Source organism: Berghia stephanieae, chromosome 8, assembly GCF_034508935.2.
Source record: "Berghia stephanieae isolate SIO BIC M18660-M18661 chromosome 8, UCSD_Bste_1.3, whole genome shotgun sequence".
Taxonomy (NCBI): Eukaryota; Metazoa; Mollusca; class Gastropoda; order Nudibranchia; family Aeolidiidae; genus Berghia; species Berghia stephanieae.
Window position 1 is genome coordinate 33,217,759 of NC_088367.1, and position 72,089 is coordinate 33,289,847.

Below are 72,089 nucleotides of genomic sequence, written 5' to 3' on the forward strand. Positions count from 1 at the left end.
GTCATTTTACAACCATTAAGTTTAGATACCATAATTCTGTAAACTTAATTCACTTTTGTTTCATTCTTCCTTTAATGGACGGTGGATTTAGACCAGAAACCACTGATTTCATTTTAAAATAAATAAGCTAAAGGATCTGAATAAGTGTGTATGAAATCTTCCAGACAAAGCAAGAAAGAAAAATACAAGAAAAAAAAAACATCCCAAAACATCAGTCTACTTCGACTGGGGATCGAACTTCAGACCTTCTGATTAACCAGTGATCAGAAGGTTTGAGGTTCGATCCCCAGTCGAGGTAGATTGATTTTTGGGATGGTTTTTTTCTTGTATTTTTCCTTCTTGGTCTGACCCCTTTCATACTCACTTGTTCAGATCTTTATCTTAAATTGGTGCCTGCTCCATAATTTCTTAATTAGATATTTTCAAAAAATAAATAATAGTGTACCACCTTGGTGACATCTTATATTTCCTTTTGTTAGAAACTACGACGTGCAGAGGATCAGAGCCACATATTCCAGCCTAAGAGAGCAGCACAACTGATCAATCCAAGTCAGCCTATTGAGAAAATAAGTAAGTTGTATGTTCATGAAAAGAAAAAAAAAGCTTAGACTTTTCACTTGTGTCTTTTGTCCAATGATTCTTTTCTTCTTTTTTAAAAATAATATTTAAATTTTTAACTGATATTGTTCGCTACCTATTAGATATTAGATAACAATATTTTACAAAACAAACAACTTCACTCCATTTGTTAGACACAATAGGTTTTAAAATTTGATTTGGCATAGGTCTGTGGCTTCTGCACAGGTGAAGGTTTATTTGCTTACAGGGCTCTTCATTTTGAATTGTTAAGTTTTTAAACAGGAAAATTTTTTTAATACAAAATTTCGTTACATTTGGAGTTTCTTGAAAGTTTCAAAAGCAAGACGTTACTGCTGAAAGGGGCATATACATAATAAAATGTAATGTACCGTTTATAGTTTATTGTTGATGCAAAACTTCGAGCTCTGCCTTAAGTCTGAATTACTCACAATACACATAAAAGAATTTAAAATAAAACAAACTACTAATGACAATGTTTCTTGTAGAAGGCACATGGTATATACAAGAATATTCCCTACAACATTTAGATAAAATGGGAAAAAAAATTTCTTCGATGAAAAATAAATTAATAAATCTTAGCAATTTATAAATTAAAAAATAAAAAATTCTTTTCTCTTTAATAGATATGCAGGAAATCAGAGGAGCTTACAGAAATAACTCACCCCGAGCCATGAGTCCCACTGTCAATGGGTTCCATGCTAGTGGAGACCCTCCTATGAGCAGAGATCTACGAGCAGCTCAAGTTCACGGTCAAATTCACAGTGACGAGTTGGTGCGGAAACCGACACGCTTGGATGCTTTGCCAGCTGTAGGCAGTAAAAAGTCACGCAAGAAGCAAAAGAATCTGGATCCATTTTAATAAAAAATGTTGTGTATCGTTACCTTCATGAAGATATTTGTTTTATTGGAAATTCTAAATTAAAGAAAAAGAAATTAGAGCAAGAAGAAGGAAAAGAAAGAAGCATTTTCTTGCTTGAAATAAGCAGTTTGGTATAAGATCTTTATTCTGACAATGTGATGATTACAAATGAATGGTTGATTTGTGTCAATTTGAATTATCTACTTATCATTCAAAGTTTTAAAAAATCTATTGTTGGCTTCAAGGTCATTGCTCATGATAAATATTTTTCAAAAATGTTTTTTAATTCAATTATTATTATGATCGGAAAGATAGCAGGTTTTCTATTAAATTAAACATCAATTTAATATTGAGGTCTGCTATCAACAATTTAATTTCCTTCAGATCACATGCATAAGCCTCACTTTTGAAATGTACAGGTCTTAATGTTAGGGAACTGGTCGTAATATTTACCAGTCATTGTATTTATATCATTCCACTCTGAGGATTGAACCAATAGCAAATTCGTTCACTCATTATATGAATCCGCTGATATTGCAGGCATAGTTAATAAGTCGCTCTATGAAACTTAAAATTTCAATTGATATTATATCATATTCTTACATGATATAAAATTACTCACCCGATGTTTTTCTTTTAAATAATTTTAATCAAAATGATAAATGTTACTTGTTTCACTCATGTTGTGATAGTTTCACACTGTTGATAAAAGAGAAAGATGCTTATTGTCTATATTAATCAAAGCCATCAATGTAAACAATTTAATTTTTTAATATGGATCTATTTCATATTGCAAATGGTTTTAGTTTTACTTATGTCATTTGAAAAATAAATATAGTTATATTTTAAAAGATTAAAAAAACAAAAAGATTATAGATGAAATTTATAATTTTAAAAAGGTTAACTAACAAATGACGACAACTGTTGGATTTCTCTCATTCCCGAGTTAAAAGAAAGAAAACCCAAGACACATTTTTACATAAATACAACACGTTGGAAAATGTTACACTGGATTTTTATTTTGATAATTTGTCCAGCCCAAGTTAAAGAGTATTTTTTAGAATTATGCCATAAATTTATTGCTGTGATTTTTAAATTTTCAATTAATTTATTTAAAATTATTTTAAAATATTTTTTTAAATGAATTAACTCTTCTCCATTATAGTAATGAAGTGAAACTGTCCCTTAAATTAATGTGGTTTGTAAATAACTTTTAGCTATTTTCATCATTTCAAAGATGTACTTTTTTGTTCTTGAATTATTTATGATGTGTTGCAGTTTATTTTTCATAATTTCTGTCTTTATTATTGTTTTTCCCTGTTTTTCCATTTTATCATCCATTTTTATCAGTATTAATGATTCAGCACATTGCGTGTTTTACCATGAACTACATTTTTATCATCACACTCTTTTTCACGTGACGTTGGTTCCATTTGATCAAAATGGTGGAAGCTAGATATGAAATTATTAAACTTCTTTGTGCAATTCAAAAGTGTAATAGAGAAAAGTACAGAAATGATGCCTCTCTTTTTATTTATTCTTGTCTGGCTTTTCAATCAAAAAACCGACGAGGAATACTGTTAAATATATTTCTATCTTGTAATCCTAAGTATAAGATCCTTACTTTGGATACAATCTTCAATTTGTTCCTTTTCTTTAGCTGCAGTTGGCCAGCATAGTGATAAGCTCTTTATGAGATGCAATAAATAGCTCTTTGTATTTTTTAATTATTTTTTTTTAGAATTTTTGTTTCCTAAAATGGGAAATTAATTTTTAATTGAAAATTTGAAAATATTAAACCTAATAAAAGCAATAATGGACATGGAATTTGAACCTCTCATTTAATGATTAGTTTCATTTTATTATGCAACTTTGCCTTCTTTCTATTGCTGACCTTTCTTTTGCTGCAATTTTGCCAAATTTTCTAGGCGAGGAAATGAATTGGAAGGGTAAAGATAGAGGTTAGATCACATTTAAAATTAGTATATTCCTTTTTTAAAAAAATCTTTTCATCCTTTGGTTTCATATTCATATTCCTCTAATCCATTTTTTAATATGTTTTTTTAAAGAATATGTCCATGGAAAATTATATAAATCTTTTTTTTTTTATATAAGTATCAGTCGGCAAATTTTATGTTGTTATCTGAAAGAAAGGATATTATAATCAAAGAACCATTTATAAAATAAAGCATATCGAAAGTTTATAAATGGACCATTGAATTGAAAAAATTCCCGTGCAATATTTTAAAATGATCACATGCAAATATCGCTTAGTTCTTCTTCTTCTAGTAGTGCTATTAGATGCTATATATATTTGACAAATTGTTTTGGATCGAATTTGTTTTCTCTATGAAGTCCTCTCCTCATCACAGCACATTTTATTGTTATCGATGTATTGTTAAAGATATTGAGAGAAACTTTCTTGGAGTAATTATTTTGGTCAAAATAAGTCTGAGAGTCTGAGTAAGAGATGGATAGATAGATAAATTGATAGATAAACAGATAGAAGAGATATATATATATATATATATATATATATAAGATATATATATATATATATATATATATATATATATAGATAGATAGATAGATGGATAGATAGATATGGAGAGAGAGAGAGAGAGAGAGAGAGAGAGAGAGAGAGAGAGAGAGAGAGAGAGAGAGAGAGAGAGAGAGAGAGAGAGAGAGAGAGAGAGAGAGAGAGAGAGAGAGGAGATCTTTGGTTGTAAAATTTTCACTATTCAAAATCCGTCCTATAGTTTAATTATTTTTTTTTTAAATCCTCCCTTTGCTATATTATGATTGATGTTCATTGTTTTAATCACAAGGCAATGGTCATTCCGTGATTAAATTTACGATATTCAAAAGTGTCGACGGACAAAACTGTGATAAATTATATTTATTATAAAAGCAATAACGGGTGAAGATGGCATTGTGGCACAGGAGTAACAGCTTGTATTGATTTATGTATAAATTTGTGATATAAATAGGGAAATACACCAGACTTACTTATGTGATGAAAAAACAAAAAACAAAAAAAAATAACAAGTTCTTAATCCGTCCACGTATTTAAAATGTTCCAGAATTTATAATGAGATTATATTTTACATGCAGACCTGCCTACTACTACGAGAAATTCGTAAAATACGAAATTCTTACTTCAACAGCAGAAATAAATAGACATTAATTTTGATTCAATACAATGTGTTAAAAAGAAAACGCTGGTGTCAGAAAGCATCTATTCAGTGTTTAAAAGTGCTAAGGGTAAAATAGTAATTTGTAAAGTTAATTAAGCGAGTTCTATTCTTTCCCCTGAAAACTGCGAATTTTTTACATTTCAAGTAGGAGGTCTGGTTTACATGTGACCCACCATCTCAAAGTGGTATTATGCCGGATGACCTATGTGCTGAAAATTGAGTTTAGAGACCAAAAAATTCCCGTTAAAATCGGAGTTAATTTCTGTTCCATAAGGTGTAAATAACTATGTGAAATTGAATGTAAGCTTCAATTTGATATACGAAAACAGATAAAATGGAAGTTTCGGGTTTCCCCATCTGTAATGTTTCATTCATCCTGTTTTGTTGATACAGGGGAAACCCAAAACTTTCATTTTATCTCTTTTCGTATATTAAATTGAAGCTTTCATTCTATTTCACATTTATTTATTTATTTATTCACGCTTCGAGCAGCAACAGTTACATTAGTTCGTTAAGGTGGAGAATAAATACAATGTTTTTACATTGCAAAAACTATAAAAAATCATATTTCCTATCATTTAAATTCTATAGACCATTCTGGTGAGTCAAATTCATCCGGACATAATACTGATTTGAGATGATCGTTCACATTTTATTAAACTGTCCAGTTGAATATTTTGTTTTATTATTCATAAGTTTTACAATATCATTGTATTATTTATTATTAATAAATTTGTCCCTCAAGTTTCCCTCACTTCCTATCATTTTCTTTTCTCACACAGCTGGCTAAAAAAATCCCATAAAAACTTGTTTATAACCGTTTCAAAAAAAGAACAAAATAAAATACCAAACGCGTAATGTTTTGGGTTAAAAACCCTTCTTCAGCCAACAACAAACAATCAAGGAAAACATAAATACATTACTAAAAAAAAAGAAAAAGATAGATGGCAGAGAAATATTCGTCACATCCTTTATGTATTAGGATCTTGGAATGTAAACAAAAAGAAGAGTTCCTGGGTGGGGTTCCTGACCTCCCATAGTGGGCAGAGAGGTACTTACTGTAGCTTCTATCCCTCTATATATCTGTTTTCCAACTTGCTTTCTGTCTTTGTCTTGGAATGAAATTACTTGGTTTTGTTCAGGCCCTGGTCGGATATCCTGGCTGAGAGTGAAACAGTCAAATGTATAGTTATTGTTTTGGGAGATGATATTTTTTTCCTTGTAAATCATCTCCCTGTTATGCATTGTATCTATATATTTTTTATTAAACAATTGAGTGCATTCCTCTTAGTGTGGACCTGTGCTTGTGTCAGGATGAGACCATCTCAAACCATGCACAATGATATTATGCTCTTGGAATCTACATGTTTCCTAATTGTGCCATTTCCATTTGTCTTACTTTTCTTGTGCGCTTTTAATTGTAAATCTATAACTTTTTACTGTCCCATTTTCTTCCTTTTTACTGGCGCTGAAATGACCTAAATGTATCGCAAGCGCCGTAAAACTCTTAAAAACAAAACAAAACAATGAGAGAGCATGCACCAATGCATTATACACACCTAACTGGGAGGGTGTTATTTAGATTCACTCTGTCCATGTAACAATTCGAGTCTCAACTTCCATTTGTCGTGTTAAATTTGATGTAGTCTGAAAAAAGAGGGGTGGAGGGGAGGGGAGTGGAGGGGAGTGGAGGGGAAGGGGCCAAATCCTTTTAATATTCACTATTTCTAATCAAGTAAATAATCCCCCCCCCCCCCCCAACTTTCCACCCTCCCTTTGCATTTCCACGGCTATGGATATTGAATAGAAATTTCATTGCGTAAATGTTACCTTGAAGCCGCTTTATTGACAAATGTATTGCAATTTATCTCTTATCCAGTCTTGCATTCCATTGTACAAATACATGAGGTTGTCTGAGAGAAATTTGACAAGCATTCATTGGTTCTATTAGAGTTCTCCCGGTAGCTCAGGTGATAGAGCACTCAGTTCACACGCAAATTTGAAGTTTATTTTTTAACCCCCCCCCCCTCCAGTTGTCCATCCAGCAGTGATTAGGTAGCTGGGTCCATTATATCTGGCAGAAAGTACTTTGAGATAGGATAGCATCCTATCCAAAGGGTAGCAAGCAATTGCTATCCTCCGTTTCATACTATAGAACTGGGATAAACTCCCTCAATCTGGTATTGTGTCAGGTGGGTGGAAAGAGATGATGAAATCAAATTTACAGCGAAAAGGATTTACAAAACTTGACGCTAGAGTAATAATCATAAAATATCTTTAATGATAATGATAAATTTTAATTTTCATTGCCCACTACATGGACATTTCAATGGTTTCCAACTGCTCAAGCAAATACAATTGTGTGCAGATTGTTATTATGATTATAGTAATATAGTCATCACATCATACAACAATCCTCTGTCTCTTCTCTCTCACACACACATACACAGGGAGGTACTTACTGTGTCTTCTACCCACCTATATCTGTTTTCCAACATGCTTTCTATCTTTGTCTTGGAATGAGATTACTTGGTTTTGTCCAGGCCCTGGCCGGAAACCCTGGCTGGGGGGGAAACGGTCAAATGTTTAGAGTTTTGGGAGATGATATTTTTTTCCTTGTAAATCATCTCTCTGTTATGCACTGCATTATGTTTCTTTATATTATGTATGATTTGTAAAACACTTGAGTGTGTTCCTCTTACCGAGGATCTGTGCTTGTGTCTGGATGAGACTTTAAGTGATCTCAAACTAAGGACTTTGATAGTGTGCTTTTGGAATCTACACTTGTTTCTTATTTGAACCAATTCCCCTTTGTCTTCCCTTTTCTTGGATGCTTTTTTGTAATTCTAGAACTTTTTACTATCCCATTTTCTTCCTTTTTACTGGCGCTGATATGACCTTAATGTATTGCAAGAGCCGTAAAACCCTTAAAAACATAAAACAAACACACATACACCCACACACACGACATACTTCTCTCACACACACACACACTTTATTATTATTATTATTATTATTATTATTATTATTATTATTATTATTATTATTATTATTATTATTATTATTATTATTATTATTATACTATTATTATTATTATTATTATTATTATTATTATTATTATTATTATTATTATTATTATTATTATTATTATTATTATTAATATTATTATTATTACTACTATTATTATAAAAGAAGCATTGTATTTTCTCTCAGACAATTCCTATGTAAGCATCCATTCCATTTGCTGTGATCTTTCAAATTTTGAGGTGTCGGTAGGTGGCGGTTACAACTGTTTGTGTTTGCCACAATTGTGGGTATTCAATACAAGGGAAGGCTGTATGTACATCAAATATTATTTACATCAACGAGAAAATCATTTAAATAAAATCACAAATATTATTGTTTATTACAATATGTGTTCACCATTTCTTTTCTCCAAATGTATATTTTTGCAACCCATCTCAAAGTGGTATAATGTCGGATATTTAGATGTTGAGAGATTTAATTCATAACCAATATTAAGACTTAGATGAAATGTACTTGTTTTCTTGAGGAGAAATAACAGTTTTGTATTGCATGAAAAACTAATAATTTATATTTCTGATTATTTTAACTGGGTGGGGATCCTGACCTCCCATAGCGGGCAGGGAGGTACACACTGTGTCTTCTATCCCCATATATCTATTTTCCAACATGCTTTCTGTCTTTGTCTTGGAATGAGATTACTTGGTTTCTTTCCTGGCCCTGGTCAGGGCTGGGAGGGAAACAGTCAAGTGCATAGTTATTGTTTTGGGAGATATTTTTTTCCTTTTAAATCATCTCTGTTATGCATTGTATTATGCTTAGTTTACATATTATATTATATAATTTGTAAGCATTTGAGTGTGTTCCTCTTAGTTCGGGCCTGTGCTTGTGTCTGGATGAGACTTTTAGGTGATCTCAAACTAAGTACTTTGATAGTGTGCTCTTGGAATCTACATCTGTTTCCTATTTGAACCAATTCCCCTTTGTCTCACCTTTTCTTTTGTGCTTTAATTGTAATTCTAGAACTTTTTACTATCCCATTTTCTTCCTTTTTACTGGCGCTTATATGACCTTAATGTGTTGCAAGCGCCGTAAAACCCTTAAAACAAAAACAAACGATTATTTTAATTTTCAAGTCACTATTGGACATCTGGTTCACACATGGGTCAAAGTTCAGAGGGACGAATTTGCCTGAAAGATGGACGACCGAAGTCAGTTTGCATGAAAAGGAGACTAATTTAAAACAAGTACCCACCACTTTAAACTTAAATACATAGCAAAAAGAGTCATAATGCCGGCAGTCGATCATTATTATAACCGAAATACCGGCACCAATCAGCATATGCCTGCGAACTTTCCCCCAATGGTTCACCCCAACATAATATTGTTTTGTCACTTAAATAATGAGCGAGTTTTTCATATTAAAAATATAATTATTTACCTTATTCTCCTCTTTGTTCAACTGCCCATGTTGCTTACAGCCCGTCTAGTTATGACTGGGGTGTAGATATCAGGTTTTACCTACTTACTTATCCAAGCCAGCGACCAGCTGAGCTCTAGCCCTTCAGTCTTGTGCCATAATATAGAAGTAAGACGCCTTTTGTAGTTGTCCCAGGTGACTATACAGTGTGTTACTGATGCCTGGATTTGGTGGGAGGAATGTGTATGTTTTTGTTTGTTTGTTTTTAGGGTTTTACAGCCCTTGCAACACATTACGGTCATATCAGCGTAAGTAAAAAGAAAGAAAATGGGATAGTAAAAAGTTCGAGAATTACAAGTAAACCACCCAAGAAAAGGTAAGACAAAGGGGAATTGGTTCAAATAGGAGACAAATCCGTAAAATAAAGTATATATACATTTACAGCTTTCAAGGCGAAACATGACCTGCCTTTTAGTAGCCTGGTGGTTTGACAGTTTGGGGTTTGTGACCTGTGGGTACAAGATTCGAATCCTGCTGTGTGTGTTGCAAAGTTGAGTCCTTGGAAAAGGCTCTTTTAATCACATTTCCTCGCCACACCCGGTGAAAATGAGTACCAGGCTGGAAACAACATCTCCACAGAAAAAATATATAACTGCTGCACTTCACAGGCATTGTCTTACATTACGACCCAGTTTAAAGAACTTTGAGAACATTTCGTGGATAATGTGCTTTATAAAAGCTCTTTGTAGCATGAAATAACAGTGACATGAAGTGAAGAAAATGAAAAAAAAATATAAGGGGAAAAAAGATTAACAAAGAACAACAAAAAATATATATATTTTTTAAACAATAGTGTATTTGCAGTGTTGCGATCACAATAAAATAACATAGAATATGCAAATGCAAAATGAGGCACTGTACTACCACCGTTGGCACATACAGCTTAAGCACGTACACACTTTCTGCATTGTCACACAATTTATTAAATATACTATAAAATATTTTAAAATGATAAACAAAAATGAAAAGAATAGCTTCAAAAAATAATAAATGGCAGCATAACATGTTTGGTAATGTTGTTCATTGTGCGTTATATCAATAAGATTTAGCTTTGTGATTTCTCTGTGGTCGATCTGGATTTTTAAAAAATGCATTTCTGTTTTTATTGTTTTTTTGTTGCTGGCTGACAGAGGGACGTAACGTTCCATGTTTGGTAGTTCATTATTTTTTGAAGCTGTTCTATTCATTTTTGTTTATTAATTTTTACAGTACAGTCCACATATTCTAGCAGCTTAGTATCACTTTATAACATTTTATTATTAAAAGGACACAAATGCATAGACAATGGAATCCTGATAAATCCAACACCCCTATACCTGAAAGATATGGTTGATTGGTTGACTTAAAGCAAGGTTGATTTTATCCATTAACACACTTAGATTAAGAACAGAAAAGTTGGAACGCAAAAGAATTCTTGTTTGTTTGTCTGTTTTTGAGGGTTTTACGGCGCATGCAACACATTAAGGTCATATCAGTGAAAATAAAAAGGGAGAAAATGGGAAAGTAAAAAGTTCTAGAATTACAATTAATGCACCTAAGAAAAGGTAAGACAAAGGGGAATTGGTTCCAAGATGTTGATTCAAAGAGCACAGTATCAAAATACACAGTTTTAGATCACCTAAAAGTCTCATCCAGACACAAGCACACAGGTCCCCGCGTAGAGGAATACACTCAAATATTTCCAAATCATATATATGTAAACAAAACATAGTACAGTGCATAACACAGAGATGATTTACAAGGAAAAAAATATCATCTCCCAAAACCATACATTTGACTGGACAGGACAAAACCAAGTGATCTCATTCCAAGACAAAGACAGAAAGCGATTTGGAAAACGGGTATAGGGGGATAGAAGACACATTAAGTACCTCCCTGCCCATTATGGGAGGTCAAGAACCCTGCCAGAAAAGAGGTGTTGACGTTATGCAGATTCCACTGTAACTATATATTTTTATATATACATAACAGTACAACTTTAAAATTACTTATTGATTTTACAAAATTTAATCATATTTCGACTTTGATATTCACAATTCATTCTTGGGCAAGCAGCACTGATTCTCAAAAATTTTGACAAAACACTCTCATTCAAGTTAGTCCTGACACAACATCCAATCATAATTCTTGAGCAACATTTGCTGAATGCTTTTGTTTTGGTTTTAGGGTTTTATGGCGCTTGCGACACATTTAGATCATTTCAGTGCAAAAAAAATCCAGATTTACAATTGAAAGCACACAAGAAAAAGTAAAACAAAGGAGAATGATTCAAATAAGGAACAGATGCACATTCCAAAATCACATTGTCTGTGTACTTAGTTTGAAATCACCTAAAAGTATCACTTAAACATGAGCACAGGATTCCAATAAGAGGAATATACTAAAATGTATACAAAATATATAAAACCCCAAAAAATTTAACAGTACACATAACATAAAGACGCTTACAGAAAAAAAAATCATCTTCCAAAACTATAAATGTACAATTGACTGTTTCCCTCCTAGCTAAGAACTCTGTCCAGAACCAAGACAAAACTAAGTAATTTCATTCCAAGACAAAGATAGAGAGAAAGTTACAACAAACCTAAAATCTGAATTTAAACAAAACTTTCTCTAAGTCAGTGGAAATATAAGAAAACAAAAAGAAAAACAAAATAATACAAAAAATTTAAAAAATAACAACTAAAACAACAAAAGAGAGTAACATAGTGAGTATAATAAAAAAGCACCATTTCTTATGCAGGTTTGTTTATATTATGGAGATTAGCAAATTGCACTCAAAACTATTGTCAAATAACATTCTCGAGTCAATCACACATACTTTTGGGTGATGAAATCAACAGAAATTTAATAGAAAGTGATAGGCAAGACTTGGCTTATCAGTATCTCAGTTAAACAAAAATATTATTTTAATTTTTTTTCAGATTTTGCCTCATTATGTGAGCTTTGTTTTGTCTTTAAGTGTTTTACAGTGCTTGCAACACATTAAGGTCATATCAACGCCAGTAAAAAGGTAGAAAATGGGATAGTAAAAAGTTAAAGAATTGCAATTAAAATTAAAGCACCCAAGAAAAAGTAAGACAAAGGGGAATTGGTTCAAATAGGGAACAGATGTAGATTTCAAGAGCACGCTATCAGTACACATAGTTTGAGATCACCCTAAAAGTCTCACCCGGACATCAGCACAAGTTCCCACTAAGAGGAATACACTAATGTTTACAAATCATATGTTAAGAATAGAAAAAAATAACAGTAGATAAGAGAGAAATGATTTACAAGGAGAAAAATATCATCTCCCAAAACAATAACTATACAACCGACTGTTTCCCTCCCAGCCAAGGACTCGGGCCAGGGTGAGGACAAAACTAAGTAATCTCATTCCAAGAAAAGAAAACAACTTGAAAACATACAGGAGGATGGAAGACACAGCAAGTATCTCCCTGCCCACTATGGGAGGTCGGGAACCCCATCCAGATAAAACTTGTTTAGAGACACAGTGGGTTACATATGTGAACAAGTAGAAAATACTGCAAACTTTATGTTAAAAAAAATTACACCCTTCCGACACGACATCATATGATATCGTTGCCTCTGCATTCACAAAGGAATATAGATATTTCAAGATGTTTGATGTCAACAGGACTCACCCATGTTGTCCAAGTGAGCAAATTGGGGGTTAATAATCTTGCCCAAGGAAAAAAACAAAAGTGCCTGAATCAGGGCTCGAACCTGGGACCTTCTGGCTCACAGTGCAATACCTTAACCACTCTGCCACTTCGCCCCCTTTATGTAAAGCCGTGTGTAAAGAAACTGGTCTTACTGTGTTGTGCTGACAAGACATTTTCAAGCGTCTCTTTCAGACTTTCAGAATTTTCTTTACTTTTTATATCATGCCTATGGCAGGCAGTCAGACAGTTAGCAAATTTTACCTTGCCATTGCCCCTGATACCTCTGTTGGTAGAGAACTCGCTTCACATGCAAAGGGACTGTGATTGATCCCGGGTGCAGTCGAGATTTTTCTTTCTGACCCTCCTGTCCACCCAGCAGTGAATGGATAGCTGAATCTATTAGATTTGGTGGAAAGTACTTTGCGATAGACTAGCGACCTATCCAAAGGAAAGCAATCAATTGCTAATGTCCATTTCACGCTACAGAAACCAGGATACACACCGGCTCCATGGGCCTAATGGCTCTGAAGGACTACTTAAAATTGCCCCCTCCCCCCCTCCCTTAAAAAGTAAGGAGAAAACGAAAAGTACTTTTTTCACTTATCATTTCAATGAATGGGTGGATAAAAGCTTGTTCCTTTTTATAGTACAAAAATTTGTTTTAGGATCTTCTTCCCCTCAAGGAAAATAAAGTAAAGTCTCTGATTAATTAAACTACTACTAAATCAATGACATTATAAGAGTGTCATGCAATAATGACAAACTATTTGCAGTTCAGTTAGACGTAAATATGGCAGTGGATATAAGGGTTTAAAAAAATAAAATAATTTTAAAGGGCTTTTCAGCGCTTTTGACATGTTTAGGTCATTTCAGCGCCAGTAAAAACGAAGAAGATGGGGTAGTAAAAAAATTATAGATTTGTAATTGAAAACACATGAGAAAAGTAAGACAAAGGGGGCTGGTTCTAATAGGGCACAGATGTGGATTCCAAGGGCAAACTATTAGTATTCCTAGTTTGAGATCAACTAAAAGTCTCATCCAGAGACAAGCACAGGGTCCTGCCAAGAGGAATACACTCAAATGTTTACAAATCATAATACATTAAAACCAACAAATATAACAAATAATTACAGAAATTAAAGTGAGTAGAAAAGTGCCAGAAGACCATAGAGAATAAAGATTTTGCAGCGATGGGGGCTTGAACCTGTGACCTTTCTGATACAACAACCCCGCCTGGCTGTGAGAGGGACGGTATGCAGTCGACTTCATCCACGACTCCACTCCAGCTCTGAAAACCTTAAACAGTTCAGAGATAAAATCGCCACTGTGCCACTCTAAATACAAACATGCACACAAAAGTCTGTGACAATACACCCAGGTGGTTTGCAGATATGCAGGAAGAAGAAGAAGAAAAAGAAGAAGAAGAAAAAGAAGAGGAGGAAGAAGAAGAAGAAGAAGAAGAAGAAGAAGAAGAAGAAGAAGAAGAAGAAGAAGAGGAAGAAGAAGAAGAAGAAGAAGAAGAAGAAGAAGAAGAAGAAGAAGAAGAAGAAGAAGAAGAAGAAGAAGAAGAAGAAGAAGAAGAAGAAGAAGAAGAAGAAGAAGAAGAAGAAGAAGAAAAAGAAGAAGAAAAAGAATTTATAGCATCTAGACTACCCTGACACAATTCATGTTTATAGTCCGTGGGTGACATTGCACATCCACCCACACCAGAGTTATAATTGTCTGTTGTCATTGAGTTGCCTTCCCACTGCTGGCTCCGTTTGTATGGAATTTTTTACCTAAAACAACTCGACAATGTGAAAGTCTGTCTGTCAGTCTTTAAACAACATCTTAAAACCAATAGTATTGTGATTCTCTGTGAACTTTGAACTGTATGTGTGTTACTGTTGTGGTGATTTTGTGATCGAATGAATGTACTTTTGTGGTAACAGAAATCGATTACAAAACGCCTCTGAGCATTATTTGTGGATACAACAATACAAAATAATAATAATAATAATAATAATAATAATAATAATAATAATAATAATAATAATAATAATAATAATAATAATAATAATCGTAATAAAGTGGAAAACTACACTTTGCATTGGAATTGTGTATCATCTTTGACGTCAATACAAATTACAGGCCTTGAGTAAAAATATCAGTCCATGACAGAGGAAACAAACCAATCACACTTTGAGTCTCCAATCTTTGACCATACAAAAAGGATGCTGATAATTTAGAGTTAAGCTTTTGCAGTTTATCAAGTGGTTGTTATCAATAACACAGAAAAAAACCAACACAATCTTGTTTTCCATTTAGCCCTTTTCAGTCAAACCAGTTTTCACTGCACAGCTACACACACAATCTGTTCGTTCACTCTTACTTTTCATACCATTAAAATGTCTACATCTCTCTCATTCTCTCTGTCATCTTCTGCCTACACTAAAAAGTCGTCCAGAGACAGGACAGATATATTTGTTCTTGGCACAATGGACATGAGTGACCACCCCGTTTGGATATCGGACAAACGATGGATCGTTGAAAGTTCTGCTACACACAGCACAACTCCTGCAGGAAAATACAACAAATCATAATTTAATAATATAATAATATTTCATAAAATATCAAAACAATTACTAAGCTAAAATAAAATTTTAAAAATATAATATAATAAAATATTTAAAAATTGCAACTAATTGAAATCATATTCACGACCTGAGTATTTACAAATATTTGGAGCCATATAATGTCTGTGTCATTCAAATCAAGGTATAAGCAAAAAAAATGTGCTCATTTGAATTTATTTAAACCCAACCTCCAGCCTTGTACTACACAGTATAGGATTGTGATTGTACTCCAGCATTGGGTTGCAGCTGAACATCACAACAGAAAAAAACCCAAAACTAATAAAGCAATATGCACAACTATGAACTTTTTGCCGAATGGCAAGAAAAATAGTTAAATAAACAATAACTTGGGCTTGAGCTTTTATATAGCACAACATCCACTAACATGCTCAAATCTCTTTACAAAGGGTCCCTGACCAACAGCAACACGTAGCATATAGAATGAGACATGACACCTGTTAGGCAATATTACTTCTTTTTTTTTCTGACAGAGACAGCGCTGTTAACGACCAGGCACTCATTATACACCTGAGTATGGTGAGAAAGTGTGAGTAAAGAGCCTTTTCCAAGGAGTCAACTATGCGCTGAGCGAGGCTTGAACCCAGGACCTTCCGATACGAAAGCGAGTGTCATACCATAAGACCACATAGACGCACAACCTAGTCTCAAAAATCAACCAGAAGTTCGATTATTAAAATTCATAAGATTAATAATTAGAAATGTTCGTTATGTGCGGATCCCCATAGTTCGGTTGATAGAGTGCTGGCTTCAAATGCAAAAGTGCTGGTATCAATCCCGACTGCAATCGAGATATTTTTCTGACCCATCCTATCTTTATGCATACATAACAAGAAATAAAGTGAGTAGGAAAGTGCCAGAAGACAACAGAGAATAAAAACTCGGCGATGGTGATGGGGGCTCAAACCACGACCTCACTGGTACGAAAACTCCACCTGGCCAGGGAGATCGTGACTCTACTGTATGAGCTATCCACCACCCCAAAAAAGTCGCTTCACAGCTTGGTCTAACTATAGCCTTCTCTCCCCGACTTTTTGAGGTCAAGGTTTCAACACACACATTTAGCTGGCCGGCATTTAAGCTTAATAGCCAATATTCTCAACACAAACATGTAGCATAGAAATGATTGAGACATTGAATATGCTGCGGCATTTGCGGAGAATTGTTAAATCAGAAAAGTGAGCGGACCTGGCACTTATGTATACATACCTGTCATCATTCATCATTATTGCGTCTCTTTGAAGTTCTATGAAAGTCTGTTTGACTTGTAAGTTCTCTCCTCTGGCCATCATCCGTTCAATGCGCGTTGTTCTACTTTTATGCATACTATTTCGGACAGTCCTCATTAAAAATTGAGACAAGAGACCGACTGACCAGGAATCTGGCAAAAGTTGAAGAACCTGCCATGGAGAAAGGATATGAAAAAAAAATAACATTCAAATAGAGGGGGGAAAAGGAAAGGAGAAGAGATATTCAGATATTGCATTTGCGTAAATGCTTTAATATGGTAGATACAATAGAAGACCACGGACAAATAACAGGTAACAAAATCAATTTTTATTAATTATCATTAGCATATCATTTATTTATTAAAGTTTGATATCAAAATATGAATTTACTGAAGAAGGGCACCAATACCATGATCAAGAGAGAAAAGGAACAATTTTTAAAAACCATTACAGAGTAAAAGTTTTCCTTTATCTAAAATTGTGTTCTCTCAAAATAGAGTTAGTGTAACACGTGTCTTTTTTTTCGCCTGTAGTATTCAAACATTTAAAATGAAAAAAAAAAATATAATATATATATATAATTGTAATAGTTTTACCTTAATACTGTCAAAGTCTGCCACAGAGCTGTTTAGCAAGGCCATTGCAGGAGCTACAAGGATATCTCTACGTCTGAAAAGATGGGGAGAAAGAGTATCCGTGTAATATATTTCAAAATGACTCGAAGCCTTCTAATAAATATTCCTTCTAATTTACAGCATGATTCAATAAATCTATTCCCTTGGCAACTACATTTCAAAGCTTCTAAAAAACAATACCCCAGACCCATAAAACAGATTTTTCTAGACATTAATTAACTATTTCTGAAGAGCTTTGATTTAAAAAGCAAAGTATCAGACTGATAAAGACTTGCATTTTTTTTTTTTAATGTTCAACCTTTTTAAAAAATGTGTTTTTTACAATTTAGAACGAGACATGACGGCTGTTAGGCAATAATACAACTTTTTTCCGCGACAGATACAATGCTGTTAACACTGAGTACAGTGAGAGAATTTGAGTAAAAAGCCTTTTCCAAGGACTCAACTATGCGCTGAGTGATGCTCAAACCCAGGACCTTCGGATTTGAAAGCGAGTGTCATACCACAAGACCTCATATCATAGCCGTATCAGTTAAACATGAATAAAAATTAAACTAAAAAATTAAACAAATATTTGACTGCCTGTTCTTGTGAAGATGAGAGGTTAATGGGTTTTGTGTTTTTTCAAGTTCTGCTTTTTGAAAAAAATAACAAAGGAGACAAAACAAGCAAATAAACAAACACAAAAAAAATTAAACAAATATTTGACTGCCTGTTCTTGTGAAGATGAGAGGTTAATGGGTTTTGTGTTTTTTCAAGTTCTGCTTTTTGAAAAAAATAACAAAGGAGACAAAACAAGCAAATAAACAAACACAAAAAAAATTAAACAAACCTAAAGCAGCAAGACAAATAAGACAGTAAAAGAAAAAAAAAAATACAAATACAAAAATTACTCACTCATAATTTGCATCTAGGTATACACTAAGTAAAATGTGGTAAAGGCGTTTTCTATAGGAATCGTCCTTTCCTTGTGAATTCACTTGGCAGTAGTTTTCAGCTGATCCGTAGTCTTTCAATTTATGAACTAATATCCGCAAGGCTTTGTCATGTTCCTCCAACTGTGAATAAAAAAAACAGAAATAGAGATACCACTAATTTGGATTGAATTTCAGATAGGCTGCGCTCTTTGCAGTCAAAAACAGTCCAATCTTCAACCTTCATGTTTGTTGTGATGTCAAAGACAGGACTATTTTTTTCTCAAGAATAATTCCCATTATGGGTCCATACACTGATTGACATTTGTATTATCATCATGCTTATTATATTATATAACATTTTGATTATATATATATATATATATATATATATATATATATATATATATATATATATATATATATATATATATATATATAATATATATATATATAATCAAAATGTTATCTACTGCTGAATCATCATCAATAAATTTTATTAACTTTTATTTCAAGTAACATACAACGAGCGTCAATCTATGGCTCAGATCTCACCTTTCCGTATAATATGGCACATTCAGCATTCATGTCAGTCTCCTTGGCTTTACCAAGAATCAGTTGTACACGATATAGATTGGACATCTGTAACATATGACGGAGCTTCGATCTAAAAAAAAAAATATTTTAATGAAAATTTACGTTATTTTTCCTTTCAAAATAATGTCTTTAAATAATAACATTTCATCTTGACAAAATCAATTTTTAACAGACATCGTTCACACTTTCTTTCATCTAACTTGGAACCAATTGATGCAGATTCAGATAAAATGCAAGCCTTTAAAAAAAAGAATGTCTTGATGCAGACTGATTTTTTTGTCTTATTTTTGTTTGTATTTTTCTCTCTTCTATGTCTAGTACTGTTTCATAAACACTTTTTCAGATCATCAAAAAAAAACAAAAACAAAACAAATATTAAGGACTAACTACAATGTTTTAACTATTATGACAATGTAATACATATAACATATTTCGTGTTTACCTGAAGAAGGCCAAAGGCCGAAACGTTGTTTGTTTTGTTCTCTTATATATGAGTCACTTTAATCTCTTTATCTTTCTCTCCATCTTATTGGCTCATTTAGAAACATCTAGTTAATGATGATTACTAAATAACAACACCACATCTATACTTAACAATTAACGTGTTTATTCAAACACAAGATTGTAAAAGAAAAAAATATAAATATGTATATTATGGAAGAGAAAATGTTTCAATACAATCAGTCCACCTAAAAAATACTAAATAGGCCTTGAAATCGGAGTTGATCTAATACAGAATAATTTTCCTTCCAAGGTTGAAAAAGTGGTTTGATTTATTTTTTTTTTTAATAAGGAAGAAAAATAAACTTCATGAACCAATAGAAAAAGGGCAACCAGTAGAACAATAATAATAATAATAATAATAATAATAATAATAATAATAATGATGATGATGATGATGATGATGATGATGATATGATGATGATGATGATGATGATGATGATGATGATGATGATGATGATGATGATAATAATAATAATAATAATAATAACAATAATAATAATAATAATAATATAATAATAATAATAATAATAATAATAATAATAATAATAATAATAATAATAATAATAATAATATAATAATAATAATAATAATCATGGCCTATATAAACTTCAGCTCCAAGGCCTATATAAACTTCAGTTCCAAGGGCCTTACTGCTCTGAAGACTACAGCGCACACACAGCATTAAGATTAAATCGTATTAAGTGTGCTTAAAGCTAAACTATTTCCTTCCCACCTTGCCATGTCTATATCTTCCTTTCTACATTCCTTATCCTTCATCAAAGTGAGTACAGATTCCAGGTATAAGACTGCGAGGTGAGTGTGATATTTCTCTTTCTGTAATACAAAACAAATCAATATATTCAAATGAAACTTTTTTTTCTCCTTCAAAATCAGGGGACTCTTTAGGCAGATGAGAAATTAAAAAATAATTTAATTCTATATAACACCATAAATAAGGGGCTCAGTGGTACGGTCTTTGCTTCATACCCGAATGGTACCAAATTCAATCACCCACCACTGTGCTGTGTGGCCATGAGCAAGTCACCTCGCTGAATGGCTGATGCCAGGGTTATTCCAGTCTTCCCTTGGAATAGATCCTATATACCAATTTCCCCTATGGGTTGAATAACGAGAATTTTTTAACTTAAAAAGTGACTGAATAAATTAATGAATAAAAAAGTAAATAAATTTGTTAAAAAATCATTTCCCAAATGGTATTTAAACGAACAGTCATACTAAGAATAAGTGTTGTTGCTTAAATAAGTTTTGAAATTCGTAAAGTTTATCAAAGTGTATATCTCATAACGAAATATACAAAATTGCACTTCTTCCCTTAAAAATAATTTTAAAAATTTCCCTTTATTCATCCAATAGGGGAAATTTGTCTCTTTAGGTCTATTCCAAGGGAAGACTAGATCGAACTCGGTACCTTTCAGGTACGAAGCAAAGACTACTGCTGAGCCACACTGCCCACCACTACTATTTATAAATAGTGAAGGATTATCAGAACTTCAGAGAAAGGATATAATCTTTGTCATTAAGACTAAGACCATAAATTGGAAGGAAAAAAAAGAATAAAAAATTGAAAATTGACAATTTTTACCTCAAGCCTTCTCTGAAAGACAAGATACTCCAGGTAAGTTATAACAGCTTTTGGAAATCTATGCAGATAGTCCACCACTGTCTCAGGCCTAAGTCTTTCTGATGGAGCCTCTGACGATGGCCTCTCCGTAAATATCTGCATAAAATAGTTATTGGCAGAATTATGATTAAAACATCAATAGCTTTATCCTGCTCAAATATTTTTTAAAACGAAAATTAAGACAATATAATCATTTGATTTACTCTGACCCTTTAAACATGTTCAAATTTCCTGTAAAAATTTCTCACATTATCTGAATCCCACTTTGAGCTTTTTTGAGCTTTAAAAAAAATAAAAATTGAACTTTTATATAGCGCAATATCAACTAAAGGTGCTCAGAGCACTTTACAAGGGGTCACTGACCAACAGCAACACTTAACATGATGTCTGTTAGGCGATATTATAATTTTTTTGGGCAGAGACAACGCTGTTAACGGCCAGGTACTCATTTTACACCTGAGTACGGTGAGAGAATGTGAGTAAAGAGCCTATTCCAAGGACTCATGCGCCGAACGAGGCTCAAACCAATGAATTTCCGATCCGAAAGCGAGTGTCATACCACAAGACCACATAGCCGTACTTTGGGCAGCTTTAAGTTGAGTCCTTGGAAAAGGCTCTTTTTCTCTTACCGCACTCAGGTCTATATTGACTACCTGGCCAGTAACAGCATTGTCTCTGTCGAAGAAAAAAATTGTAATGGTTCCATACAAGTATTATGTATCGTCCTACAAGTTAAATGTTGCTGTTAGTTTAGGATCCCCTTTAAAACCCTTAGAGCATTTACATTTTTGAAAAAAAAAAATCTTGGAAACGAGCAGAGCAGCACATCTCACCTACAATGAACCTTGTAATTGAGAAAAAAAACAAAAACATTTCTCTTAACTTTCCCCTTTCCTTTGGAAGTGTATGGGGGGTGGGGGGGGCTTTGTTGCATCAACTCCAATAATATTATTTCTGTGTTAAGAAGAAGGGACTTTCAGTGTCCTTCTTGGAGACAGGAAAATCAGGTGTTAACTGATTTGTGGAAAAAAATAAATAAATAAAATGGAAAAAGCCAGAAAAACTAGACATTTGGCACCCCTGAATTTAGTTGATATTGTGTAAAATAAAATCACAATTTTGATTTTTAAAATTCCTGTTATGAGATTTTATCCATTTCATCATAACATCAATAACAATGAGAAAAATAGGGTATGGAGAAGTGCCAGATGAAAACAGAGAATAAAAAGTCACAGGGTCAGTGCCAAACTCAGGATCCAATTGACATGACACCCTCCGCCTGGCCGGAAGAGAGAGGACAGTGAGCTGTCGTACAACCGACTGAACTATCCAGCCAAACAAAAATATGGCTTTCAAAATTAGAACCAATCATGCACTTCTCTCTCTCACTCTCGACTTCCATGGGGACCACAACAAAACCCACAACGTCTCTATAATTGGTGAGCACATTAAGCTATCCACCATCCTCTGTATGAAACAAGATATGGTAAAATATAAACATAGAGGACACAAATGGAATAGCTCCGATATTGGGTTGAATAAGATTCAGAAAAAGTGTGAAGTCGAGAGAGAGAATGAGAAGAGCATGATGTGACTCAGGGTGTAATGGGAGCCTGAGTCAAATCGTTGATACTGCTGTCTTGTTAAAAATGATAAGTTACGAAGCTAAGAACAAAGTCCAACTCTGCACACAAGGGGTCAAAAATAGCTTAAAATGTTTTATTTTTGAAGCAATTTTTTTCTTTATTCCCTGGCTGAAGATTTTCAATAACAATACTTTGATTTACCAACTGACCTTAACCCCTAATTCTTGGTCTTTTTCTAAAACCCAATCGACATACTTCCATAAAAGTTCATAGTCTGTAAGTCTGAAAAAATAATCAATGAAAACAAATTATTCTGACTGAGCAAATATAGCATTTGATTTAAATCAATATTTGAAAGCATAACACAATATTTCATTTCATTAAATTATTGAAAAATAACTAGATTGTAATTTAAATTACTATCTGGGAGCATAAACATTGCGATGTCATTTAATAACATAGCTGCCAACTTTTCAAAATGCAAAAACGTATTATTATACGCGGTGCGGCGCAGATGCCCAATTCATGTCTTAAAATGGCATATTTATTAATGTACTAGAATGGTCAGAACTGTAATACTAAGAGAACCTTACCTTTATCATCATACTGGGTAGGCATAAGTGATGGGGAGGTGGTGACAGAAGCAGATTACTGAGGCTTGGGCTTAACAACCTCCTTTGTGGCGAAAATTTTCTCCCAAGATAAATTTTTATCAGATTTTCTTCTTTTTTTCTCTGGATTTTTTTTCTTTCTCTGGATTGGCCAAATCGTACTAAGTACGAATTTATCGTACTGGTTGGCAGCTATGTAATAAAGGTTATTAATTATTGAAAAATGATAATAAACTGCCAATGCCTAATTCATTGACGAGCATTTAGTAGGGTTTGATGGAGCAATCCCTGTATTCTCCCATATCAGAATTGAAAGAGAATTGGAATCCTCTATCTGATTTCCTGACAAAGACTTGCAATCGTAATGATGCGTTGGGGAACATGAGTACAGATAAATAAAGTATAACTGTTAAGAAATTGTATCTGCATTTTTTAACAAGATACTTATTTCTTTAACGAATCCAGTCCCATCTCCTTCTTTACTGTATGCATTTTGGAATTGTTTTGGTTTTTTTTATAATTTAAAGTTTAAAGAAGTTTAAAATAAAAAAATTTTTAAAACCAACTTACTTTGAAAGAAAATCTACAACAAAACCAAGGCCAGGAAAGGATGAATCTGGGGTGTCAGAATCCACTAACCTGCAAAGAAAGGCAAACAAATTCTACATAGAAGTAATTTATACATTTCAACAACACTGCTTAAGTCTAAATAATTACCTTTTTTTTGGAAACAGCTCGTAGTAGAAGAAGAAGAAGAAGAAGAAGAAGAAGAAGAAGAAGAAGAAGAAGAAGAAGAAGAAGAAGAAGAAGAAGAAGAAGAAGAAGAAGAAGAAGAAGAAGAAGAAGAAGACGAAGTAGTAGTAGTAGTAGTAGTAGTAGTAGGAGTAGTGGTAGTGGTCGTGGTAGTAGTAGTAGTAGTAGTAGTAGTAGTAGTAGTAGTAGTAGTAATAGTAGTAGTAGTAGTAGTAGTAGTAGTAGTAGTAGTAGTAGTAGTAATAGTAGTAGTAGTAGTAGTAGTAGTAGTAGTAGTAGTAGTAGTAGTAGTAGTAGCAGCAGCAGCAGCAGCAGCAGTAGTAGTAGTAGTAGTAGTAGTAGTAATAGTAGTAGTAGTAGTAGTAATAGTAGTAGTAGTAATTGTTGTTGCATAATAGTAAAAACAAAGAAAGTATTGGACTGGAACCCTCAGGGCAGAAGGTCAAGGGGAAGGCCACGAGGAACATGGAGAAGAATTAAAGAAGCTGATATACAGAAAAGTGATAAGACATGGAATGAGATAAAAAAAGGTAGCTCGGGATAGAGAAGGATGGAAACTGTTTGTCTGTGGCCTATACCCTGACCCAAGGTGAAAAAGGCAATGATGATGATGATGAATAGTAGTGGTAGCAGCGGCAGCAACAAACAATAGCAGAAGATGAGGATTGTAAGATCAATCTTACAAACAAAAGAAATGTAAAATCGTGGTTCTGTGTTATTTCTCTCTGACATGAAAATGTAAACATATATCAATTTAGAGGAAAACTTTTTCAAATCATGTTTTTATAAAGTAAAGATAAATCCAATCAGGACGCCCTCCATTCATATGCAAATGTAAACATGAAAAAGAAGTATTTGTGGTCTTGTGGTAGTACACTCGCTTTCGGATCGGAAGGTCTTGGGTTCAAGCCTCGCTTGGTACATAGTTGAGTCCTTAGAGAAAGCTCTTTAATCATATTCTCTCACCGTACTCAGATGTAAAATGAGTACCTGACCATTAACAGTGTTGTCTCTGTCCGAAAAATTTGAAATATTGCCTAGCAGGCGTCATGTCCCATCCTAAATGTTAAATGTTGCGGTTGGCCAGGGACCCCTTGTACAGCGCTTTGAGCACATTTAATGGATATTGCACTATATGTAAGCTCAATTTAAACAAAAATAAATTTCAACATAACTGAGAAGACAGAGCTCAGCTGTGTAGCCAATGACAGAAGCACTTTCGTTAGTCAATTGAATATAGGATCCTCGTTTCTCAAGAAGACCCCATCATCAGATTCAGAATGTCCGCCAATGACAAAGCCCAATGAACGCATAGAAGTCTCAAACCTGGCCATGGATGTCGTTTGCAACTACGCCATTAATATCTCATCTGTCTTTCAGAACACTATCAGCCATTGCTCCACGTCTACATCCAATGCTGAAAATTCTGAGTGTGTTTTTGGCAATCTTCAAGATTTGGCATCACTCGTAAACGGCGTTAGAGAGTAGGGCGTAATCTGCTTTAGGTTAGAATTAAATAAATTCGGAGTCATGGCCAAATGTGACCCACGGCTCCCAACTGGTTTTATGTCGGTTTGAACCAGATGCTGATAAGAAAATTTCAAATTGAAATAATCAGATATATAAATGTGTAACTTTTTGTACGTATAGAAATTATTGTCACCCTCCCCAAGAAATGAAATCATCATATGAACTAAATCAAATTCCTATATTATTTAGCTTCTAAACAATTCTGGCTTAAACCTGATTTCTTCTTCTTCTTCTTCTTCTTCTTCTTCTTAGTATTATTATTATTATTATTATTATTACTATTATTATTATTATTATCATTATCATTATCATTATTATTATTATTATTATCATTATTAGTATTACTATTATTATTATGATTATTATTATTATGATTATGATTATTATTATTATGATTATGATTATTATGATTATTATTATTATTATGATTATTATTATTACTATTATTATTATTATTATTATTATTATTATTATTATTATTATTATTATTATTATTATTATTATTATTATATTATTATTATTATTATTATATCATTACTAGCAGTATTATTATCATCATTATTACCACTATTTTAATTACTTTTTTCACCTATTACTAGAGCTGTAACCTAACAATAATTGCCTATTTGGACAATAAAGATTGTTGTTATTATTATTATTATTATTATTATTATTATTATTATTATTATTATTATTATTATTATTATTATTATTATTATTATTATCATTATTATTATTATTATTATTATTATTATTACTATTACTATTATTATTATTATTATTATTATTATTATTATTATTATTATTATTATTCAGGACACACAATAAGAGAGAGAAGAAACATGTCTCACCGTGTCCAAATATTCAAGGCCTTGTCATTTTCTCCATGTCTCTGATACAACAAGGCTAGGGAATGCAAACGCCCAAATCGTTCCAACCACTCCACACAATCATTGAGGTCGCATCCAGTGTCAACTGAGATGAGGTCAAACAGTTTGTCCGGAGAAGACTCTGCATACAACTTGAGTAAGGCTATATCTAATTCCTGACGACATAATGGAAGATATCTTTTATTTCATTAATTCCAGTTAAATCATCGTTGATTTCACTTATTTTCGTAAGCGACAAGTTTCACAAAGTATCATATCAGCAATAAAAGTATCCACACAATGCAGAGCAAATTTTTTTTTTTTTTAATGATGCCCTTCCAACATAAGATACCATAACCTAGGCAATTCCACGAAAGAATATAGATAATTCATCAAACAAAAGTCCACATTATCTGTTTTCGTTTATTAAATTGAAGCTTAATTTCAATTTCATTGTTATTCATTTCTTCGAGCTTTGAGCAGAAAAACATACCCTGTAACAAATAAGCAAATCCTTTTGATTTCTTTTTTTAAGTACATGGTTTGACTATTAGATATAAAGCTGTTTGTATGTTTCCCCTATGAATGTTGAATATACAGTGGAATCCTGATGAAGCTAACACCGCCAGACCAGAAAGATTAGTTGACTTGAAGCAAGGTTGACTTTATTCATTATCAATGGAAATCACTTTAATAAAGAACAGAAAATGAGGTCCTGTGTTGACTTTAAGAAGAAGTTTACTTTAAGAATGTACTTTAAGATTCTATAGTAAAATAAAGGGAGTAAAAATGACTCTTATAAATACAAAACAAAATAAACGACGTTTTGGCCTTTGGCCTTCTTCAGGTGAACGAGAAAAGGAAATATGTGATATTACTATTACATTGGCATTATAGTTAAAATATTATATATAAAAATTTGTGTGTGTGTGTGTATGTGTGTGCGTGCAGGGGAGAGAGAGAGAGAGAGAGAGAGAGAGAGAGAGAGAGAGAGAGAGAGAGAGAGAGAGAGAGGGAGAAAGAGAGAGAGAGAGAGAGAGAGAGAGAGAGAGAGAGAGAGAGAGAGAGAGAGAGAGAGAGAGAGGGAGAGGGAGGGAAAGAGAGAAAAGATGAAGTAATGAGTATGGAGATTCCACTGTGCATATATTAAGAATAAATTCCTTGCCCACCTTTTTATAACCGTGTGCTATATTTGTTCCTCTAATGTCCTCCAAGAAATCTTGCAGGAAGGTTTTGTACAATGTCTTGGTTGCCTCATCTGACTTTGCCAACATATTGATATCGGCAATGTCGTGAAGGGGTGGGACGGAGCGTGTGAAAGAACTGTTGGTCGGCAAATAACGGGGATACAAGCTGATAATCTGATAGATACAGATTAATAATTCTTAGGCTTTAAATGTTTCCATTCACAACACAATCTACAAAATTAAAAATTGGTCTTCATTGGGATTGTATACATAAATAGGGAAAACTAAGGTTAAGAGTGGAGAAAAAAAAACAAGTTAAAAGATGACTTACGATAAAAAAAAAAGGATAGTGGATGATGAGACATTATCAATTCATAAAAATCACTAACAATTAATATGATACACACCCACATACATTTTTTATACAATAAGGAAGCAAGCACACAATCTCTCTCCCCCCCCCCCCCCCTCTTATTTAATGACTATTCTTTTCATCTGGAAAGTTGAAAATTAACACTATTTCCACTTACTTCTCTGATGTCAATACCACTCTCTTTAAACAACTGTAATGCCTCATCAAAATGCTGTTGTGAAAATTCAATAAAAGCTGCTTGCTGTTGAATTCTTTTGAACATCTGAGAAAGGGAGCACAACCAGTTACAAAATAAGTTAAAAGGCCTGAGATCTCTCTGGTAACAATTGACAGCATTTTTTATCATAATTGCAAAAAATCAAAATCGTACAAAAAGGCAAGTAAAGAAACAAAAATTTTTTTTTTTAAATTGAGCTTTTATATTGCGCAAAATCCACTAAACGTGCTCAAAGCGCTATACAATGGATCCCTGGCCAATACCAATACGTAATATGTAGAATGAGACATGATGCCTGTTAGGCGATATTACAATCTACTCTTGGACAGAGACAACGCTGTTAACGATCAGGTACTCATTTTACACCTGAGTACAGTGAAAGAATGTGAGTAAAAATTTTTTTCCAAGGACTTGTCTATGCGCAGAGCAAGGCTCGAACTCAAGACTGAGAACAAAACAAAGACAAACAACCCCCCCCCCCCTCCAAAAAAACAAACATAAAAAAGAGAAATAAATTGCACCTTTAAATCATTCACTGTAGTGGTATCATTTCATTCTTACAAAAGACTTAAAATCAGTGGTGTGCAATGAATACATGTCACATTAGTGAGTGTGTACGTGTGTGTGTGTCTTAAAAAAGGTTAAACATATACATTTTTCAAAACTTATTCTCTGGCAATGTATGTTCAAGCTTGAGAATATTAGAGGATTTTTTTTTTTTTTTCAAAGAAAAAAAGAAAAACAAACAGTGATGCAACTGAGGCACTTAAACTAAGTTGGTAAATCAATTGAATCATATGCAAATAAACCAAGTTCAAGTTTGTGTCGAGGTGGAATTTATATCGGTCTCTTCTGACCATCCATGGTTGAGGAGCTTTTCCAAAGTTAGATCTGATTTAAAATATTTTCTGATATACCAACTTCCTACCTAAAGAATAACTAAGTAGCTTTTCCTACTATCTGTTTCAATTACCAATCACAGAAAACAGAATATACTCTAGCTACATAGGCCTAATGGCTCTAACTGACAAATTTATTAGTTTGTAAGGATCGTCATGAAACAAACAGCATTATATAATGCCCTTTATTCATCCCATAGGGTAATTTTTCTCTCTCAGGTCTATTCCAAGAGAAGACTGGAATAACTCAGGTGTCAGCGGCAGGGTAGCGCCGCATATTGAGCTAGGGTGGGATGACTTGCTCGAGGCCACACAGCCCAGCGGTGGGTGATCGAACTCGGTAACTTTCTGGTACGAAGCAAAGACCGTACTGCTGAGCCACGCTGCCCCTTCGTTGCATTAGTCGACAAGGGTAATGAAAAAAGCTTTGGAAAACATGTTGCAACCATAGGGATGGTTTTTTCTCTCTTGTATTTTTCTTTCTTCTTTGTCTGGCATTGTTTCATACACACTTTTTCAATTCTTTAACCACAGCTTTACTAATAACTTGGGAGTCCCAATACCTTCACAAATAAAAGGACCAAGATCGATCACAGGTGCAATCAAGCCCCCCCCCCCCCCCCTTCTTCCCTGTCCACCGAGCAGTGATTGGGTAGTTGGGATCTGTTACATCTGGTGGAAAGTATTTTGCCATAGACTAGCGCCATATCCAAAGGGTACCAAGCAATTGCTATTGACTGTATCAAACTATAGAAACCGGGATAAACTCCGGTTCCATGGGTCAAATAGCTCTACTTACTTATAATATCGTATAATAATTATAAAATTTCGTTTTCCTTTAGAGTCACTCTATAATTACCTTAACAAATTTGTCTCTATTCATTCCTGTCTTGTTTGCATTCTTGGCCAAGTCCAATGCTTCTGTCACTCTTTTATCACTGAGAAGGGCTTGGATCTGGTTTTTTAAAAAGATTGCATGCAAATGAAAAATATCAACAGACTTAGCCTGTGATTACAACACTACTATCATTACTAAGATAACTCATTGAATTCTAGACTGCAATGAATGTAAGACATTCAGATATACAACTCATGAATAGAAAACAAAATAAAGAGAATGGAAATAGAGCATTAAATAACATGATGAAAATTACCATTATTGAGCATGTTGAAAATGCCTGCATTTCCTCAGTTTTGTAAGACCGTAAAGACCTAACAGAGAGATGATTTAGAAGGAACAAAATATCATCTCCCAAAACTATAACTATGCATTCGACTGTTTCCCTCCCAGCCAAGGACTAGAGCCAGGCTCATGACAAAACTTAAGTAATCTCATTCCAAGACAAAGACAGAAAGCAATTGGAAAACGGATGTAGGAGGAGAGAAGACACAGTAAGTGCCTCCCTGCCCACTACTGGAGAGCGGGAGCCCCGCCAAGTGGTGTTCTTTCATCCCTTATTCACACATAGCAAAACCAACCTGTTTTTCAAATGGAATGGGCACCAGAGCATAAATCTCCTTTGTTGAAGCTACAAAGATACGTCCATCAAAATCTCCTAGAAAAATTCCACCTTGGAATTGGATGGCTTGTTTCTGTTGCTGATCTAAAATACTGTAAAACAGTGAGACCATGGGCTGGGGTTGAAATGTCAACTATATATATATATTTATATCATATTACCAACCAACTTGAAGTAAGTAAAGTAACAAGAAGACATCAAGAATACTACTATCAAAAAAGTACTTTAATTCTAGAGTTGATGAATTATCTGTATTTCCATAAATAAATAAATAAATTAATAAATAATAATAAATAATAGCGCCTAATCGTTAATCGTGCTCTGCAGCACATTGCATTATAGAAATCACGACAATACATAATATGGAGCAAATACTACTAGTGACATCTTATAGCGTCGCATGATATGCAGATTTCTGAGTTATTTATTAAATTTTTTTATTTTTTTTTCATGTGCATTCTTCAATAATTAAAATTGACTTTTATCTCAGAACTTATATAAATGCCTTAATTAACGATCCAGGTTTTCTAAGTTATCAAACCTGTGTTAAAAATCATTTATCATTTTATCCATTTACCAACCTGTGAATTGTAATGAATTCATCATTAACAGCGAGAATGTAGGGATGAACATAACACACACCAACCAAACTATCCGACCATTGCATGGGAGGCCGCTGAGACATTCCAGCAGAGGTGGCAAATATTCCTAAAGCATTTGGGCCGTTCAGGAGAAATTCCTCCTGATTGTAGGAATAAAATTATTTTAAAATTACAACAAAAGTATGAGTGTGAACCTTCTAATGAGATAAAAGGATCTTATTGAAAAAAGACTAGTTCAGTGATCAACTTAAACAAGCAGTTTTTTATTCACGACATAAACGACACATACTATTTTCTGTTTAAAGCGAAAATGTAGTTAGAAGTTCTTCATTGTTGGGAAAACAAATCTTCGTTGCTAAATAGGTCAATTTTAGCCCCCCCCCCCCCCCCCCCCCCCCCAAAAAAAAAAAAATAACAGCAACAACAAAATTATAATTCAACTTCTGTACCAGCAACTGCTACTTTTGCTGCTGCTTCTTCCACTATTTAAACAACTATGAGTATTCCATATAATTAACTTATGAAAGATTATAAGTTAGATATAGTCCCTGTATAAAATAGAGAATTCACGCACAGTATGTGTAGCCTAATGGGGGTCCCATTAGCTCAGTTGGTAGAACACCCGCTTCACACTCTAGGGGACCAAGATCGATCCCAGGTACAGTCAAGATTTTTTTCTGACCCCCTGTCTACCTAGCAGTGAAAGGGTAGCTGGGTCTGTTAGATGTGGTGGAAAGTACTTTGCTATAGTCTGTTTCACACTATAGAAACCTGATAAACTTTGGCTCCTTGGGCTTAATGGCTCCAAGGACTACTAAAAAAATATGTAATCTAAAATGAAAACTACAAAGAAGTGTCTCGATCATCATCACCATCATCATCATTGCCTTTGTCACCCTGGGTCAGGGTATAGGCCACAGACAAACAGTTTCCATCCTTCTCTATCCTGAGCTAACTTTTTTATCTCATTCCATGTCTTATCACTTCTCTGTATATCAGCTTCTTTAATTCTTCACCATGTTCCTCGTGGCCTTCCCCTTGATCTTCTGCCCTGAGGGTTCCAGTCCAATACTTTCTTTGTTATAGTGGAGTCATTGTTACTAAGGGTGTTTCCAATCCACCCCCATTGTCTTTTTCCTATTTCCTCTCCTACTGTCACTGCCACTGGTTTCTGCTGTGTTCTTTTCCATAGGTGTCTCGATGACTGGTCAGAAATCAAACAAATTTACTCATGGGTATTTTGTCAAAACTTTCAAAAGTAAAAGATTTGCATCTAGACTTAATGCTTGCCTTGCTGATCCGTTTTATGATGGGGTTGACATGCTCTGTATCAATAGGAAATAATTCTGTGATTTGTCCATTGTTGGTATCGACCATACAATACTGGGAACTCATCGCGACACAGGCAATTACTCCATCTACACCCTGAATGTAGAACAAAAAAAAATATATATTTTCAATTGAGTTCAAGATTCACAAAAATAATTTCATTAAAATTCAAAGACTAAAGTGAATTATAAAAATAAAGATATGGGACAAGCCTTACAAAATTATTTTAACAAAATTCCAAAACAATTATACTTAATTATAGAATCTTAATTCCTTTCAAAAGGCAATACACAACTGGGATGATATATCCAAGAATAAAGAAGCAGTTTAAAAACATTGTTGGGGATGAAAAATAAAATAGAATCATTGGTCCGTTTTAAAGACAAGTGAGCTATCCCACATTTTAAAAAGGAAAAAAGCTACCTGGACGGCATAAAAAAAAAAAAAAATCATTTTTAAGATTATAAAGTTTAATATGAAACACTTGGCTTGGACTTTCTTTAGCAAGAAAAAGACAAATGAGCTTTCCCACATTTAAAAAAGGTAAAGCTACCTGGACGCCATTTAAAAAAGAATATATTTAAAAAACCCTTTAATTTGAAGACCATTCATTTTAAGATAATAAAGTTTAATATGAAACACAGCCATTGGGTGGTGAACGAGACTTGACTTGGACTTTATTATAAAAAGCAAGAAAAACTGAATTGATGGTCCCAATAGTTCAGTTGGCAGCGCACTCACCTCATATGCAAAGGGACAAAGATGAATCACGAGTGGAGTCGGAGATTTTTTTTCTGAAAAAATGCACATCTTGAGTTTAATTATTCCTTTTTAAGTTACTTACGACTGAGACAGCTTGATCAGGTAATGCCACATCTCTAAGGTGTATTAATCTGTCTTCTGTCACTGTGTATAGCTGGATCATCTTGCGTTTCAATGCCACACAAATCTAAACAGAGGGAAATTATACATACTTATCATGTTCATATCTTCTTGATATTAATACTACTAAACTTGTTTGACATATTTTCTCCTGTGTTACAAAGGTTTACCAACAACAGCTGCTACATAATCAACAACGATAACGCATCAAGAGCCCTTCTATAATACAAGGGATTGCCAAGAGTGCTTTACAAATGCTGAGTCGTATGTTAATAATAATTCATAAAATGCCAATGTTTTTAACTGACATAAAAAAATATAAAATAATCAAAAGTTTTGTATTTACCTCGACAGAAAAGGGGTTTGTGCGTAAAGGATTCTCATTGATACAAAAACAAACGACACTTTTGATTTTAGCTCCTGTGACGATAGGCTGGGAGAAAAAAAATGAAATAAAGATGATAAATATAATAATAAAAATTTTCTTTCTTCATCCCATAGGGGAAATTTGTCTTTAGGGTCTGTTCCAAGGGAAGACTGGAATAACCTAGGCATCAGCAGCTGTGCAGCACCGCAAATTGAGGCCACACAATGCAACGGGTACTCGAACTCAGTACTTTTCGGGTATGAAGCAAAGACCGCGCTGCTGAGCCACGTTGACCACCCTTCAATGGCTGGACTGGTTTTCTTTCAAATCTGAGTCAAAATAGTATTATGTCAGTCGTAATTAAGTGCTGAAATTGAATTTACAATCATAAACATGAATAAGATGTGCAATACTTGTTCTTTTGTTTTTAAGGGTTTTACGGCGCTTGCAACACATTTAGGTTATATCAGTGCCAGCAAAAGGGAAGAAAATGGGATTGTCAAATTCTAGAATTACAATTAAAGCACCCAAGAAAAAAGTGAGACAAAGGGGAACTGGGAACAAATAGGGATCAGATGCAGATTCCAAGAGCATACCATCAATCTACTTAGTCTGAAATCACCTATAAGTCTCATCCGGACACAAGCACAGATCCAACAAAGAGGAATACACTCAAATGCTTACATTTCATTATACATAATAACAAATTTAATAATACATAATAGAGAGATGATTTACAAGGAAAAAACTATGCATTTGACTTTTTCCCTCCCAGCCAAGGAATCCGGCCACGGTCAGGACAAGACCAAGTAATCTCATACCAAGACAAGGACAAAAAGCAAATTGGAAAACAGCTATAACGGGATAGAACCCAACCCAGATGTGCAATACTTGGCAGGTCTGTAACAGCGATGGAAATCAAGCTTCATGAACTTGGTGAACATGGTAAGATGACTTTAGAGTATAACCAAACCCTAAATAAGTGTGTATGAAAGTGTATGAAAGGTACCAAACCCTGTAAATAGCGAAATAAATTCAATACGTATATTTTAAAAAAATAAAGAATAAATATTTCTGCTCTTCTTATTGCTATCTGCTATGCATATAAACAATTTTGGGGATCAGGCACTGGTGGAAAACGAATATTTGAGAAGATGGGCGTTACAATGACAAAGAAGATAGAAAAAACACATGAAATATTTTTATTTAAAAATCAGTCCTCCTTGCCTGGGGATTGAACTTTAGACTTTCTGTTCAGTGACATTATGAATTTCAATTCACAGACATGAAAGATAGCTATTCTTGTATTTTTTACGTTGTCTGGCACTGCAACAAGCCTTTTGAAATCTTTACAAATATACACGTAACTGATAAATGGTAAAAGGGAATTTCTTCTCTAATAAGAAAACCCCCCACAAAAAACTGGTCTATTTTTGCACAAACTTTATTACTGTACTGATTTTGACAGTTGGTGGCTCAAAAGATTTGTCTTGGTCTTATTTAATTTCCACAATTGCAATTGTATCACCATTAAAATAACTGTGTGTCTGTGTGAAATAAGCCTATTCATTTTGTGACTTGTCTACATGAAAAAACCCACTTTATGTATTTAATGTTTTCAGAGAAGGATTGCCAGATTTAGTTGAGCGCACCTAGCAACTTTATCACTGGACTGATTTTGATTGTTGATAGTTCAACAGATTCATCTCAATCTATCTTAATCTCTACAATGCTTTAATAATGAAAATGAATAAGTGCCTGTACGTAATAATCCTTTATTTATCCACAAATTTTGCAGGTTCTCCATTAGCGATTGTGAAAAAACCCATTGATTATCATTATCAATACTACTAAGAATAGTTTATCATCAGCAAGAGGAGCTTGAAGAGACCATAAAATAAACATGATTGCTTGTCAGAATTATCATTGCTAATCATCACTATAGACAGTATGAAGTTAACGTCGATCGTGTCTTTGTTATTGTTTTTTGCCATCCACGTTTAAAAAATAATAATTTTAAATGAGCTTTATATAGCGCAATAAATGTGCTCAAAGCGCTTTATAAGGGGTCCCTGGTCAACAGCAACATTTAACATGTAGGACGGGACATGACGTTTATGAGTAATTTTCACTAAACTGTATCAACCAGACTATAAACATTCAAGGTTACACATAGTTTTGTATGTTAGTCTGCTATACTTCCGGATGGCTATGTTGTGAGCTTCTTTGCCAAGCGCATGCTATCTATAGATTGACAGATTTATAGGCCTTTGTATCGAAAATGAACAAATTTTTATTGAACTAAAATGGAATTACCTCTAAATCAAACATGTTCAGTAAGGTGAATGTATTGTCACAGAGGACCATTATTCTGTTTAATGCAGATGCTGCTTTGAGCTGGGCGACTGGCTTTTTCTGCAATGGAAAATTAAAGGAAAACACAAAATATAAAACACTCACACTCATACATGAATGGAAAGGATATAAGGCAGCAATAGCTATTTCCAAATAACTCCTCTTATTAATCAACTTCACCAAATTGATGAATACTGTTGGTGTTGCATTTTAAAAGACCCAAACATTGTTCAATAAACATCAGGTGGATTATTCCACAATCAGAACTGACATATAATGCCAGAAATGAACGTGTTTAGAAAAAAACAAGTGTGTAACTATCAAGCAAGAGGAAGAATATAGAAAGTTTGACTCCCTGACAGACTGGTTTCTATTTCAAATTCAGGCTTTGTTTGGTATTTAATCCCTTCTACATAGTTGTTATTTCGGTCTTTGTATGCCATGTTGTGATAACTATCATATTCTTCCCGTTTGGGTCTATTATATTTATTCAATGTTTATGAATAAATATTGCTTTACAACACACATTTTGCATTCTTTTTACTTTTTCACGCATTTTATTCATTTTCTGTATGTGCTGAGCCATCGTAGTCTAAGACTTCTTTAACAATTTTATAGCAATTCTTTTCCATACATTTTGCATAGCTTAATATGTTCAATTTGGGAAAACTTAGAACAGAATACATGCAATTTTTTTCTATATCTTCTTGCATAGTTTGGTGTATGGAATTACTTTAAAAGAATTGTCAAGTATCATGTTATATTGTTTGATGGATTCAGATCTGCCATGGACAGGTTTTTTTGGTTTGTTATTTAGGAGTTTTACAGCACTTGCTACACTATTAGGGTGGGTGATGATGATCAGAAAGGTTTTTAAAAAAGCATAACTAACCAACCAGTTGAAACTGGTCTGTTAACTTAGGAAGTGGATACTTTATCAACTGAGCTTTGGAAACCTTGGACATCATTAGAGATTTTTTAAAAAACAATCAAATATTTATGTCATAAAACATCTCATAAAATTTATATCATCATAAAACGTCCTCTAATTATCTGTTATAATTATAACTATGAGAGAAAGAGAGAAAGAGAAGAATCTACACACCACAACTAAATACTTGTGTCCTTGCTTCTCTGCCGAAAATGTTGTCCTTCCATTTGGCTGACTCTTCTCTTCTATGCTGTAATGGACCACAAAGCTGCATAGAGGAAAAATCGAAACAATAATATGACGATGCTTTATTTCAAATAAAAGTGATCAGAAATATAACTTAAATACCAAGAGGGGGGAAAGTAATCAACTAAGATAATAACGATAATAATAATAATAATAATAATAATAATAATAATAATAATGGTGATGATGATGAATAATGATAACAATAATAATAATAATAAGAAAAATAAAGATGATGATGGTGATATAATAATAATAATAATAATAATAATAATAATAATAATAATAATAATAATAATAATAATAATAATAATAATAATAATAGTAATAATAATAATAATAATAATAATAATAATGAATAATAATACAATTCCTCGCCATAAGTTTTATATAAAAGTTTTTAGACAGAGTCACTGTTATTGACATTTTCATTTACTTATCGGAACATGTGACCAGCTGAGCCCTTGCCTCCATTCTTCAATTAAACAGTCAACTTATTTCAATTAAAAATCAACCTGACTTACCAGTCACTAGTTCCTATGTACATGTTCTTGCCACATACATCAATGCATTCAATCTGATGAAAAATTATTACAATTATAAATTATCTGGTTTTGATATTTATCTTAAGCTTTTGTCCACGTAAGGTAAAACTTAAATCATAGACTATACACATTTGATTATCACATCAGAATCTTATTCTGGTCCCTATGTCCACATTACACAAATTCATAACTATGCCAGATATATCAATATTGAATTAGAGTGGCTGAAAAGAACTCATCATGGGTCTCAGGTTAAATAGAGCTTTTTTATAAAGCGCAATATCCACTAAACGTGCTCAAAGCTCTTTACAAGGGGTCCCTGGCCAACAGCAACATTTAACATGTAGGACGGGACATGACGCCAGCTGGCGATATTACAATTTTTTCGGACAGCGACAACGCTGTTAACGGCCAGGTACTCATTTTACACCTGAGTACAGTGAGAGAATGTGAGTAAAGAGCCTTCTCCAAGGACTCAACTATGCGCCGAGCGAGGCTCGAACCCAGGATCTTCCGATCCAAAAGCGAGTGTCATACCACAAGACCACATAGCCACACATAGGTGCAATCGGACATTGTGGAATCTTCAAAATTTGAAGTCACAGACTTAAAAGAAAGAAGAAGAAGACAGTCCCCCATGTTGCACTTGGAAAAAAAATTTGTTAGTCCTAGGTGTAGTTCAGTAAAGTCGTCATTCTGAGATCAAGTAGCAAAATGAAATAGAAACTGTTGCTTTAACAAGTGATATTTGAGCATCTTGATACGTGGCACCAAAAAGTCAAATGAAATATCGCTTTCTATTTATTTCTCTTTGTCCATTAGTTTGCTATTCCTGGTAACTACTCAAGTATTTCACATGCAAGGTTTCGTTTGTGCCAAGGACGTTGTCAGTAAATTTTATTGCTTTATTTATCTATTTGCTAATTTTTGTTGTTTATGATTTACAACTCCAGCCATTTTTTCAATTCCCATTTCACTGCTGTGATGTTCAGTTTTTGGCAAAGCTGGTAATATATTGCCATTTTTCTCTGACTTTTAAAAAAGTAGTCATTCAGAACGATGAGGTCCACAGAATTGGAGTTTATCCCAGTTTCTTTCTAGACGGAAAATAGCAATTGCTTGCTACCCTAGATATGATGCTAGTCTATTGCAAAGTACTTTCAGTCAGATCTAAAAGACCCATCTACCCAAGCACTGCTGGGTGGACAGGAGGATCAGAATAAAATCTTGACTTTACCCAGGCTCAAACTCAGTACTTTTGCGTTTGAATTATGTAGTGAGTACTCTACCAATTGAGCTATCGGGACTCCCACTCTTTGATATGTCTCATTAAAATTAAATGACATTCTGTCGTCTCAGGTTCGATGAATCCTTGACTGAGATCAACTTCCAATTCTTTTTCCTTTCTTGATTTTTTTTTCATGCCATCAACAAGCTCTTTCCCAGATTCAACATTCAATTTCAAGGCTTTTTATGTTAAAGAGTACATAAGTGGTATGAACCGGCAACAAAACAAAACATAATGAATGTTATTCTAATTATTAAGCTCGTGAGATCATCTCTCCCAAGTCCCTAACTAACTGTGCATAATTAATGCCACATGCCGAGTCCTTCAACTTCTCCTCAATAGCTAGCTGCGTTATTTTAGGTTATAACACTTGTGCAGTTTAGGACTTGTTTTTTTGTGATAGATTTGTGTGTATTGATTTTTTGCTTCGTTTTCTCATAATCATTTGATAGTACAGTCATCATAGGTTTTGAAGGTTAAATCCTGTAAGGAAAGCAGGAAATCAAAGCCCATCATTATCCTGAATCCTGACATAAATTAAACTAAAAAGAGCACACTGACATTGTTTTTGTCCCCGTGCCACAGGTCACAAATGTCTACTGAGAATCTGAGAAGAAGACTGACTTGACTGACCTGTGTTTTGGCTTTATCCGACATCAACTTGACCCGTTCGATGGCGGGTACAAGTTCGAAAGCCTTGATACTCATTTTTGTTTCAACAGATGCTCACGAATGAAATATCTCAATCAATTCAATAGTATACAAAGTTGAAGAACATGTCATGTTTCTTATGTGCACCGATTAATTACAGTGATATCCGCCATTGCAGACAAAATATTGATGTCTGAGGACACTCCCACTCAAATCAGGGGAAGTAACTACGGCTTTGTTTTATGTGTCCTTTATTTTTACAAAAGCTCTGTTACTAGAAATTACACAGCATTTTCTGACAACACAATGAGTTTTTCTGCTAAATTGGTTAATATAGTCTGATATAAGCTGATGAAATGGTCTTGATTAATTTGAATGATCATCTAAATTTAGGATTAAAATAAAGAAAAAAGAGATTCGAAAAGTTAACGAAAAGGTCAAGGGGCAAATATAAGGTGAATTTATTATCAATCACTTCCTGTTCATGTCATTATTTTCCATTATTTTCTTCTGATATTGAGAGTTTGGAGAACGAAAATCTCAAGTTTCAAGACACTCAAAAAAAAAAAAAAAAAGGTGAGCTTGGTTTTTTTGACATTACTTTGGTTCATTTGAATTATACAGTTTTAATACAATCAGTTTATATGGTCTCCTACTTATTGGCTCTAAAACTGTCAAAGTCTGTTTTGTTTAGTTTGGGAGTTTGTCCCAACCCAACTAAAGACTAAAGAAGACCCAGAGATTCAGTTTAGATTTAGAGTTCCAGACAGAAGTCACACACACAAAAAAAATTAAAAAAAAACCCCATCGCCATAGTTGAATGAAATCCAGAGATTTAGATGTTAAAAACGGGAAGACTGTGATTTTATTGAGATATCTTTCAAATTCACGGTGGTGTCGTGAACGGATTTCCCAATCTCGTTCACGATGTAAAAAATAAGGAAAAAGTTTAGAAAAAGTCTCCACCGAAGTGGGCGTTCTCCATATATGTAAAGGACATATATGGGCGGTTAAAAACTGCTCTAGAGCACTTCGGGAATCGTCCCGGTCTAGCCTGATTTTTATAACATACCAAAAGTATGGCGGATCGGATCTTAGTAGCAGATACAACGATGGGCGAAGATAGTTGATATGTCTGTTTCAAATAAGGCTGTAGATAGTCGAGAGAAAGAATGAAGGGTGTCGCGAGCGTTTATAGAATAGATACGATGACGTCACGTTTACGCGGGAGACAGTGAACAAACACAACATGAAGATTACTCACAACAGCCTGATCAAGACACGACAGTCATACCATAACAAAACACTTATAACAACAACAACACAAACCTATCACAATAATCAGTGACATAAAATCTTCCCCACATTCCTCCCCCTCCTAAAATGCTTTCCCTCCTGAGGTTATACCCGATATAGATTAAAAGTGGGAAGATATCATGTTTGCATAAGTTTGTCGGGTCCCAAAACATTAATTAAAATATCTATATCAGAACATAGTACTTATGAAAGTTGGACCAAAATTTATAAAAGATAACTTGTTAGGAAGGATGCAATATTTTAAATTTCATTGGGGATATAAGCAATCAAAATTGTAAGGCAAGATGAGTGGTTGCTTGCTGCACTTGTAAATGGCTGGATATATATATATCCCATTTTTTTTTATTTTTTCTAAAACAATGCAGCTGAAAATAGAGCTTATTTAGTATTTACATTATTGCTAGCAGGCCAGGGAATCTCTTTAGTAATTAATTGACAAGATGACAATGACCAGGGATAATGTCAGAAATAAAACAAGCATAGTTGGAACCATGTCAGTTACCAATTCATGTTAATGTCTATAATACAGTACAGGTCCTGTCACAAGGTGGTATCCATCATCATTTTGAGCTTATGCTTCTGACTCACCTGATTGAGGTAGTAAAATACCTGCTGATGTATAGCCATAATTCCCTCCTTCTCCTGCTTGAGGTGATCACCCATGTGTTCATGTTATCAGTTCATAGGGGTACCACTACCATGATTTCCTGGTCCACGTGGTCGTCGTGGTGCCCTCATGGGCTCTTTCTCACATCTTGGCTTATTCTGGTTCCATCAGGTTGGGTCGGGTTCTATAGCCATTATCAGATGGGCCTCTGGGTAGCTCTCTCCCTTCCTCGCCTGTGATTCCGAGGGGTACCATCCCTGGTATCATCAGGTCTCTGGGTTCAGGGGGGCTTACACCAGGTATCATCAAGCCTGTGGTTCCGAGGGGTTCCAACCCTGGTATCATCAGGTCTTGGTTTCAGGGCACTTTTTTAGCTGTCATCAAACCTGTGATTGCTTGGGGTATCATCAGGCTCCCTGTGCATGGTGTCTGCTCCTGGTGTCTCTAGTAGTCCCTTGTGCCCTTGAGTCATCATGATGTGAGAAGTTTCTTAGTGGGGAGGTGAAACCTCTACCCTTTGATGGGGAGGTGAAAGTGTCACCTCTACCCCTTCTCTTTCAGCCTTTGGTTCCAGTCTAGTATCATCAGGCTGAGCTTCTCTGGCATTTTCTTTGGAATTGAACCCCTTCATCACTGTCACTGCCATGTTGACAGTGGTGGCATCGACTCGTTGCTATTCTGCTCAGTTGATACAGACCGTGATGTTGCTCCAGACAGTCATACATACTTTGTTGTTTCTTTCCATGGTCTGGGGTTTGTCTTTTTGTACATAGCAACAGATATGAGTCATGACAGAGTTGGAGGCTTCTTGATTGACCTTTCTTCTTAAAGTTTGTGTCTGTTTTTTGTTTTTTTTTACACATAACACTGCACCGAAGACGAAATCTGCAATGATGCTGGCAGGACTGATCAGGATTGCATTCAGTTATAAATTATTATTTATTTATTTTTTTTTTTTTTTTTTCCTGTCTTCGAAGTGCTTTGTTGCCTCTTCTAATTCCATAGTCGAATTTCATCTATTCAACTCTGTCTTCAATGGTTTCCTAGCAGTCTTGTGAGCTTGCTTTAAACATAATTCTTAACATTTCGCCAATAATTACCCCTCTTCCTTTATGGGTTTAGGCATAAGCTCACATCTGTTGTTGTAAAATCTATCTATCATTGACTGCACTACAGATGATGGAAGCAATTAGTACTACACATTCTTCCTAGGTATGTAGCTTCATAATGTCACCATTTTTTTTTTTTTTTTTTTTTTTTTTTTTTCGCTCTTCTTGACCATTTTTCACTAGTCAGAGAGCGGTGGTTCAGGTCTTGTGCCTTTAAGGAGGCTACCCATGCCATGTATAGTTTATTCCTTGATTTGAAATTATTATCAAGGAAATAATTGACCTGAATAAGAATTCTGCTGCTCATGTCATTACTTACACTGTGGTGGTGATTGAAGTGATCTGATTTGTGAGAGTTATTTTGCATCTTTGTTGAGGGTCATAGAATGCCATTCTCAACTTATGTCGTGGGTATCCCAAATGGATTAGAGTTGTTAGGTCCTGGCCTCTCATATTTACTTTTATATTTTAACCACAGTAAGCAGCCTTAAGTAACACATTGACATCACTGGAGGGTGGCAAGAAGATATATATGACTTGTGATCTCACTCTCTTTGCTATTTCATGCTTCTTGATGTCATGTACTGGATATGCTTACACACAATTTCAAAATCTCTTGAAGTGGCAATTTCAGCAGGTTTATTCTCCATCACTTCATTCGTCCAAAGTGGTCATTGTGAAGTAAGAAGAGATTCTGGCTTATTGTATAATATATTATTGTGCAGCGTCCACCAGTCTTTCTGTTGGGCATGGAGCTGAGATGTTTTAAGTTTGAAAGACGATCGTCAAAATATTTTCCAAGGACAAGGGTATCATCGAGGAAGGCTAGTCTCCTTTTCTGGTTTAACCCTCTCAGCACTTGATTATTCTAGAATATGTCCTAGGGTTATTGAACAGTTCAAGGGGAGTTTATTAAACTCAAGCGTCCTTGGTATGTACGGAAAGCTGCTTTGTGCTAGAAATCTTCATGAACTGGGGATCTACCAATAAGCCAAATTGGATGCACAAACAGATCTGTCTTCCGTACCAATAGTGCCGTTGCAGCAGCCCAGCTCCAGGTTTTATTACCCCTGCTTTAAGCATCTTGTCTAACATTTCATCTTCTTCTTTGGTAAAGTGAACGGGGGTACGTCGCAAGCCTAGTTTAATTGGCTTTGCATCTCCTGTATCAATGTGGTGTTGTATTGCTTGATATTCCCACAGCAATTGTTCAACTTTACCTAGTCTCTCATCTCCCAGAATGGACGTAACTCTCTGCCAGAGATCTATAAGTTTGTCTGGTAGTTGGATCGGCTGGCAGGAAGTGCTTGATATGGAGCATTCCCCCTCCGTTTTTGTCGTGGGGTTGCTGAGTTCGTCCACTTCTGTTAAATTCAGCCAGTCATCTTCGTCATCCTCAATTATATCTCTTGCTTCCAGCAGTTGTCCTATTTCCGTCCCCTTTTTTTTTTTTTTTTTTTTTTTTTTGAGGAAGCATTCATCACCTGTGTTGATTAAGCACACTGTAACAATTGGTTTGGTTACGTGCAGGGTATGGCCCACAGAAATTGGCAGATTTCTATATGGTTCCAGGTACATAAATGGTGAATTGGGCAGATAGTTTAACTCAACATTAGTGATTACTTCTGACTGGGCTGGTATGATCAATTTGTGGGGAATGGCAATCTTGATAGCTGTTCAGTTTCCATCATCCATTGGTAAACCTGTTTGTGCCATGTCACACTTGGGACTTATATTTTTAGTTGAATTTGTTGCAAGAGGAATAATTTGATTTTGACAAAATAATTGTTGTTTTTCCACATCAATCTTTGCCCTTAATTTCCTCAGCAGGTCTATTCCTAATAGCATTGGGTCGAAAATGGGAGCAACATAGATATGAGTTAGCAGATTAATCTCTCCCAATCGCAAGTGTAGTGGCCCCACTAATTTTGCAGAGAAGCTTTGATCTTTACCTGCTGCAAACATCTTCATGGACTTCGTACAAGTGGGGGTGGGTAGGATTTTGTTATGGGTGTTTTCAGAGATGATGGTAACATCTGCTGCGGTATCCACCACTGCTTGTACAGGGACGTTTTCAATTGTACATTGTACTTTAAGGGCAGATTCTGACTGTAACCTTGCAATACAGATACATTCTTCATCAAAATAAGGTTTCACAATCTGTTCTGGTCTTGGCTAGACCGATATACATTGTGGCTTCCGTTGTTGGTCTGCTGGGCAAGGTTTTCCTTAGTTTCTTCATGTTTCATAAAATTAGTACAGTCAGAAGAATAGGGGCACAAATTGCTCATAGTCTTATATCTGTGTTGTGCCTCAAAAACTGGGTCCTCTTTAATTGCCCTTGCTTGAACTGGGATCAAATCCGGGCTCAAACTGATCTCTGCCCGTTTGGCGCCTTTTCTTTTGGGCGACCTTTCATGGAGCAGTCTCTAGCATAGTGGTCTTGACCTCCACATGAAAAACAGGCACTTGATGATGGGGAATTGGAGCGGGATCTTGGCTGAGCACGTCGAGCGCCTCTTTGCATAACCTCCAAGACTTGACTTTGGAGTGTAATGAGAGTGTCTAATTTACTTTGGGTCTGCTCATGCATTGATAACATCTTTTTGAACATTGCCTCAACACTCATCTCAGTCTTCTGCTGTACACCAGCTGTCTTAATGCTCGTGTTGCGAGTCACTGCTCTAATTTGGCTATAGTCTTCCAATTCCTCAGATTCTGACCCCGATTCTTCATCGTACACATTCACCGCTTGGATAGAGGGCTCTCTGAACCGCACGGTGTTGCTGGTACTTGGTCTATCCTTTCGTGCACGCCAACCAACTTGCTGAGAATTTTTAAAAAGCTTATATGTTCTCAGGGCTTGGTCCATCGTGGTGCACTCCTGACATACAATATATTGGGCTGCCTTCACGTCATATAGTCCTGTTATAAAATGGGCTACCACTTGGGACTCTAAATTGCGGTGCCAACTCCCATAGCTTGTCAACATAGTCTAAGACATTTTCTTTTTCAGCCTGTGTAGTGCTGTTGAATTGTATCAGAGTTGCATGTTGTAGCTGCTGACCACCAAATCGATTTCTCAGGGTGTCATATGCATCTCGTATGTCTGTAAAGACTATCGACTGATGGATCCGTGAGAGATAATCCGCTGCTTTTCCTTCCAGGGCTAGGCCCAGGAAAAATAGTTGGTCACGGAGATGTTGAATATTATGATAATTCAAAAAGTTCTGAAAATTATATTCAAACGTATCCCATTGAAAGAGATAGATTTAGGCAGCTGTACCTTGGACGGGGGTGGCATAAGTGGGCCTCCACTGCTCATATCTCCATAATGATCCGTGGAATTGCGATCCGCAGGTGGGGCCTCATAGGAATGCATGTAACTAGTCTCATCCCTCCATCCTCGTCTTTCCCTGTGCATGCCTGCCTCAATTAGAGCATCCTCCTGTTCTAAGGTTCTTCTCATAGATGGTGTTCTTCGTGGTAGCCGGCGGGTTCGTCTTACTTTGTCTCTCGCATATCCACAATCCTCTCTTTGCGGGCCCATTGATGTGAGACCCTTGTTTAAGAAATCTTGAGAGGGTGGGTCCAATGTGTGAGTTATAGATTCAGGACATTCAGAATAAGGCACCTTGTCCATGTAATTTTGACAAAATTTAGCTTCATGAACGAAAGGAACCCGCTCTCGGTCGGATGCCAAAAAGGATGTTGGGTAATGGTCTTCGGTAGGCTGATCGTGCCACGCATTACGAATGGTGCGTTTCGCATTGTTACAAAATGTCGGGTTCGCAACACTACTAGCACCTTTTTGAGGATTGCTAGTAGCGTCATGTTCAGGATACGAACCAGCAGCTTTAGTTGGGGTCTGCTGCGCAGACAGTTCCCTTCGTCTGTCTCCAGCACCAGACGCATTATCATTCGAATCCATTTTATTTGGGGAACTGTCGCGAGAGGTACCAGGGGCATGTTCACCTGGTTTCTCAAAAATGCACGATTCGGAAACCGAAAAATCAAAAGGTTCTAACATGTCACCATTACTGATCTTATCTATCACATCCTCCTTAGTGAGTAAACCGTTACGTGCTCGAATGTCAAGCAGGGTTCTAGCCAAAGGCTTGCTTATACGAGATGACCTTAAAAGGTCCTTAGCAGTAATGACATTAAAATCATTATCTTTGCATCCATTTTGGATTAAACTGAATATGATAATTATTTATTTCAGTTAAAATGACCAGACCAGTTGATGCAAATCAATTAAAGCAATGATAAAGTCTGTAAACTTGGAATACTCTCAGATCCCTTCTCACTTGTATACAACACCTACACCACAGTTGACAGATTTCACTTTTTTCACTGTTTAATCCCTGGGCTAGGGTTAGAGGTGGTTCTTATCCTATTTAGACACTGACCAGGTGTCTAAGGCAAGTGGATATGTTTACAGAGTCTGGATGTAAAGAGTTCAGAGAAACATCCAATATATAGGGGGTTTAGGAGCGTGTAAAGCTGGAAAATAGTTTCTGTGTTTGGTGAGTAGAAACACTTTTACATGGCTGCCTAAGCTTTGACTTTGATCATCTAAATAAAGGCAGATGATACTGTTACTGTTACCTTTTGTTTAGAAAAGCACAGTGAGATTGTTAAGCAACAATCTTGGCGCCAATTATTTGTATATTATTCACAGAAATAGTATTGTTGATGTCAAATATTGGAAAGTATTTAAATAGACATGCAAATAATTTAGCTCACATGCAGATTGAATTCCAATCTTAGTTGAGACATCAGTGTGGGAGTGAGAACCATGACCCCAATAATGGTTCACCAGGCTAATTCTTAAGTGAATTGATTAAGCCCTCATGCACTTTCAAGTAAAATTATTGAATTGTACTCACCAATTTTGCTCCATTTTGTAGAATATAAATCACAATTGCACCATTTTATTGGCAAAAATAAACGAAAGTTGAGCTCGAAGTCTCGAAGAAAAATTTGAGCTGAACTGAGATCGTAATTTCGCCAGTTCAAAAATAATTGCCGACCCCTATAAACGGCTTTCCTCTCTGGTTTAATCAATGGAAAAACACAACTAAACCAGGGGAACTCAATTCAAGACGCTATACTTACAACACAATCAGATGAAACGTTTTTAGATTCATAATTCTGATTTGTTTACAAGAACTCTTTACCTTGAAGAAGTCAATTCCCGTGCACTGAGTGCTTCCATACACTTTAAAAATGGCAGGGTTCGGAAATTAGTCGCAGCGCCAATTGTCGTGAACGGATTTCCCAATCTCGTTCACGATGTAAAAAATAAGGAAAAAGTTTAGAAAAAGTCTCCACCGAAGTGGGCGTTCTCCATATATGTAAAGGACATATATGGGCGGTTAAAAACTGCTCTAGAGCACTTCGGGAATCGTCCCGGTCTAGCCTGATTTTTATAACATACCAAAAGTATGGCGGATCGGATCTTAGTAGCAGATACAACGATGGGCGAAGATAGTTGATATGTCTGTTTCAAATAAGGCTGTAGATAGTCGAGAGAAAGAATGAAGGGTGTCGCGAGCTTTTATAGAATAGATACGATGACGTCACGTTTACGCGGGAGACAGTGAACAAACACAACATGAAGATTACTCACAACAGCCTGATCAAGACACGACAGTCATACCATAACAAAACACTTACAACAACAACAACACAAACCTATCACAATAATCAGTGACATAAAATCTTCCCCACAGTGGAAATGATTGGACTCTCACTCTCACTCTCACACAGAACTTCTGACGTCAGTCAGTGTTAGTGATAGTGTTGTCTGGACCTGGAGAAAATCCCAGAAAACTGGTTCCCCTACTTTTTTTTCAGCGATCACTTTTGCTATCTAGAGCCAAGATCTCTCAATTTATCTTAAACTTTATAAACTGAATATCCATCTATCTTTAGAGTTAGAAAGGCTTTTGACAGTTAAAAATTAAAAAAGCTTCATTCATTTGGGCCTTCAATTTATAATTTGGAAGCTGCTATTTTCACCGTCTGACACACCATTTTCACCGTGCGGTGATAATAGTGTGGGAGACTTTATTCACCGTCCGGTGGTAGCAGCCTCTTATGGTTCTCATACTACTATGTTATGACGATCGACCCAATCAGCAAAGTCCGGTCCGCATTTGTGCACCGTCGTGAACCCGCCCGGCAGTATCGTCACAACGCACCAATGCATCTCTGTCCGTAGTCAGGGAAGCTGCATACAAGGGTTGCCGGGATTTATTTCGGCTCGACATGGGGCACCGTCCATAATGCGCTTCAGAGGGTATCCCCATTCCCTCTCTCTCGGACCTTATTTACCGTAATCGTCTCCTTCCGGACATCGGGGGGCTGGATTGCTGCCATTATTGGGCCCCATTCTCAAGGCATTGTTGCCAGCGTTCCTGACACCATGTGCATTGACTTGCGAAGTTTTACATCAACCTTCTCAATGTTTCTGCTTCTACCCCACCCTGGAGCGAATACTCTGCGGTGGAATAGCAATAGCATAGTGCCAGGGCAAACGTTCTCAGGAGTGCTTGGTTAGCGCCCCAAGTCGATCCCGCAGCTTCCTCAGAAGACTGCTGCGTTTCTCTATCTTCCAGGCAACTCCTTCGAGATGCACCCGATAGGTGAGGCTGCAGTCCAGCGTCACCCCTAAGCATTTTGGATGCGGCTCATATGGGAGTGGCTGGTCCCCAACGAGGATGTTCAGTTTCCGGGTGTGCCATGCATTCCATAGGTGGAATGCAGTGGCCACGGTTTTTGAAGTGTTCATCTTCAGGTACCACTTGTCGAAGTAGGATTTCAGTCTGGTGACTTTGAGTAGCGAGTGCCCAGTCGTCCGCGTATCCCAGCCTCAGGGAGGAAGTGTTCGGCATATGGCTAATGTAAACGTTAAACAACATTGGTGCAAGTACCGAGACCTGAGGGACCCCATTCTTCAATTTCCGTACTTTACTTGTAGCGTCTCCCAGCGCAACGTGGAATTGTCTTTCCCCTAAGATTGAAGAGAACAACTTCAAGGTCTTTTTGCACCTTATGATCTTTACAAGTTTGAGCATTAATCCTTTACACCAGACCGTATCGTACGCCGCTTATAGGTCTATAAATACCCTGCTTCAATATGCTCGGCAATGACCTGTTCCGTGGTGCACCTCCCTTCCCTGAAGCCCGCCTGCTCGGGTGGCAGGGCAGCGTCTAGGACCGGCTCCCGTCGGTTTAATAGAACTCGCTCCAACGATTTGTAAAGACAGCTCAGTAGAGATATGGGTCTGTAACTGTCAGCCTCCTTCGCCGGGCTTCAGGATGGCAACTATCTTTGCTTGCTACCACACTTGTGGGAGCTTTCCTTTTGCAAGGACGTCAGACATTGCCTCTGCCAGCCAGGCCCATGCCCTGGGGCCCAGATGCGTCACCATTTCGGGATAAACGCCGTCTATCCCTACTGCTTTGCCATTCTTTACATCGCTAATTGCTGCACCCACTACTATGTTCAATATCTTGGTGGACGATTTTCACCGTATATGGGAGACTATTTTCACCCTACGGTAATATCTTGGTGGACGATTTTCACCGTACAGTGATAATAGTGTGGGAGACTATTTTCACCGTATGCTTGGTGGACGATTTTCACTGTTCTGTGAAAATAACCTGACACACTATTTTTCACCGTACGGTGATAATGGTGTAGAAGGCTGTATTCAGTGTACAGTGATAATAGTGTGGGAGACTATATTCACCATAATGCTGTAGAAGGCTATATTCACTGTACGACGATAATAGTGGCTAATGAAGGAAATCTCCAAAGGGTGAAGAAATGGCATACCGTCAACCCCTTGGACACAGTTAGATGATCTGACTCTTCTGTCTCACACCCAGGAACAGATGCAAGCAAAAGCCACAATACTAAACAGCCTCTCGGAATCCATTAGTTTGAGAGTTCACTCTGCAAAGTCAAAGGTTCTAAGGATAGGTATGCGTCAAAGGGAACAGATTAAATTAAAAGAACAGGAACTTGAAGATATAGATACTTTCTGCTATCTCGGGAGTATGATAGACAAAGACAGAGGCACAGAAGAAGAGGTGAAAGCACGGATTGGAAAGCGACAGACTGCATTCACATCTTTGAACAGAGTTTGGAGAACTAAAGATATCTGTTTTTGACTAAAGCTGAGACTTTTCAACTCAAACATGAAGTAAGTCCTACTGTATGGATGTGAAACTTGGAATGCATCGTAGGCATACAGATTTTCATAAAGAGGTGCATGCGTAAGCTACTCAGAATAAAATGGATTTTATCAGAAGTCCAGTCTTATGATATTGCATGTTTCATTTTGGTAAAGAGGTTTGTTTTTGACAGTAATCTGTGACTGTTCCCTGTTTCGATTGGATTGTAACTGAACATTTGCAGTGATGGGCCCATGGGGCCTGTTGCAAATACAAGCCATTAAAGATTTGAGAAGTTATAGACTATTTGCATTTCAACTACAAATGTTGAGTAGAAGAGTGAAAATAATTTGGGGCAAATAGAAAATTGGATGTCACTGGCATTACTAGATAAAGTGAGCACACTTTCAACAGGCAAATGTACCAATATGTGGGCAACGACATTAGCTGTGTTTCAGTTTTGTTTTTGTTTTATTTTTTGTGTTCGAAAATACTTAAGATGATGAAAATTCAGAGAAGTCATTATGTTCATTCGCTTACATCCCTTTTTAGTTTAAATAATTTCCTTTCGTTTTTAACTCTGTGACATGGTGCTTTTATTCATGTTTTCTTTTTCATTTTTCAGATATATCTAAACTGTAGTTTGATTCTTCATAACTTAAAATGGCTCTGTCGGTAGAGAAATTACTCACAGATGCTCACATGTTAATTACAAGGTTGAAGGGTCATGACTCCTTGGCTGATGGCATCATTGGAAACTCTCAGGCATTGTTCAACAAGGTGGAAGCAATGAAACAGGTACAATTCGAGACCAAAGACAGTTGTTGATTGTGACAGCCATTGTTGATGTTTAGACTGAAGAATTTTGATAATCTTCATGTGAAGGCTTCTAAATCTGTTGTGTTCACACATGATTCAGGAAAAGCGTTCCAGTCTTTGATAGTGCAGGGTGCAAATGAATATTTAAAGATGTTTGAGTTTGTAGATTTTACCACATTTTCTGGCATATTTTGATATTTTATTTAAATGCTCTCACAATGCCGAGTTGTTTGGGGGTCACAATTGTGGTTTGTCAAGCATCGAGACTGCCAGCTTTATGGAGTAATTAATTGTGACAATCAGCTTCTGGTGGGACCCCTTGCACACAAAGCTCACAGCAGACAGTCGTTTTTGCTATAATGATCCTTTCTCGAAATTATAGCATATAATGTTAGTAAATTACCTTTTGACTCTTTTTTTCTCGAGATGAAAATATGAATTATAATTTTTAGATAAAAATGAAGAAGAATAAATGTGTCCTTTTATGGGGTAAAATATGAAAACCATTATGTCTCACATTGGATGTCGATTGGTGAGTCTGTCCGCTAGATTAGGAGTAATGGTTTAGAAATTAATACAGATATCTTTATCATGCCTGAATGGTTACTTTTCAGTCACTTGTTACCATTTTGTTTTGTTTTTTTAATTATGATATTATATATATATATATATATATATATATATATATATATATATATATATATATATATATATATATATAATATATATATATATATATATATATATATATATATATATATATATATATTTGTTTTTTTTTGTTACAGTATCAAGATGATATAACTGAGTTGAATGAAATAGCCAAACACAGGCCTCGGTCAACTTTAGTTCTTGGCATTGCTCAAGAAAATCGACAGATACGGCAATTACAACAAGAAAACAGAGAATTGGAAGCATCCCTGGAGGAACATCAATCAGCTCTGGAGCTCATCATGCAGAAGTACAGGGAACACACTGTCAAATTGTTACAGACAAATCAAATAGAAAGAGCATTAAAAGAAAAGGAATCAGCAGAAAAGGTGAGATCCGTAATTCTAAAATTAGCAACTGTTAATTAATAGAATTGGACAGTTGGATGATAAAGCTTAAGCTTAAAGTATGACCCGTCTCGCCACCTATTGATAGAAAATGAAGAAAGTGAGTTAAGAATTGGACTCGATAAAGCATGTCAACTAAGTTAAATAACTGAATGCTTGTTATTTCATTGTGAAATATGAATTGGTATGTGTTATTGTTATTATTATTATTGTTATTATTATTATTACTATTATTATTATTATTATTATTATTATTATTATTATTATTATTATTATTATTATTATTATTATTAATCTGAAGTGTGATTTGATAATGATAAGAAAGGACTGCAGTTAACATTTAAAGAAAAAAATATCAAAGCTAAAATCTCGTTTTATTTATGTTGGCTAATTTTTTTTTAAAAACTTTTTTTCGCTTGAAAAGGGGGAAAAGGGGACGATTGAATTTATTTATGTTTCATAGGTATGTACGTTAGATATAACATCGTACCTTAACTTCATCTTGTTCTTTAAATTAACAATAACATCCTTTCAAAGTACACTGGAATCCGCATAGAGTCAACACTCCTAGAGTAAACTTCTGCTTAACAGTCACACCTCTTGTGATCTCAAATTTTCTGTTATATTATGTTATTAAAAGTGTGTTCCATCGATATTGGATAAAGTCAACCTTGCTTAAAGTCAACCAATCCTCTTTTTTTTTCGGCTATGTTTGCTTTATCGGGATTCCATTGTAAACCACATATTTGAGAAGTGGTGAAATGTATGATCATACTGAAAATAGTCACTTTTCCTTTACAATTTTAGTTCATTTCATAAAAAAAAATTCTTAGAGACTTTATAATTTAGTTATGGTTTTAAAATTATTCCACGCCCCCCCCCCCCCCCCCCCCCCTTTCCTGTCACATTTAGAATTCTATGTGTCACTTGATGGACAAAATAGATGAGATGGCTGGAGTCATGCAAAAGGCTATTGAGGTAAGGAGTGTGCTTTGGTGTTGTGTTGCTTATTTTATCAGTTTTGCTGTTGAGTCCATATGTGACTATACATCTCAAAATGGTAACAAGCTTTTATATAGCGCAATATCTACTAAATGTTCTCAAAACGCTTTGCCAAGGGTCCCTGGCCAACAGCATCGCATAACTTTTAGGACAAAATATGACATTTGTTAGGTGATATTACAATTGTTTTCCGACGGAGACAACACTGACAATGGTTAAGTACTTTTTTTACACCTCAATACAGTATGTACAGAGCCTTTTTTTTCATGTAAGATGGAACAGGGTGCCAAAAAGATATTTAAAGATAAGATGACTGGAAAGATGAGATTTTAGTTTTTGTTACTTTAATTAAGTATTTCCATTGTCCTCAGTAGCATATAAATTTAACCCAAGTGTTGTATTTTATCATATGTTTATACTTAATAATTGCAATTGCATGTGAATAATATTTGCTCAAAACTTAGTTCTAGATTGTTTTTCATGAGAAAACTTCTTGTTGATTCCAAATTTTCTGTTCTTTATGTAAGTGTGTTTCATTGATAATGTATAAAATCAAACAAATTTTCTGGTCGGGCGTGTTGGCTTAATCAGAACTCCACTGTTAAATCATAGAACCAACATTTTTCATGAATAAGATCAAACAATATTTTGAATTTTAATATTTGTATGTTGCAATCAAAGACAACAACTGACAACTACATACCTTACAATATCAAAGTCATCAAAGAAAGAAAGTATGATAAAAATTAGTAAGCAATTTTTATTTTTTAAGCAAAATTGCCTTCACTTTGCCCCTTCTGGTTTGCGCTGATTGGTCGTTGATTTATCTAGTTTGGGAAAACCTCACTTGATGGTTTTGGCCGTCCAGCAAAAAAAAAAAATTGTCTTTTTTTGTATTTTCTTGCTTTAAAGTGAAATTTTTGCCGGCTTTTCATTAAGGTGCAATTTTTATTCACGAATTATTCCTTTGATAACAGTAACAGCTTTCATAATGCTATAGATTTTTTGGGGTTTTTTCTGTTCCACCTTTAAGACTTTACTATCTGTCTATTTCTAGCACATAATGAAAATGAGTTAAAGGTAATATAAATAAAAAATGTAATAATGGTATTAATGATTGCATTCTTCTCAAAACATCTTTCTCAAGGTTGATGAAACGAGCGGATGTGTGGATAAAGAAAGACTAAGGCGTATGGAAGTAGAGAATAAAGCACTGAGGGAGATGCTAGAAATTTGTACCACCAGTCGGGAAAAGATCGTCAGCTTGGAACAGGATGTTACTCCAACAAAGCAAGACGACGAATCAACAGAAGAAAAACCCGAAGGTGCCGAAGAGGAAGAGGAATCGGATTCTGAAGCAGATACATCAACTTTGAAAAGGTTCAAAGACAGGGATGAGGATGATACTGATGATGTCGACTCTTCAACTTTAAAGAGAAGTGACAGTGCATCGTCTACATTATCATCATCATCATCTTCACCGTCTTCGTCTAAAGAAAAAGAAGATTCTAAGAAAGAAGAGAAAAAAGAGACCTCACCGGTGACTGATTCTAAAAAGAAAACAGAAGCAAAGAAACCGGATACTCTAGGAAAAGACGGAGCTAGTAGTAAAGAGTCCACCACAAATAGAAATGGGAATAAATCACCTGTTTCCAGTAAGACTACTGGAGATGTTTTAAAGAAATCACGCGTTTCATCCTCTCCTGTTAAAAGAACAACCCCTGTCACAAAAAAAGAAACACCATCTTCATCGTCTTCTTTGAAGAAAACCTCCTCATTAGATTTGAAAAAAGACCAAAAGTCGAAAGCACCTCCTAAATCTGGTGCTAGAAAGTAAAGGATTACAAAACTACAGCACTTTACTTGAATCTCTTTATCAATTGAAATAACCAGTATGAACACAATCATTACTAAATGGCATTTGCTCCATATTGTACAGGTTTATATCATTATTATGACAATTCATTCATTCATCCAATGTTTCAAGCTAATTTTGTGATATAAACGTAAGTTTATGGCAATATCCCTTATTGTATGGAGGAGATTTTTCTCTTGATGCCAACTTACCGATGGGATCAAGACTGTATGAAATTGCAATTAAAAAAAAAAAATCACAAGACTTCTCTTCACTTTGGAATGGATTTGTAATTTTTTTAAATGTTCTTTCAAAATATTGCAGGGAAACTAATGTGAGCTGAGAAAATTGGTTTTCTGCTCTTTTTCAATGATGGCTTTTGAGGGGGGGGGGGGGGCTCTCAAGACTTACTGCCTAATCACAAATTTTAGTCTTAACTACTTTTACATGACCATAAGAAAAAAGCTCATCGTAGTTGTTACAATACAGCCTTGACATATGTATGTTTGTTGGTATATTTGTGACCCACTGTGTCATGGTGGAATTAATTTGATGAAGGAAATTAAGCTTATGATCAAAACGTCAGAATTACGAGATTCAAGTTCTTGGAAGTGTAGGAAACAAAACTCATCGTGAAAGCAAATTTATTTTTACTTGAATTGTTACTGTCAAACTTAGAATTCATTAATGAGCTTCAGGATTTTCCTGACTCATAAAGTTGTTTTGAGCCGGTTGGGGCATATTATATGACGGTAGTCAGTGGTTTAAACCTCTGAAGTCCTGATTTTCACAATCGGCGTATCAAAACTCGGGAGTCTACGTACGAGCTTTGCACGCCATGTTTTATTTAATTTTAGGCAGATCAGACCTCATGACGTCGTTTTGTACGTTGCCTTCATAGTTTTGATCAGCTGATCGTGAACATTGGGACTTAAGAGGTTTGATCCACCAACCATTGATGAGCTTTTAAAATTATTTTATGCATGTCACGAATAATGAGAACATGAATTTTTCTTGGGGGGAAAAAAAAGTTCCCTCAGAGCGATTCGGCCCATGTAGCCAGAGATTTATCTTGGCTTCTATAGTGTGAAATGAATAATTAATAATATCAATTGATTGCTACTTTGGGAAAGTATTTTCCACCAGATCTAAGAGACCCAGCTACGCAATGACTGCTGGGTGGACAGGGGGGGGCAACAAAAAAGAAACTCGACTTCACCAGGGATTAACCTTAGTCCCTTTGCTTGTGAAGTGAGTGCTCTACCATCTGAGCTATGCTCTACTTTAAGGCATGGAAGGGGTCCCGATAGCTCATTTGGTAAAGCACTCACTTCACAATCAAAGGGACCGAGATCGATCCCGGGTGGAGTCAATATTTATTTCTGACTCCCTTGTCCACTCAGCAGTGATTGGGTAGTCGGGTCTGTTAGATCTGGTGGAAGGTATTTTTGCGATAGACTATAGTGTCCTATCCGAAAGGAAGCAAGCAATTGATGTCCGTTCCACGCTGTAGAAACCAGGATAAACTTCCAACTCCATGGGCCAAATGACTTTGAAGGACCACTTTTTTTTTTTTTAAGGCATGGATACAAAATTTCCGGTTTAAACTGGAATTCCGGCTTTTTGGAGTTGATTTTAATTAATTTCCGGCATCTAGGTCACCCGGACTTAACACTGCTTTGAGGCAGCAGGTCACATTTCAATGTAAGTTACAGGCCTTTTTGGCCCAACCTACTTGTATCCGTGCTCTAAGGTGAAAGAGTTAAGTGAAGTGACACAGGTGGTTGATTGGCAAGTCTGCCAAATGTACTTAATTGTCCAACAATTTTGTTGGTTATCTTAGGTGTCACATAAGAGTAATTCAACAATATGACTTTATCTTGTGGCGTTGAAGGCTTCCTGTACAGTACATAATTTTGTAACAAAGTCAACAAATTGTGAGTATCGTCAGAGAAGGTTTAGGGGGAATCTTAAAACTCTGGTCATTATCCCAATTCCCTGGGCTTGGCATTTTACTCACTTAACTCGGCTCAATTCACAGCTACCTGTCTATAAAAATAAAAAAACTTGAGCATTTATATAGCGCAATATCCACTAAACGTGCTCTAAACGCTTTACAAGGGGCTTGAGCCATACCTCTGCCTCCTCCCTACTTCCTTTTACTTCGTACAGTTACTGAACATGTCCTGTAATTTCCTTGTACATTCTTTGAACTTATTCTTCTGGCCAAGAATATTGCTCAAATATATATGTTAAACACTCCTTATTCTCTCCCCCACCCCTTCTCAATTGATAAAGCACTGACAAAGGTCTGGTACCGGTCAATTGAAGAGACTATATCCAGAATTGTAGCATGTTCAGATCTCGTTTGGTTTGTTGTTTTTTTTCTCCATGATCCCATGGCTTGATAAATCTTAGTCCTTGTTATTATGTTTTTAAAAAAATTATTATTGACACTTTTAATATATGTAATTTAATTTATTCAATTGAAATAAATGAGAATTTTAATCATGAACTATATATTTTTTTTAAATCTTTTTTCGTCAATGAAGGCCATTTGTTTTCTTTTTGTGGCCTGGTATGATATTTGCCTTGTTCTCTGTCTTCCTTGTCCTTTGCTGTAAGCGAGGGAGAAGATGGACCAACTTGCCTTCTTTTACTGACAGAGATTTTTTTCTTTCTTTCCGTGAATGGCTTGTGGAGGCCACTGGTAGAATCTTCTATCCCCTTTATCTGTCATCCCTTTCTTGGGAATTTTATATCCATATTCTGAAGTGATGTATTTTCATTTTGCCCAGACCCCCCCCCCCCCCCCTCTCTCTCTCTCTCTCTCTCTCTCTCTCTCTCTCTCTCTACCTCTCTCTCTCTCTCTCTCCCTCTCCCTCTCTCTCTTTCTCTCTCTCTCGGAAATAGTTTGATGTATGTAAGAGGTTTTCTGTGAGATGATAAACATCTTAACCTCCAGCCTTTTGTAAATCATTCTCACTGAGTGACTGTGGATTAGCAGTAAACAGATTTGACAGGGATCCCGTAATACCATTATCTTGTTGAATCTTTGGGTGCCTCTGACTGGACACAGGTCTAGGTTTTCTGTTGGAATCTGCTTGGAACTATTTACCTTTGTCTTTCTTTGATATCAGGTATGCGTGACCTGACCCAAAATAGTTTCGGACATTTAACACTCATTTGTGTTTAGTACCATTGTAACTATATTCCTTTCTAAGGCACTGACGTGACCTGTTGCAAGCACCATTTCTCACTCTTTAATAAACTTGGAACTTGTGCTTTTATATAGAGCTATATCCACTTTATGTGCTCAAAGCGCTTTAGAAGGTGTCCCTAGTCAATAGTAACACTTGCCATATAAGACAAGACATGACTGCTAGACGATATTCCAATTTCTTGCGGACGGACAACGCTGTTAACAGCCAGGTGACCATTTTACACACGAGTACAGTGAGAGAATATGAGTAAAGAGCCTTTTCCAAGGAATCAACTATGCTCCGCTCAAAGTTAGATTTTATGATTTGTAAACATTTGAGTGTATTCTTCTTAGTTGGGACCTGTGCTTGTGTCTGGATGAGGTGATCTCAAACTAAGTACTTTGATGATGTGCTCTTGGAATCTACATCTGTTCCCTATTTGAACCAATTCCCCTTCGTCTTATCTTTTCTTTTGTGCTTTAATTGTAATTTTAGAACTTTTTACCCTCCCATTTTCTTCCTTTTTACTGGCGCCGTAATACCTTTAAAAACAAAACAAAACAACGAACCCAGGACCTTTTGATCCGAAGGTGAGTAGTGTCATACCTCTGAACCACATGTGTTGCTGTTGGCTTTGAATCCCTTGTAAAACACTTTTAAGAGCATTTTGTGGATATTGCATTATATAAAGTCTCAAGTTGAGTTGTTTTGGGGTTTTTTTTAAGAATCACAAGCATGCTTTAGAATCTGGATGAGACCTTTAGGTGATCCCAGACTAAAGTACATACACTGATGGTGTTCTCTTGGAATCTACATCTGTTCCCTATTTGAACTATGCCCCTCTGGGTGGGGTTCCTACCTCCCATAGTGGGCAGGGAGGTACATACTGTCTTCTATCCCCTTATAACTGTTTTCCAACATGCTTTCTGTCTTTGTCTTGGAATGAGATTACTTGGTTTTGTCCTGGCCCTGGCTGGGAGGGAAGCAGTCAAATGCATAGTTATTGTTTTGGGAGATGATATTTTTTTCCCTGTAAATCATCTCTCTGTTATGTATTAATACTATTATTATATTTGTTATAATTTATAATGTAAGCATTTGAGTGTATTGCTCTTAGTGGGGGCTGTGCTTGTGTCCAGATGAGACTTTTAGGTGATCTCAAACTAAGTACTTTGACGGTGTGCTCTTGGAATCTACACCTGTTCCCTATTTGAACCAATTCCCCTTTGTCTTACCTTTTCTTTTGTGCTTTAATTGTAATTCTAGAACTTTTTACTATCCAATTTTCTTCCTTTTTACTGGCGCTGATATGACCTTAATGTGTTGCAAGCGCCGTAAAACCCTTAAAAACAAAAACAAAAACTATGCCCCTGTGTTACTTTTTCTTGGGTACCATTTCTTGTAAATTATTTTTTTTACTATCCCATTTTCTTCCTTTTTGCTGGTGCTGAAATGACCTAAATGTGTTGCAAGTGCCATAAAACCCTTTTAAAAAAAACAAAAGACAAGACAATACAAAGAACAAAGAAAAGCATGTCATATGACCAGCATATAGTTTATTGAATTTCAGAGCTCAACATTGGTTCACTATACAGAAAGAAAATAAACAAGTTTAGAAACGCCAGCGTAGACACGGGAGTTTATCAAACACAAAGACGCCAAATAGTCGATAAAATTATTTACAGAAAGAGAAATGAAAGATGAAAAATGCATTGTTTTTTCTTCGATTAATAATGAAAATCTATATTCCAAAATGACCAATGATAATTATTCTCCAACATAAAGATTTTCTTAATCTAATTTAGGGAATAGTGGACTAATTCTAGTGTTAGTCAATTGTGGATGTCATGGGTTTAATTTTTATTTATGCATGTCTTCACATTATTATAGAATCGATTTAAAGCTGGAGATTTTATACAAGGGGCAGCGTGGCTCAGCGGTTTGGTCTTTATATACGAAAGATACTGAGTTCGAATATCCACTGCGCTGTGCGGCCTTGAGTGAGCAAGTCACTTCACCCTAGCTCTTTTTTGCGGGTTGACACCTGGGTTATTCCAGACTTTCCTTGGAATAGATCCTAAAGACAAATTCCCCTTGGGGATGAATAAAAGGGTACTTTTATTATTTTAAAACGTAAACAATAAATGTTTTTTTGACAAATTCGTGAAAGTGAAATACTTCTTAAGTCAGAGAGTTGATAATAAAATAACTACCGAATCAATGTTTCTTTAGCTAAAATCCAAAATAGTGTGGAGCGGGCACTTGTATCAATAGTGATGAGAAAAAATAGAATATGGAGAAGTGCCAGATGAAAACAAAGAATAAAGAGTCGAGGGGTCAGTGCTAAACTCAGGATCCAATTGACACGACACCCTCCGCCTGGCTGGAAGAGAGAGGACAGCGAGCAGTCGCGAGCTTTCTAGCTCAGTCGGCTGTGCGACTGCTCGCTGTCCTCTCTCTCCCGGCCAGGCGGATGGTGTCGTGTCAATTAGATCCCCGAGTTTGCACTGACCCCGTGACTTCTTATTCTCTGTTTTCATCTAACACTTCTCCATACCCTATTTTTCTCATCCTTAGCTAAAATCACCATATAGATAGTATGCGCTTGGCTAAGAAGCTCATAACATTGCCATCCGGATGTATAACGGACGAACACACAAAACTATGTGTAACCATGAACTTTTATAGTCCGGTTAATACAGTTCAGTGAGAATAACTCACAAACGCGGATGGCAATATATAACAACAAAGGCTTGAGTGACGTCATCTTCGAACTATCTATATGTTTAATTTTAAAGCATATAATATAAAAATCATGAGCTTTACCCAATTCCCCCAAATAAACCCTTCAAACAATAAACAATTTAAAACATTTTCATGTATTTGTTAAAAATCTTTTGCATAAAATTTAATCCCCCTTTTGCGTTTCTAGCTTGGCAAAATTATAAACTCATTTTAATCAGAGGCCCCAGTGGTTAAGATGTTAGAGCATATGCTTCACAAGCAAGGGGATTATTATTTGTCAAGGGGACAGTGGAGGTCTTTTTTTTTTTTCTTTTTCTTTGACTCCTCTCCCTCAACCCAGAAACTACTGGGGTAGCCTGATTTGTTCGATCTGGTAGAAAGTACTTTGCGATATAGACCAGTGTCCTTTCAAAAAGGTAAGAAGCAAATTTACTATGTTGCCATGAGCTTTTAATAATATGCACCTATTTGCAAGTTTGTTAACCGAACGCAATTAATTGTTGGATTGAGAGTATTTCCATTACAACAATAATAACCAGCATTTTTTAAAAAAATAAATATTAATAATAAAATTTAAAAACTAAAACGAAAAGACAGAAAAGTAAAAAAAAAAGATCTGACATTAAAAAGGATCGTATTTTCCCCCATTAAATACGCTGACTCTATCAACTGTTTATGCTCCCAAAGCAATATTCCTGAGAATTGCCTTTCTCTTGTAACTTTTTTAAAACACTATCGGAGTTAATAAGAAAGATGGAGATGTAGGTAAGAAGGTATAATTCAAAGGTAATTTCAGGGAATATACTGTTTTGACCCGGGGTTTCAAGGTAAAAATTCGTACCATGTGTGTGTTTTGTTTTTTTGTTTTTAAGGGTTTTACGGCGCTTGCAACATATTAAGGTCATATCAGCGCCAGTCAAAAGGAAGAAAATGGGAGAGTAAAAAGTTCTAGAATTACAATTACAGCACAAAAAAATGGTGAGACAAATGGGAATTGGTTCAAATAGGGAACAGATGTAGATTCCAAGAGCACACCGTCAAAGTACTTAGGTTGAGATCACCTAAAAGTCTCATCCAGACACAAGCACAGGTCCCAACTAAGAGGAATACACTCAAATGTTTACAAATCATATAATATAATATGTAAACTAAAGATAATACAATGCATAACAGAGAGATGATTTACAAGGAAAAAAATATCATCTCTCAAAACTATAACTATACATTCGACGGTTTCCCTCCCAGCCAAGGAAATCCGGCAAGGGTCAGGACAAAACTAAGTAATCTCATTCCAAGACAATGACAGGAAACAATTGAAAAACGGGTATGGGGGGATAGAAGACACAGCATGTACCTCCCTGCCCACTATGGGAGGTCAGGATGTGTATGTGTGTCCTATGTAGGCGTTTCAATAAAAATTAGAAGCACATTGCCAGTACTATACGCATTTCATACGTGCTCAGCATGAGTAGCAGGAATATTACGGTATTTATTGAATTAATTTTTTAAAGGAATGCAAAAAACCCTCGCCCCCCCCCCCCCCGAAAAAAACCACATCCCCCTCCTCTGCCCCCCCCCCCCCCCCCCCACCCACATAACAGCAACATAAAAATATCTCAATGAAAACTGAAAGGGAACGGGGAAAGTGAGTACAAATCAATTAAATAATCAATGTAAAAATATAAAACAAACAATCATTAATTATAATAAATGGCAAGAGGTCACTAGTCGCAAGAATTAATTTGTCATAATATGGCTTAAAATACATTTGTATTATATGTGACATTTGTTGTACGAAGTTTTCTAGATTAAACCTAATTTATTAAATGTTATATATTATCTCTCTCTCTCTCTCTCTCTCTCTCTCTCTCTCTCTCTCTCTCTCTCTCTCTCTCTCTCTCTCTCTCTCTCTCTCTCTCTCTCTCTCTCTCTCTCTCTCTCTCTCTCTCTCATTTGGGACATTCTTCAGAGCTTCTTGCCCTTACGTTTTGCACCGCTACTGAAATTATCGAAGTCGTAAATGCAACATTAAAATACACATCGAACTGTTAAAATGTGTGCAAATCTTTGAACATTCATGAACATAGCATAGGTATTTCATGTGTTCCATGCACATACTTGTGTGCAGTAGAAAAATATTTAAATATTCTTGGCCTTTTCTATTGTCGAAAAAGATTATTGCAAGTTTTGCTTGCTTGTAGAATGGAATGTATGGGAGGATATGCAAATGGACTTATTTATTAAATAAAAACATGACCCCAACCACATACTTTACTATATTCCCAACCCCCCACCCGAACTTCATACATAATTCTGCCAATCTCTGGAAAAATCCATATTTGAAAATTTGGCCAGAAAACTCGTCCTTCAAATATCGATCGTTTTAAATGACCCTCATCTTGGCAAAAACTCTCAAACTTGGGCCAAATTTTCAAATATGTTTTTTTTATCCAGAGTACAGCATAAGTGTGAACAGCAGAAAAATATAATTTCAAAATTATAGGTTCTTATTGTCAAATTAACATTATTGAAAGTTGTGTTTACTTGTATACGTTAAAAACGAAAAGAAAGAAAGAAATAAAACGAGGAATGTATGGGAGATCAGAACCCCTGAAGTTATTTATTAAAGAAACGTCACCCCTACCCATCAACCGATCCAAAAGTGCTCCCTACCACTGACATTATGAAATTAAAAACAATGTCAAGCAAAACAATAATCGCAAAAATAAGAAAAGCTTGGATACAATGCATACTTGTTCACGCATCACAAATAAAATAAATATTAGTTGTTAAGCAACAAAATATTTCAATACACCGCTGTGTATGGACAGTATGCGCTTGGCTAAGAAGCTCACAACATTGCCATCCGGAAGTCTATGTGTAAACTATGTGTAACCTTAAACGTTTATAGTCTGGAGTTTAGTGAGAATTACTCATAAACGTGGATGGTAAAAAGCAATAACAAAGACCTGAGTGACGTCAACTTCGTTCTATTTATGGTAGTAATGGCATAATACTTTGACCCATCATCTTAAAAAACGGTATTTTTTAAGGCTGAAAACTGAATTTATAGTTGATTTGTGTTGAGTTTTAATTTCTTTATTAAAGGAAAGTAAATAAAATTTCTCAAGGGGTAAAAAGCAACAAAATGTCATTATTTCTGTCTATTTTAACTTTAAATCTACTGTTCAGCCGTGCTCTTTAAAAAATATGTTCGATGATGAGAGTTTTTGCCAAGATGAGGGTCATTTAAATCAAGTGATATTTTAAGGACGAGTTTTCTGGCCAAATTTCTTGATACATATTTTTCCAGAGTACGGCAGTTAACTGGTTAAGACAAATGCCTGTTCGGTCTTGACTTTGATGTTATATAATAAAAATGTATTCAAATGAATTTAAAATAAATTAAAAGGTAAAAGTGTTAGCGAATGAAGAGTCTTTAAATCGATCCGTGAGATCAAAATCATCTTTTTTTTTTTAATGACCGATTCATGAATCTTATTCATGAAAACGTGATGATTTCATGCTTGAATGTTTACAAACATTGAGACAGATAATAAGCTAAGGCAAATATTTAAGTTTTGTTTTATACTTGTAGTGGAATGTTTAAAATCCAAAATGAAGTGGAAGGAATATAAAATAAATTGCGGTTTGCTTTGTTTGATGGAAGACTAGATAATAAGGGAGAAGTGATTTTTAAAGTGAGATCTTTGGATGGATAAATAAATAAATAAATAGTCAATAATAAATAACTGCTCAAGAATAAATAAATAAATAAATAAATAAATAAATAAATAAATAAATAAATAAATAAATAAATAAATAAATAAAGAGATAAGTTAGAATTGTAAACATTTGGATAAATGAAAAAAATAATATATATATATATATATATATATATATATATATATATATATATATATATATATATATATATATATATTATATATATATATATATATATCTAAATAGAATAATTAATTTAATATAAATAAATAATAAATAATTTTTTAAAAATTATTAATTATAATTAATAAGACACTTTTTTTTCCATGGAATGTTATTGAAGATTCAACACAGATCTGAAACCACCAAACCACCACCTGAACATTGATAAATGGATAAAGAATTAACATGAACTTTTACAACGTTATTTTAGAGGATTGAAATTATTGCATCATACTTTTGGAAATCGACGATATAGAAATAATATGACCAATATGATATAGAATACATTGAAACGGTATAATGGAATCAATTTAAATTCAAAATTATGGAAGCTACTGTATAATGGGAGGAAAAAATGTTACAAAGTATAAATCATCATATTTAATCGACCCTACGAGTAGGAATCTGGCGACCTAGAAATATTATTATATATAAAAATGTCCTCTTCTTCCGACGCCCCCCGACCCCCTCTTATCTTAACACCCGTTCAGAAAATTGTCCTGACCGTATTATAACTGCTTTTCTGCGAGGTATCATCATCATCATCATCATCATCATCATCATCATCATCATCATCATCATCAATATTACTATTATTATTATTATTATTATTATTATTATTATTATTATTATTATTATTATTATTATTATTATTATTATTATTATTATTATATAACTATTATTAATATTATTATTATTATTATTATTATTATTATTATTATTATTATTATTATTATTGTTGTTGTTGTTGTTGTTGTTGTTTCTTTTTCACCGTTGTATGTGTTATGATATTTAAGTCGCTGCAACAATGAATTATAGATTTGTGTGTGAGAGAATGCTTGAGAACTATGTATAGTATAACATAATATGCTCACATTGGAAATAATATTTACATGACACTCCTATCGTTACTATCATCTGCAATAAACATTACACTGCATAGTTTTTCAAATTGTAAAATGTTGAAAAAGGCACAATGAAACGACACAAAACGTTAACATAATATTGATAACAATTTCATTTACCCATAAAGTAATGTGCTGAGTTCTAACCACTTGTCAATTTAAAATAAATAAACAACAACATACGTAGTTTAACAATATTTTAATAATGTGTAATTTACATGAATGAATGAGCAGAAGAAAGTACAATGGAAGCTGCTTGAATTGACACAACATAACTAAATGACATTTTCCATCAAGGCTTTACTTTAAATTTTATTTATGGTTAAATTTAAATTATCAAATCGTTTAATGATAAATGAATCATCGAGTTTAAAGCCTTGCTTGTGGTTGCAATCAATTCAAACGATCTTCTTAGCTTGGTTAGTGGTATGATATTGGGTTTAAAATAAAACGAGTGGATTATGTACAAGTCTATATACAGATTATTGTAAAGACAATTTCACAACACACTAAAAAGTTATATGGAATGTAATAGGGTCAACAGGCTGCCCGCAGCCATTTTGAAATGAAAAGGAGCAGGATCATTATTCAACATTCATCTCATTAGAAAATTAATTTTCCAACCTACACATTCCCTAATCACAGAATATTTACTTTGTATCAATATAAGCCTAAATAGTAAGGGTGATTTCCACGGACCGTAAAACGTCATCAAATTGCGGCCGTTGTTTGCTTTACATACACGGCAGCAGAGAGGACAGAGAGGAATGGCGAATGGGAGGACGGCCCAATGTGTCAAAGACATGAGAGGAACTAATGTCCAAGGTAGGGTTTGATTTCCAAACACATGCAACTGAGTCAATAAAAGTTACACAAATAAGACTTTTTTTCCTGCAAACGTCCACTTTATAAAAATATGTCAAGAAACAATCCTCTTTAATCTCTAAAAATTGTAAATGAATACATTTGACTGTTTCCCTCCTCACCAAGGATTCCAGCGAGGGTCCAGAGAAAACCAAGTAATCCAATTCCATGACAAAGACAGAAAGCAAGTTTGAAAACAGACATAGGGGGATAGAAGGCACAACAAGTGCGTCCCTGCCCACAATGGGAGAACAAAAAGCACCACACAACAACCTAAAGAAGGAAACCACTTACTTACAGAGTACTAGTCTCCAGAATTAATGAAAACCAGTACTCTTTCGAGTGTAATTTGGACAAATGGAATTAACGCCCATGTGACTTTAACAGTTACACATAAATCGTGGTAGGTCTGAATCCTTAAACTTATAAAACAGGTAAAACGTTGAACGCAAAATTATTATTCGCTGAGGAATAGTTTTGAGCACGAAACAGTTATGTTGTTCTTTTATTAAGCATTATGTGGGTTTTTTTTTGTGAAAAGCAGACAACGATTGTAACAAGACGTCATTTTACGGTGCATGGAAATTGACCCTAAGTGAGTTAAAATGTCACCCGTCATTCTTGGTAGTCAAACTCTACCCCACAGTCACAGCCGTAGATAATTTGATGAGGTTATGAATAAGTTATTAGATATATAGATATATAATGAATAAATATAAAGTTGATTATGATAATATAAAGCTTCAATAAAGAGAGTTAAAAGCCTTTGTTGTATATAGGACTATTTACAATGATTTACATACATCACATATTTTCATTGACTAAAACAGTCAAACATCCAATCCAATAAATCACAGGTAATGTTCTGCTTTTTTTTTTTCTTAAAACAATATGTCAATGCAAATTCTCTAGTATAAATTAATCAAATTCAAATTCGATTCATGAAATTCATTCTCGTTTACAAAATTTCTCCAGAATGTATATTCTCATAAAGATTCACATTACGTTTAAATAATAAAGTTTTGATGTAAAATTGGAAGACGCCAAATTACGCCTAAATAATATTTGTCTAGAATTATACTAAACCAGCTTACTTTCCAACCTGCATTCAACAATATTTTCGGTTGTAGTAAATAGAGGAGAGCAGTAATTATAAGTCTATGAAATCAACAACAACAAAACGAATGTCTGGACCACAACTGTTTATCTCCCCTCAGCATTACTTTCAAAGGCACGATTTCATTGCTTGTTTTTTTTCAAAATATAAACATGTTTTATACGGTCAAGTTTACATGATTGTTTACTGGCACTTTAACCCTCTCCCTACCACCAACAGCAAAATCGTCACATTGGTTATGACTCAACATAATTTTTTCTTATTCAGATTTACATCACAAACATTGAAGAATGATCTTTAATTAATAAGAACATAAACTTGTATGGTAGAGAGCTTGTTTGAGTTTTAAAAATTTTCTGCTGGGGAAGCCTGCCATTTTCGGAAAATACTGAAAATGGTCGGTAAGGAGAGAGTTAAGATATCTTGAGATCCGATCAGCCCGACGTGTAAATATATGAAGGTCTGGCATCCGAACCTACTTATGGGCCTAGTTTAACATTGTTGTAATGGAAAATATTTTGTGTCATTCTTTGATCCTGGTTGCAGTCAAGATTTTTTTCGGACCCCCCCCCCCCCCCCTTATCCACCCAGCAGTGAATAGGTAGCTGAGTGTGTTATATTTGGCAGAAAGTACTTTGCGATAGATTAGCGTCCTATCCAAAGGATAGCAAACAATTGTTTCGCGCTACAGAAACCGAGATAAATTCCTGCTCCGTGGGCTGAATGGCTCTGAAGGAGTATTTTTTTTTCTCAACACCGGTTCTTCCCCATATAACATAATACCAGTTTGAGGTGGTGCGCCACATTTTGACTATTAATTCAGGGTCAAAACGCACGTCTCAGGACAAAGGCAGATTGGAATGTATGCTGTCCCACGCATTCGTACAAAGGCGGGGACAGGGTCTTTTTCTCATTAATTTTGGTTGGTCTTCATTGAACACCATTAAATGGAGCATTCGGGAGTCCAAATCATTGTCTGTGTACAAGAAATCATTAAAAGCCTTTCTTTTTTTTAATATCACGTTAATTATTGTGTGCTGATGTAAAGTGTAAATAGCATTGTCGCTGACGATACCTTCTTCAATATAAGAGTCAATTATAATAGGGTTCAACAGTTATGACGTCACTTCCCTCGTAATGACGCATAGTAACTTAGTAACTGGCTCTAAACTATCGGAACAATGGCGGACGCCCTTATGAAATACTCCTCCGACGAGCATAAAAGTGTATCTAAAGGAGAAAAACATTATAAATCTGATCATGTTTTTGACTTTTATGCATTCTGATCACATGGCATGTAAAAAAGTTCTAGCCAGCATGAAGAATAAAATTACCGAACTTCTTTGTTCAGAACCAAGCTGCTCGTTGCTGGGCGGACGTGACATCAGACTATTGAATCCTATTATCCTACGAGTAAAGAAGGCACAGCAAGCTTCATTCAATGTAATACTAACACCCCATCAGCCATTCTTTACATGGTGACATAACATGAATCATAGCAATCAGTTTTGATAAATAATTTTGTTCTGTTTCATATCATATTATAATTTTTTTTTATCTCCGAAGATTTGACTCATAGTAATGATGATGAAATGCGATTTGATACATCCTGGTGTCAACATGCTTCTCAAACTCGATGAATTTCTATAACATAATACTGTAGTACTATTTAACTTCTATTGCTTATCACTTTCCACAACAAGTGCTCTTTTTCTCCTTGGTGTTAGTCAGTGTTAAGCCGACTGTCTGGACCTCCAAGTCTTCGTTTGTTCTCAAAGTTCTGCAAAGGAGAAAAAATAAATTGATGACGATGATGATAATGATGATGATGATTAATATGAATGGTGATGACGATGATGATGACGATGATGATGATGATGATGATGATGATGATGATGATGATGATGATGATGATGATGATGATGATGATGATGATGATGAAGATGATGATGAATATGAATGGTGATGATGATGATGATGATGATGATGATGATGATGATGATGATGATGATGATGATGATGAAGATGAAGATGATGAAGATGATAATGAATATGAATGGTGATGGTGATGATGAGGAGGAGGAGAAGGGGGAGGAGGTAAACAAGAAAGTGGAGGAAGAGGAGGAGGAACCGGAGGGGGAGGATGCAGTTGAGGACAAGGACTGTACTACTCGTATAATTAACTTCTGGTTTTATTTCTTTCCTTTTTTTTTTCCAATCAGTAAATCCTACCTTGTGAGCTCAATGACGGCTTCATGAATGTTACTTCCATCCTTCGCGCTGGACTCGATAAAATGAGCATTTATATCCTGGGGAAAAATGATGTAAAGAAATCTAATAGTTTGTGTGGGGTATTTGTATCTCTCTCTCTCTCTCTCTCTCTCTCTCTCTCTCTCTCTCTTTCTCTCTCTCTCTCTGTCTTTCTCTCTCTGTCTTTCTCTCTCTCTCTCTGTCTGTCTGTCTGTCTCTCTCTCTCTATCTCTCTCTCTCTCTCTCTCTCTCTCTCTCTCTCTCTCTCTCTCTCTCTCTCTCTCTCTCTCTCTTTCTCTCTCTCTCTCTGTGTGTGTGTGTGTCTGTCTCTCTCTCTCTCACTCTCTCTCTCTATCTCTCTCTTGTCTCTCTCTCTCTCTCTCTCTCTCTCTCTCTCTCTCTCTCTCTCCCCTCTCTCTGATAGCCTGGATTATTCAAAGCACAACTTTCTCCCATGATTACTTACTTTGCTCAGCCTCAATCCATCCTCATACTTGACAATTCTTCGGCCTTGCTGCTCTAATTCTAAACGTGCATCTGTTTTATTGCCCACTAGCATGATGGGTAACTTCTTAACGGAGTTTTCCTGTAGGAATAGATGTATAGGTTTTCTTATGAGGGATATTAATATAAAAATCAACAAACACACTTTTTAAAATACAAATTGCATCTCATCGTAAGACAATCACCCTGCCTACGGCCTACATCACAGTAAAATGAAGAAAACATAGACAATTAACTAAATTATGGGAAATAAATAAACAAAATTATTGCCTTTTTTATGCAATTTGTCTTATGTCTGAACCATGAAAGACATTTTCTAAAATATCTAAGAATTATAAGGCAAAATATAACGCTATCGGCTATAATAATATTAATAGTAGAAGCATATCTACCTCAATAGCATCCACCCAGTCTCTGATGTTAAGGAAAGATCTTTCATAAGTAACATCGTATAACAGCAACACACCATCTGCTCTACGGAAATAAGTTCGCGCAACACTGCGAAACCTGAAATTGACAATATTAGAATAGAATAAAATCACCTCACATTAAAAAAAAACAACTTCAGTATTTATAAAGGCAATGTCCACAAAGTGTGCTCAAAACGATTTACAAGCGGCCCCTAGCCAGCAGCAACACTTAACATGTAGGACAAGATAAGACGTATGTAAGGCGCTGTTAACGGCCGGGTACTCATTTTACACCTGAGTACAGTGAGAGAATGTGAGTAAAGAACCTTTTCCAAGGACTCAACTATGCGCCAGGCGAGGTTCGAACCGAGGACCTTCCGACCCGAAAGCAAATGTCATACCACAAGACCACATAGTCGCACAAAGTACGTAGTGTAACAGCTTTCACTTTCACAGACGCAAT

At 35.2% G+C, this 72,089-nt stretch overlaps 4 protein-coding genes across 26 annotated transcripts in view; 2 read left to right on the plus strand and 2 right to left on the minus strand.

Annotated features, from left to right (window-relative positions):
- The window catches only part of LOC144978534 (osmotic avoidance abnormal protein 3-like), a 30,603-nt gene extending 29,070 nt beyond the window's left edge, over positions 1–1,533 (plus strand). For all 3 annotated transcript variants that reach the window (XM_078924726.1, XM_078924725.1, XM_078924727.1), the window contains 2 exons: positions 480–570; positions 1,224–1,533. In XM_078924726.1, coding sequence (XP_078780852.1) covers positions 480–570; positions 1,224–1,459 — 327 coding nt within the window. In that variant the 3' untranslated portion in view covers positions 1,460–1,533. The remainder of the gene's footprint in view (positions 1–479; positions 571–1,223) is intronic.
- Positions 1,534–9,934: 8,401 nt separating this feature from the next.
- LOC144978537 (transforming growth factor-beta receptor-associated protein 1-like) lies at positions 9,935–41,023 on the minus strand. 2 transcript variants are annotated; one of them, XM_078924731.1, is made up of 22 exons: positions 40,796–41,023; positions 37,764–37,816; positions 37,168–37,261; positions 36,024–36,122; positions 33,687–33,773; positions 33,303–33,407; positions 32,420–32,554; positions 31,109–31,269; positions 30,487–30,619; positions 29,867–29,962; positions 28,049–28,153; positions 27,501–27,692; positions 26,314–26,507; positions 23,750–23,818; positions 22,778–22,850; positions 20,944–21,078; positions 20,074–20,174; positions 18,795–18,906; positions 18,223–18,383; positions 17,287–17,359; positions 16,671–16,861; positions 9,935–15,384 (listed from the first exon to the last, which is right to left on the minus strand). In XM_078924731.1, exons 2-22 carry the CDS (start codon positions 37,784–37,786, stop codon positions 15,243–15,245), a joined length of 2,481 nt encoding a protein of 826 aa, XP_078780857.1. In that variant the 5' UTR covers positions 37,787–37,816; positions 40,796–41,023; the 3' UTR covers positions 9,935–15,242. The 2 variants fall into 2 exon arrangements, with proteins under 2 accessions (XP_078780857.1, XP_078780855.1); XM_078924729.1 differs by lacking the exon at positions 40,796–41,023 and adding an exon at positions 39,706–39,925.
- LOC144978538 (FGFR1 oncogene partner 2 homolog) lies at positions 40,121–58,200 on the plus strand. The gene is made up of 5 exons (XM_078924732.1): positions 40,121–40,299; positions 51,572–51,744; positions 52,554–52,805; positions 53,736–53,801; positions 54,973–58,200. The coding sequence occupies exons 2-5, from the start codon at positions 51,610–51,612 to the stop codon at positions 55,660–55,662; spliced, it is 1,143 nt and encodes a 380-aa protein (XP_078780858.1). The 5' UTR covers positions 40,121–40,299; positions 51,572–51,609; the 3' UTR covers positions 55,663–58,200.
- Positions 58,201–69,379: 11,179 nt separating this feature from the next.
- LOC144978539 (ras and EF-hand domain-containing protein-like) overlaps positions 69,380–72,089 on the minus strand; it is a 119,124-nt gene continuing 116,414 nt past the window's right edge. For all 20 annotated transcript variants that reach the window (XM_078924749.1, XM_078924745.1, XM_078924742.1 and 17 more), the window contains 4 exons: positions 71,609–71,723; positions 71,179–71,298; positions 70,695–70,771; positions 69,380–70,242 (listed from right to left, as the gene is read on the minus strand). In XM_078924749.1, the coding sequence (XP_078780875.1) occupies positions 70,149–70,242; positions 70,695–70,771; positions 71,179–71,298; positions 71,609–71,723 (406 nt within the window). In that variant the 3' untranslated portion in view covers positions 69,380–70,148. The remainder of the gene's footprint in view (positions 70,243–70,694; positions 70,772–71,178; positions 71,299–71,608; positions 71,724–72,089) is intronic.

What these genes read in the sequence shown, in the direction of transcription:
- LOC144978537 (XM_078924729.1), bottom strand. Translation starts at nt 39,780, where the DNA reads ATGAGTATCAAGGCTTTCGAACTTGTACCCGCCATCGAACGGGTCAAG. An exon ending in GAATTCATTACAATTCACAG is followed by an intron (nt 30,620 to 31,108) that starts GTTGGTAAATGG and finishes ACTGTTTTACAG; the next exon opens with TATTTTAGATCAGCAACAGA. An exon ending in CCATTCCATTTGAAAAACAG is followed by an intron (nt 29,963 to 30,486) that starts GTTGGTTTTGCT and finishes TTAAAAAACCAG; the next exon opens with ATCCAAGCCCTTCTCAGTGA.
- LOC144978538 (XM_078924732.1), top strand. Translation starts at nt 51,610, where the DNA reads ATGGCTCTGTCGGTAGAGAAATTACTCACAGATGCTCACATGTTAATT. An exon ending in AGGTGGAAGCAATGAAACAG is followed by an intron (nt 51,745 to 52,553) that starts GTACAATTCGAG and finishes TTTTTGTTACAG; the next exon opens with TATCAAGATGATATAACTGA. An exon ending in TCATGCAAAAGGCTATTGAG is followed by an intron (nt 53,802 to 54,972) that starts GTAAGGAGTGTG and finishes ATCTTTCTCAAG; the next exon opens with GTTGATGAAACGAGCGGATG.